General features: G+C 40.3%; 1 protein-coding gene across 1 annotated transcript; it reads right to left on the bottom strand.

Annotated features, from left to right (window-relative positions):
* Positions 1–44,593: 44,593 nt before the first annotated feature.
* LOC149168973 (putative clathrin assembly protein At5g57200) lies at positions 44,594–68,452 on the bottom strand. The gene is made up of 15 exons (XM_089428494.1): positions 68,157–68,452; positions 67,993–68,062; positions 67,478–67,575; positions 64,007–64,145; positions 56,640–56,770; positions 56,446–56,538; positions 56,211–56,261; positions 55,779–55,844; positions 55,594–55,659; positions 55,204–55,284; positions 54,979–55,059; positions 52,121–52,282; positions 51,928–52,003; positions 51,652–51,773; positions 44,594–45,284 (listed from the first exon to the last, which is right to left on the bottom strand). The coding sequence occupies exons 1-15, from the start codon at positions 68,247–68,249 to the stop codon at positions 44,880–44,882; spliced, it is 1,734 nt and encodes a 577-aa protein (XP_089284620.1). The 5' UTR covers positions 68,250–68,452; the 3' UTR covers positions 44,594–44,879.
* Positions 68,453–72,089: the final 3,637 nt, after the last annotated feature.

Genomic DNA, 72,089 nt, shown 5'->3' with positions numbered 1-72,089 from the left:
CTTCGTATATCTCGGGATGTTCACCTATAGCTTCTTCTGGATCACTGTCACCAAAGAAGAGAGAAGGGTGACTCAGTGATGTGGTGGGGGTGTTGGGTAGGAATTTGCCTGATTTATCTCGGTTTCTACGAGGCATGAAATGGAAAAGACTTTCTTTTTTTTTTATTGCTTTTGTTTTTTTATGTGGTACCTGCAAAACTGAAACAGATTGATCGACAACTAACTATAAAGATGCAGAATTAAACTAAAAGCAGGAAAGAACTAATCTACTTTGCTTAAATGAAATTACAGGAATGGAAATGCTAGTCTACGCTTGCAGAATTGAAACACTAATCTATGAAAGCAGGAAATGCTAGTCTATGAAAGCAGGAAATGCTAATCTATGAAAGCAGGAAATGCTAATCTATGAAAGCAGGAAAGGCTAATCTATGAAAGCAGGAAATGCTAATCTATGAAAGCAGGAAATGTCTATGCTACTTTTGTAGAATGGAAATGAAATAAACTACGTAGCAGAAGGCAAGAGTAAGAAAATAGAAGAAAAGCAACAATTACTAATACTCTGACGCTTCCCCGGCAACGGCGCCAAAACGATGGTGGGCTCCAGTATTGTAGCAATAATGCTACAACTCCTGGGGCTTCCTATCTCTAATTTTATCAACCCGGTAGTTCGTACAAACTTGGAAGCAACGGTGCTGTATGCACAAGTACTAGCTCTTGTCGCAGCTGTCACTTGGTCAGCTGGCACAAGTCCGCTAGGGCTCAAGCCAACTTCTATATGCTCTCAGAAGAAGCTTTCTAAATGATGGACGAAGGCTATTTCAAAGGAAATTAATCTACTTTGCAAAAATGAACTGAAAGCCAACCAAAACATGGAAACCCTAGTAAACCCTAATCTGACTAGTTTAACCTCTATGATGCAATAGTGAGAGTGCAAATGTCTAAAAATGATGCCATTACTTCTAGTGATGTGAAATGCATGAACTCAAACTACTTCCATTGAAAAGAACATTGTTTTTGTATTTTTGCGTAAGTGGATGGAGTGATTATGATTTTGTTTCTTATTAGGGTTTGGCTGTGCAGAGGTGGTGCGAAGGGAGAGAAAGCTTGGGAACGGTCAGGAGGGCTAGGAGAGGTCCCAGGGGATCCAAAACATCATTCCATAGAAGTCCACAACGTTCAGGTGCTCGGCAACCGATGTTACAGGTTTCTACAGGATGTCTGCAGGGGATCCTACAGGAAACTCAGGGATTCTACAGGAAATCTGCTAACTTCTACAGGATGTTCTACCGTGGGAGTTTTGAGTGATGGTGAAGTGATGGAGCGGTATGGGAGGATAGGTAAGATGGAGATGGAGCTTGTGATGGCTCAGGAGCAGAGAAATAAGATGGAGAAAGAGTGCACGAAGTTGGTTGGTGGATAGAAGGATGGCAGCAACGAAAGGTCAAGAAGATGGAGCTACGTGGGCAGTGGAAGAGTTGGAAGGTAAACGAGCTGAACAGAGGTCGAGTAGGTGGCTTTAGGCGTGGTTAAGAAGAAGAAGAAGGAAATGGAATGATACTGAGCAGTGTAAATAAAACAAATTGCTTATGTCTTGCACCAAAAACGAGAATTCATTAACCTGTGCTACCTGTGCTATTTAACCAATGAACAGCAATGTAAATCGTGAAGAGAAGTCGTGCATGGAGTTAGAATGAAGAAGTATGGCTCTAGAGCAAAATGCATGGAAAGATCTACGATTGCAACGACTGTGTGGCAGCTTGCATGAAAGCATAAGACTGCGTTTTTGGTGGTTGGTACAGCCCACACCCCCAATCTCTAGACAGAGATGGCAGCTGGTGCACTATCAACCTTTTTTGAGCTCTAATGAATTACAATCCTCCTACTCTAATCTCAGCAACTGAAAGCACTTGAACTGTAAATGAATCCTACTCAATCACATACAAGAAATCAAATCAGCAGACTGTAAATTCTAAATGCATATCAAAACAGAGGAAATAAAGTGCTGCAAGGAAACAAGTAACAATACAACGAAGAGGAGGTCTATTGCTCTCAGGTTGGGCCCTAACCTGAGAGCTATAGCTCCCTTAAAAGCTCAGAATTAGATCCAAATCTGCTTGCCTTTATTCATAATCAAAAGTCTAATGTCATGCCAAAACTGGCTTACAAAAACAAACACCGAGCTGTAGCTCGTGCTCAGAAAGTACAATAATAGTTCAAAGGTTCAAAAAGCTCCTATCAAAGGCTACGGCCTTCATATTTATACACAATGAAGATCAAGCTGGCTTCCTCCATTCGTGGAGCTTGGCTGTCCAACTGAAAGTCAAACTGCTGATCCTGTAGAATCTGTTGGCTGCCTCTAAGCTCGGTGGGGAGAGCTGTTGGAGCTCGGAGTTAAGGTGAAAATCACGAGGGAGGTTATTTAAGGCTGTAGACAACCTCCCTATAAACTTGCAATGCCACCTTTGTTGTCTCCTTGTCTCCTTCTGCGTGGTCTTTTGCTCTCTTTAATGCCAAAAACCTGAAATCATCATGTATTAGCCACATAGATATAATGCTTGCCCTTCTTCCTACAAATAACACAAATATACTAAGAAATGAATGCATAAGTGATAAAAGATGAATGGTTGAGCAAGGTAAGTAGGCCAAATGAGCCCAAATTGTACCAAAAATTGGGGCTCATCAGCAAGCTTGTGGATGCCCTCGCTCCTTCGATCCAAATGAGATCCTTTTCGCGAATCTTCAACCACAAACAAGGCAAACAAATTAAATAGCACCTGAAAAGCCAATTGCATAAAACATATTTAACATGAAAGTCAAGGAGTCCATGAACCAAATAACATAAGATACTTGTTGAGAAAAATGAGTTTGATTGTATTAATTCAAAAGAAGAACTTTACAACCTTTTCCTTGACGATGTACAAGCTCCTCCTAGGGTCCAGCAAGAAGTCTCCTCTACTTTGACAAGTTTCACTCACTCCCCAATGAAACCAAAAAGATGTGTGATCTCTCCTCTTAAGCTCAACTAGGAAGTCTTGATTTCACCAGCATTTACCCTCAAAAATGTTCAGCTTCTAACCTCTCTAGCAACCAGCCCAATGCCTGTATTTATAGTGCAATGGAGGGAGGTTACTAGGTCCTCCTTCAAAGGAATAAAGCCATCCTTCAAAGGGATAGCTCCTCTCATCAAGGGATTAGCTCCTTCTCTTTTGGGATGCATGAACCACCTCAGAGCGAACAATCCACGTCAAAATTTCTTCTAGAAACCTCTAGAATTAACCCAAAGTGAGTTTTTTAAGATAAAACTTGCGCCTTTTGACTTTCACGGGGGTCCGCACCTACACCGTTAGGGACAGAGTGGGCAGGTCCGTAGTTTTTGTACACAGAAGGTGCGGGACCGCAGGTGACCATGAGAGAAAGTGCGGAACTAGAGTTACATTGATTTTTAATGTCTTTCTCTCATTTCCAAAGCTTGATTTGAAGAGCTGAGGTCTGAGACTTGCTTAGGAGGACAGTACAAGTGATGATAGACCCATACTGACCGCAAGTAATCATGGTGACGATATTTTTGTGTAACAGATTGCCCCCTAAAGTGCGAAGTCTATAGTAGATGAGGATTTCTTATCATTTAGGAAGAGTGAAGTACTTTATCATTTCTAGGATCATCTTGTGGAGAGCCCGGTTGGAACCTGTAAAAACATTCAATGCAAGATATATATATATATGAGATCATATCATCGCTGAGGTAGGCATTCCCATACTCAGATAAAAACTGACTAGAAAACTAACTACTGCTCTGATATAGGAATGATCTTGTAAAACATCACAAGTATAGACTCAGGTGGACACAGTATGGACGCAGCCATCTGTTTATGAATAGTCCATTATATAATGAATACAAAATTCCTCGCAGCCTGGATTGTGGAAACTAGATCCAGGGTCTTCATTTCTACTTCCCGAAACAGTACAATTCTATCCACGCAAATGAATGTGTTGATCTCGAACATGGTAGAAACCACTTGATTACCAGTCAATGATGTAAACTGTTAACAAGTGTGAGAGAAACCACCAGTGATGTCAATGGCTCTCAAAGTAACCAGTACAGTCCATGAGATGCGAATAAATGTGTTGATGTTGAACATGTCACGGAATCCTTTGATTGAAAGTCAATGATGTAAATTGTCGTCAAAGGCGAGAAACCTGCCATTGAGGCATGCAGACTTCAAGGTACTGACGATTCCTAGATCATCTTTCTATATAATGAGCTGATCTTGATAGAAAGCGATCCGTCGTAGGCAAGCCCACAACACGAAATCATAGATCAAGTTGAAGAAATTTAGTTGCAAGGACTGACTCAGGGATGGTCAAGATGGATGACAGATATTTTGCAGATGAATGGCTTATTGGCAGTGACCTCTTGAACACATAACGACACGATAGATGGTTTGGTGAAAATTGACCCAAAGTTAATACCCAGAAACCGGCTGAAGACTTTCAATGTGGTTTGATCAACTGTTAGGCAAAGGATTTCCAAAACCAGGTGAATGAAAGTGTCGTGTTCAAGGGTGGTTACAAAGTATGACAAACATGCTCATTTTTCTCTCTTTTCCCCCACCATTTCTGGCAAGTACCTATTTATTTTTTACAAGCTTGAGGAGGATAACATTTGCTTGATTATAAGCTCATCCTTCGGATGAGTCAAACTTAGTTTAAATTCGAACCCTAAGAAGGAGTGGTTCATTCCTGTTTGTAATTGAACAGGTCCTTTACTGTGAAATTTTAACGAGTCCAGTATAGGAGAAACTCAGCGTTTTTCAATTTTAGAGAGTCTGAAAAAACTTAAGAAGACTCCATGGTTGACCTTTTTCGTAAATTTGTGTCTCCCAAGCCCAAAAAAGTATAAAATAATACTTGAGAGAACCGCTTGATCTTTTACGGCCAAGGAGTACTTTTCATTATTAGTGCCCTTGACCCGAAAAAGTAAAAAAGCGATCAATGACACGTCGTTTTATAACCAATATCGAATTTGAAACGACAAAAATCCGGCAATCTTTTCATGTTTTTACGGTCGGAAAAGAGCTGTAAGTGGACCGTCTTTTAATTCCGTTTTAACGAGTTTAAAAGAAACACTCGGTAATCTTTTCATGTTTTAGGAGTCAGAAAAGAGCTTAAAGATGACTCTACATGTTTTTTTGTTGAAAATGATAGATTTCGCCTTAATAATCCTTTATTCTGCACAAAAACACAAACATTACTCATACCTGTTTGAAATGGATAAAAATGTCGCAAAATACCTTTTCAAAGTGAAACATAAACAAATTTGCAATTTATTTACTCAAAAAACTTATAAAAAGGGCCTTTGTCAATTCATTTTTACCGTTTGAGTTTGGGTGAGAAAATAGTGCTTTTGCTCAGAAAACTTCCCGTGAAGATTCCGGAAAATCCAACCGTCAGAATCGAACGTCGTCTTCTCCAGGTAATCCACATCATCCCACTCTTCATTTTTAACCGTTTAATTTTTTGTTTTAGTCCTTTATTTCATTTTTGGGAGGGTTTTTAGGCACAAAACCCGCTCTCGGGGGCTCGTAGGTTTACCATTGCGGGCCTGCGAACCCCGACTTTTTCTCCATTGGGAAAAAGCTCGGGGTCCGCACCTTCCGTGTAGACAAAGTGCAGTCCCACGCACTGTGTCTAACCTGGAGGGTGCGGTCCCCGCCGAAAGGGTTTTTAACCCAAAAATTCTCAAAAATGGACCACACAAAATATTTTCTAGCATTTTAATTTGTCTTTATACTTGATGCAGAGAGTACATCATGCTAGATCGGTGCGAACGAGAGCATGAGGACGTGGATGTTGCCGCATGGAATCATCAGCCTTCACTTGATGCTTTGAGGGCGTGCAGATTGTACAAATTCTGGGCCATTCCTGGCATGAGGGCTCAGGTGGATTTCTTACAGTGGCTGGTTGACAGATGGAGCATACAGGACCAGTGCTTCTTCATTGGTGGCCACCAGCTCGAAATCGAGCTGGCGGACATATATTTCTTGACTGGTTTGCCTAAGAGAGGCGAAGACTTGACTCTACACGGGACTAGGCCAGGTGGCCAGTCTGTCGATAGCCTCCGGCTAGAGTAATGCAACAGCCAGGCTAGAGACAAAGGGATAGACATAAAGACGATATCTCGTCCTTAGCTCATGGTGATTGCATTCACTGTCACCAGACTTTGCGGAGCTGCTGCATTACATATTGCCACCAGATCCTAGATGCGTATGGCAGTTGATTGCTTTCAAGGCACCATCTTCAACTGGTGCGATGCCGTGTTGGCGAATATGAAAGGCCAACTGACCAGGGCAAAGAACGAACGACTAAAGACCTTTGGTTATGGGGCTTTTGTGGAGAGGGTTCCTATGCTGATCCCACAGCACCTTACTGTTGGAGCTGGGCTTCCTCGAGAGCCCAAACTGATGCGATGGGTCGCAGTCATGGCCCGTCACCCGGACGAGAGGACAGAGGTTTCTCGATTCAAACCTGAGTATTTCCAATGGCTAGAAAACCAGGTCTTTTCTATTCAGGACTTCCCTTACGCTGAGATAGATTTTCGTGGTGACCCAGACATGGTTCTTCCACCAGGAGAGCAGTGGGACGAGTCAGGTAAAATCCTTTTCAACAATTTTTTATTTTAATTTTTTGTAATTTTTTCATCATCTCAAAACTGATAGTAAAATTTTCAAATGTAGATGTGGGTCCACAGTGACCAGCCGCTCTCTGGCCTTACGAGAGGAGGCAACCAGTTGCACCCCCACCAGCCCCACAGGACGAATCAGCGGAGGTTTTGGCCGAGTTGGAGGGTCATCTCGAGCGCTTAACAGGAGATATTCCTGAGACCACTATAGACGACATTCCTCGTCGACTTCAACGCTATGTGATTGGAGTCCCGGGACCTTTTAGGAGGTTCCTTTGCAAGGTGGCCCGTGCAATGGTTTCTTATAGAGATCGTCACCAGTGATAGGATGATCGCCTATTTTGGGCACATGTGACATTTTTGTTTTTTGTACTTATCATTTTTGCCGATCATAAGGTATTTTTCAACCTATGATCGAGGACGATGTATTTTTTGACACACTCTTATATATATATATATATATATATATATATATATATATATAGATATCACTATTACCGGCTTATCTTGTAAATCATGTTATGGAATGGTTTTAAATTTACATGTATGATTATTGCAAATGTCTATTTAACATTCGAGAAGCAATTGCATCTGCTAATGTATTTAAAGATCTTGGAATATGCTTATATTCAATGTAATCAAATTCACGTTCCAAGAGACGCACTCTCAAAAATAATCTCAATAACACTGGATTTCTAATGGCATACACTCTATTAAGTTGTAATACAACGAGTTCAGAATCTAACCTCACTATCAAACTCTGAATCCCAAATGAAATAGATTCAGACAATAACTCAATCACTGCACTATACTTGGCAATGTTGTTCGTTGTTTGACCGAGGCTTACCCCATGCATAGATACTAACTCGTCAGAGGGTGAATAGATAACCCAAGCTGCGGAAGAGATGTTCCGTGTATTACGACAAGCACCATCAGCGAAACCAATGTATGTTTGGAGAGGCATCGACATCTGCAATATCAAGAGTAAAACCAAGATAAGCAGGAATAATGACGAAAAAACACTCTCTAAGCTAAGCACACTGTTTAAACTAAAACACACCAGCTAGAAAGAAAAAACTATCCTAACTAAAAATCTCCATACCCATTCTTTTAAGCATAATACCTCTTCAAGTAAAGGCCATTTCTGGGTTTACCCAAAGAGTCCCCGTCAAAGTCTACCAATTCATAAGCCCCTTTGGCTAGCTTTCGCTTGACAACATAGGGACCATGCCACATAGGAACGAATTTTCGAACGCCTAATTTATCATTATCTTGATCGTAAACTAAGACTAGATCTCCTTCCGAAAATTTTCGAGGGGTCACATTTCGATCATACTGAGCTTTCATTTGTTTTGCGTGAGTCTCGATCGCCAATGCAGCATCACGTTGATTCTCATCCAATTGAGCCAAGTATAACAAACACTTCTCCTCTTCGGAAGTGGCTGGAAGTAACTCGATGGCCATTTGCAGTGACGGGATTTCGCATTCAATAGGTAACACAACTTCCAAACCATAGACTAGTTGGAAAGAAGTGAACCCTGTTGATGTTTTTACTGAAGTTCGGTACGCCCAAAGCGCTAAAAATAGCATGTTGTGCCAATTTGACCGATGAATCCCAATGATTCGTCGGATCATGATAAATAAAACTTTGTTGATGGATTCAACCAGACCATTCGCTCGTGGATAATAAGGGGTTGAACTATCGTGACGTAAACCAAGCTGGCCTGTAAGTTCGGTCATCATAAAGTTTCGAAAATGGCACCCATGATCATTGATTATTGCTTGCGGGACACCAAACCTAACAATTATATGATTGAACACAAAAATTGCAGTTGTCTTGCCGTCTGCCTCAAATGTAGGCATCGCCTCGGCCCACTTAGTAAAATAATCTACCGCAAGGATGATATGCGCATGCCCCCCGGCCGAGTGAGGGTTACATGTAATAAAATCGATACCCCATTTGGCAAAAGGACCAACGGCAATTATAGGGTGGAGAGGAGCAGGTGGAGCGCGCATCTTACGATCAAAAATCTGGCAGTTGTGGCATTTTCGGACCGTCGTAATACAATCTTTAAACAAAGACGGCCAGAAGTAGCCAGCGCGCAATATCTTTTGGGCTGTGGCATACCCAGACATATGACCGCCACACACTCCAGAGTGCCAGTCATTTAGAACCCTTTTAGCTTCCTCGTGAGTTAAGCAACGTCGAAAAATAGAATCCGCCCCACGGCGATAAAGAGTATCTCCAATAATCCTGAATTGTTGGGACTGGAAACGAATCTTTCGACGTTCTGACCGTGAAATTTCCAGCCGAAAGGATTGGGTCTGGAGATAAACTATGATATCCCCATACCACGGATCTAAAGTGCTGATTAGAAACAAGGATTTTTCCGCAATGGACTCCTCCGCCACAGTTTCTGTGTCAGCACGCGGGAAGTCACACGTTAACTCCGCAAAAACTAAAGATTTCTTAGACTTAGATTTCTCAAATTCCAAGTCGAACTCCTGCAGGATAATGATCCATTTAGAGTACTTGCCCCCTAGAAATTGCTTGGTCAAAATGTAGATCATAGGGTTGCAATCCGAAATTACCGTAGTTTTGCGTAGTAGAATGTAGTGACAAAAACGTTGGACAGCTTGAACGGCTGCCAATGCCAATTTCTCCACATGTGAGTATTTTAGCTCAGTTGGATTTAAAGTTCGAATAAGGTAATATATCACATGTTTAGTTCCTGATTCATCTTCCTGAACTAAGACCATTCCAATGGTGGAATGAGAGGCGGCGAGATACAAGAAGTAACCCTGGTTGTAGTTGGGAGGATGCAACAACGGTGCATGGGTCAACGCGTGTTTGAGTGCATCAAAAGATTTAGGAGCTATCTCATCCCAATAGAATGGAGTATTCTGTTTCAACAACCGGGTAAAACCCTTTGTAACCTTGGCGTAGTTAGGAATGAATCGTCGTAAAAAGTTTGCTTTCCCCTCCAAACTTTGGAGTTGGGGAAGACTCAAAGGAGGAGGCAATTTGATGATAGCTTCGACCTTCAAGGGATCAACGCGAATGCCAGCTTTCGAAAGTACAAACCCCAGCAATCGACCTGTTTCTATACAGAAGACACATTTGTGTGGGTTCAACCGAATTCGATAATGCCTACACCTCATAAAGATTGCTCGTAAATGGACGAGGTGATCAGCTCGATGTAAGGAATGAGCAGGCAAATCATCGAGATACGGTTGCACAATGTGTTTGATGTCATGAAACGCATAAGACATTGCCCTTTGAAAAGTTTCTCCGGAATTCTTAAGCCCAAAAGGTAATTTTCAATAAGCAAATGTCCCCCATGGACAAATGAAAGCCGTTTTTGGTTGATCGCAGGTAGAATGTTGATTTGATTGTATTCGGAAAAACCATCCATAAAGGAAAATATTTCGTTGCCGGTACAATCATCAATGATTTGATCGATATAGAGAGTTGGGTAATTGTCCTTTGGACAGGCTGGATTAATATCCCTATAGTCGATGCATATTCTTATTCTTCCCTACTTTTTGTTAACTAGAACAATATTCGATACCCAATCCGTTAACGGGATCGGATAAATGAAACCTGCTTTCAATAATTTTTCAACTTCTGCTTTAATTGCAGCAGCTTTTCGTGGGTGAATCTGACGCAAACGTTGCCGGACGGGTTTAGCGTCCGGGTAAGTCTTGATTTCATGAACAACAATCGCGAGATCAATTCCTGGCATCTCCTCATAGGACCAGGCAAACATGTCGCAGAATTCTTGAAATAGGGCCTTATATAATTGAATTTCGTCATCTGTACACGAGGCACCTATATGAATGTTCTCAACAATTCCGGGCTTAACCGAAATGTCAATAGGAATAGTTCGAGAGATGTTTCCCAAATTTAACTCTGAATCGGGATGTTTCATTGGATTCTGAGGTTCCTTGACATATTCAGTTGTAAAAATTGATGAGAAATCATTTTCAAAACGATCATCCTCAGGTAAAAACGAAGATCTGTGATGGAGATCTTCCCATGGTAAATCATCTACACATAGTATTTCATGAATTTTCTCGTCAGAGTGAACAAGTTCAGAAAACGTAGTTAAATCCGAGGTTGATGTGAAAAGTGATTCCTCACGGACCACATTCATTAAGTCATTTTCGGTTGAAGATGGGTCGGCAAACGACTGCACGGCTTCATAGGCAAGTTCGTATGGACTCAAAGGCATGGCATTACCAAATGAGTCTATCTCAGATTCAGAAGGGACAATACAAGGATCATCATAAATAATGGTGTCTGATGTAATCATATGAATGGTTGCAAATGAAGATGATGCGTTGATTGGAGGAAAAGGAAAAGCTCCTAGTAAACCAGCATCTTTAACTAATCCTACTCCAACATCCTTATATGGGATAGTCGTTTTATCGACATGCTGAATACTCTCCGAAGAGGCTGGGTCAGATGAAAAGTAAGCCAGTTGGTCTATTGTTACGATCTTTCCATTGTGTGGAAACATTATTACTCGAAAGACTGATGAAATGACCGTTGTTAGTAAGACCAACTTCGACCCAAGAGAAGGTTGTAATCTAGAGGGGCATCAACCACCTCCACATCTAGACTAACGGTTTTCCTTCAACCCCTATAGGCAAATCCTGTAGAATGCCAAAAGGATGAAACCCACGGCCATCAAAGGCCTTTAGAATCGTCAGGGATTGATTTAGCAAAGGAGAACCAAGCGATCTCCAGCACTGTATCGACATAATACACGTTGAGGCTCCCATCAATTACAGTCCGATGAATAGGCCTGTTTTTTACTATCACTGGAATCTGGAAAGTCATTTGATGAGGCAAACACGGTGTACTATTTTCTAGATCAAAAATTATTAGGTTCGGGTCCTGAACATCAACAGCTCCTATAGCTGACAAAAGTAATTTACGTTGTGTTGGGCATGATTGCAGCACTTCCAAAGCCGACATTGCTGAGGGTGAAACAGCTAAATCCTCAACAATGTTATAATTCTGAGCCACTCTCGCATGTGGATTGAAAGCTGACTTTCGAAGTATACCCTTAGCGGGTGGTTTGATTACCAAGTCTGGATTAGGTTTCTCGATCTGTAGTGGATCGGAACTGGAATCTGAGGTTGATGGATTAGAATGAGAAGATGTTGCTTCTTTACCGTCAACAGGACTCTTACTACCATAATCTTGTGATCGAGTCGCAATCCTAACATGGGACATCATCAGTATGGGTTCTTCATTGGAATTCGAGGATGAACCTATCATCTTAGTGTCTTGAGCCGGAAAAGGATCCTTCAAAACAGCAGGAGTTTGGGAACCCTTGACAATCTTCGCAACCTCTGCACGATGAGGGCAGTCTCTTGTAAAATGTTCATCGTCACAAATGAGACAAGGATAACGAGGTTTGCATTTTTCATCATTGGATTCCGCCTTTTCAGGTTTCTCCTTTGAACTTTTGTCTGTTTTATTCTTCTTCTTTCCTTTCTTCTTCCCATCGGATTTTGATTTGGCTATAGATGACTCTACAACGTGAATATCAGCGGAAATCTCTGCAGAAGAATCTCCTGTTCGGGAATCAGGCAAGTTTATAATGGGAGAAGAATTCTTGGAAGACTTCTTCTTACTTTTAGTGTTAACCGTGCCAATCATACCATCGGCGGCATGAGATCCCGAAGGAGCTGCAGTGATTTGATTTTGCTTGGGAAGATCGGGGATTTTTTCGTGTAACGTACCTGACTGAGTATAGACCAAGTCAAGGTACTGTGCTTGAGCAATTACTTGCTCCTCAGTAACAACTTCGGCTTTAGCAACATCTTCAGTGATCTTTGGCAACAAAGATTTTACAAACCACTCAGCCAAGATCTGATCCGGAATAAATACCTTCACTAAACGTCATCGACGTCTCCACTCATGAATATGATCGGAAATGTAAGTGGATGTCGATTGTTTTAGCGAAGTTAACAATTCCGTGCCATTGTCATATCGGACTGGCAACTGAAAATGAGTTAAAAATGAGGTAGCTAACTGACTAAAATTATAAAAAGTGCCTCGCGGTAACTCAATGTACCACTTGGCCGTGAGACCAATTAGAGTGCGCTGGAAAAGTCTAAGACGGATTGAATCATCTATGATGGAGTTAGATGCACACCAGAGGTGGTAAGTCATCACATGGTTCGACGGGTCCTCTCTTGATTTACCTTCGAACTTGGGAATGTCACTGGGCAACTTATTCGGCATTGGCGGCCAAAACGGAAGATAATTAATGGGATCATTCGTTAGGCGCGACAAGTCTGTTGGCATTATGATTCAAGTGTTGTCCTTGATGGCAACTCACTCAGAGGTTGGTACAGGTGTTCAGAGGTTGGTACAGGTGATGGCAACTTAATCAGAAGACAGATCTTAGTACAGCATGCCAAGGAAGTTCATATACGCAGGTTCGTTAAGCTCAAGTCGCGTGTACACGCTAGTTGGATTCAGAAAAAGCGCGTGTATGTGGAAAAGTACCTTTTGGTCCATGGTGGTTAGTCCTTGGAAGTTGTGCCTATGATTTCGGACCATTGTGTCTCGACGGGCGTGTCGATCCCTAGTTTTGAAGTTGATGGTATTGTGTTACTATGGTTTTGGCTCTTGGTATTGAGCAAGGCCTAAGGCTATATAAGGAGAAGAAGATCATTAGGCAAACACATCTTTCGACAAGGCTTGAATATCTAAGAGAGAAAGAGATCTGATATGTAGGTGCTGGGTTGCTTGATCTAAGCCAAGGAGAGATCACATCGGTTGATGGAAGACTAGATCTAAGGATAGATCGGGATCTAATGGTTTGAAATGCACTATCATGATATGGGTGATTATGCGTATTTCTAGATCTGCATATTGTCGCAATGTTATGTTCTGGGTCTAACTGATGTCTGGTACAGCTGCAAATTGAGAAAATTTATTTTTAGATCTGTACGCAGGTTGGCTTCGGCAAAAGCGCGTGTATACGCGGGTTTTGCTCATTGAAGTAGCGTATATCTTTTGAAGCTTGATTTTGGGTTTACAGTGGGGTCTGACTGTTATTGCAGAGTTCTGTAGTCTGCTCTGTGTTCTGGTAACCGGTGATTGACAGGGTTCAGTGGTTCAGTGATTCAAAGTTTGGTTGTTTTATGCTTCAATGATCTGTTGTGAAAATTGAATGAATTGGGGTCTACAGATTGTAATGTTGTGCTTCAGGAATATCCAGTCTGAAAATGTATGAAAGGTGGTACCTGAAGGAAAGAAGATTGTAGGTCAGCACCTACGTACTAGTATCTTGGCTAGTACAACAGCAAAGGGGGTTGGAGCTCCCTTCCAAGGAAGTTTGGAGAACGAGAGAAGGTTGTAGCCTTCTGCAGGTTGTAGCCTGCGTACTGGTATAAGGCTGCACCAGTACAAAAGATTGTAAACTGAAGTTTCATATTAAAGAAAGATAGAGACAACTTGCAGCAGGTGGTTTTCACCCACATTGGGTTTCCACCTTACATCTTGGTGTTCATGTGTGTGGCTTTTGATCTATTCTGTTATACTGCACCTGTTTACTATTAATGTGGTGAATAATGTCCTGATGAACTTAACTGAAGAATAAGCTAACTAAATTATGAGTTTTCTTCTTATACGCTGTTTTGTTTAGTCATAGTAGCGTGTACACGCTGGTTCACCTAACTGAAGTAGCGTATATGTTCTGAGCATTGAAAAAGTTTGATTGATCTGATAATACTGATTCACCCCCCCTTTCAGTATTATTTCCAACAAAGTCAGGTAAGTCCAAAGTTGCGATAAACGGTAACTATCGATTAGGATCCCTAAAACTCTGGGTCATGAGACCAGCTCCAGGAGGAGGATATCCAGGATATAGGAATAGGAATCGCGTTCGGGATATTGTATCCTCCCGGAAAACCAGGATTAACCGGATCGTGCTGGGGTTGTTGAGGTTGTTGATAAGTGTACCCAGGATACGGTTGATACCGATAGACTGGCTGCTGGACAGCAGGACCGAATTGGTACTGTCCCTGGTACGGTTGATAGGTGAATTGTGGTTGACTTGTGACAACCGTACTTAAACCAGGTTGTCCTACAGGCATCTGAACCAAAGTTTGAATCATATATCCAGACGGTGGTAAAGATGTTTGAGGAGTAGATACAGGAACAGTAGAAACCAGAGCTGTCGATACTTCAGAAGTAGGTGGGGTAGATTGAACAGATGTTGTGGCAGTTGTAGAAGTCGTTTGAGGCGGAGTACGAGGTGTACTAGGCCCAGGCTAAGAAACTACCGAAGGTACAGAAGTTTGAATGTTAGATTGGACTGGTTGCTGGGGTGTACCAGAAACTAAGGGTTGTCCAGTTTGAGATGACAACTCTACACTTGGTTGCAACATCTGTTGGGTTTGCGATGGATCCCACACTATATTCATTCCGGGGTACTGACCCATAACTAGTTGAGAATACTGAGGACCATAACCGGGTTGAGGGTAGGATTGATAATTGAAAGGTACACTTCCCGTTCCTTGAACAAACGTTTGACCTTGGGGTGGTTGGAAACCTTGGTTCGAGTATTGACCTTGGGGTTGATACCCTTTAGGCACATATTGATACTGGGGTTGACCTTGAGGTATAAATTGATACTGGGGTTGACCTTGGGGTACATATTGGGTCTGGGGTTGACCTTGAGGAACGTACTGTCCCATAGGTATGTACTGTCCTTGAGGTTGCCCCCCAGATGCAAATTGTGTACCTTGAGGTTGCCCCCCAGGCGTTAATTGAGGCTGCCCCCCAAGCGGTAACTGGCCACCTTGAGGTTGAGGATTGGGAATAGAACCTGACATCATAAGAATGTCTTCTACGCTCAACGGCTTAGTACCATTGTTTCCAGTTAATAACCATTGCTCAATGGGTTGAGGAGATGCTCCCGAAAAAGTACCAGAAAGTGACTGATACCCGGAGGGAACAGAAGGACCGCCATACAAAAAAGATTCGGGCGATTGGGTAAACATAGATGACTGTCCTGCCATATTGACGGGAGTATAAAAACCTCTAGGTGTTGGGTGATAAGGAGCACGAGGTGGTGAAAAACTTAACCCTGAGTTTTCTAGAAAATTAGTCAAAGAAAGATACCAAGAACTACTCCTAGGTGGAATGTAAAAAATTGATTCACGCTCCCTTAGTTCAATAACAGGTTGATTTTCAGGAATAGGGATGCCTACTTCTTCTTCCGGAGCAAGTTCTTCAATAGCAAAATACCAGAAGGAAGATCTTGGGTGATTACTCTTTCTACCCTAGGTGAACCAGGACCACTGGAAGTTGGAGAAACAAACCCTGATGTCGGAGTAGCAGTAAATTCACTTTCAGGCTCGGATATTTCGGGTTCTTCACCTATATCACTAGTAGATGAAAAGCTACCAGCGATTTCGGAGACAGACACTGATTGTGGATTATAATCTGCTACTAACGGTTGAAAATCAGGATGTACTATCAAAGAAGATTCTCCTTCCTCAGGTGACCCAACTCTACTATCTCTAGGAGTTACGAGGACTTTCAAGCCTTCAAGATGGCTCGGTACTTCCTCAGGAGGTTGGCCCCGAAGTCTACAAGACCTCCTCAGTAACTCAGCCACGTTTACTAACTCAGGAGACTGGCCCCGAAGTCTACGGGACTGTCTTGGTAATTCAGCCACAGTTAAAGACTTTTAACTACTTCACACGCAAACAAAGTAAAATCTCAATGAAAAGCACCTAAAGTCTCTAAAGAACCAAACAAATTTGAATCACACGCCTAAAGAATCTAGGAGATCAAATACGCACAAACAGTAACTTTCCAGACTGAAAACACTAGTTGGTGATGAAATCCAACATCGCAGAGTTCAATACAGAAATGGCGGTTGGAACAGTTACCCCGGCAACCTGCTTAATGAATAGACTAGCACAAGTTCCTCCACTTAACCGTCTCGAGTGAAGTGAACCCCCCAGAAAATCCAAGTGAGTCTAGCCGACGTCTGCTCTAGGTACAGTGGGATCTTCCCACCACTGTCACCTCAGGAAGAGTCCTAAAGAATATGGCCACTAAGGTTACAACCTGAGACAAATACACCTAGGGGAACAATCTACGATCCGATACGCACGCAAGGGCAGAGTAGCAAGCTCAATCCCCTTGAAGGCTCCTTGACATAATCCAAGGTTTACCAACAAGTGACCCCAGGCTCCTCGATAATGGCTAATCCGAGGTTTACCGTTTTTAATACGTGAATATCTGGCGTCATTCCAATGAGGAAGGATTGATTCCCACACTGGTTCGGACACGATCTCGTGCTTCTCCTTTAAGAGGAGCTTTCCCAGAGCATAAATTCAATAATTGGATTTCTTCCCTACCACAAGATACAGCTACTTGTTTGTTTTTATTGTCTTGGAGAGTTAATTACTCTCCTACTCCAAGACACTAGCCTAAGCTAAGTTGGTGTATCAGAGCCCTAGAAATAAAAATGTTACTAGGTGAATTTTACTTTAAGCGTTAATTGTAGTGGTTTTTGTTTAAGTCCAAAGGTGCGGAGATGAAACTCGTGGTATGAAGACTCGACTCAAAATCACTAAAAATGCACCTAAGATGATCTAAACAATCTTTTTCTCTTCGATGAACTTCTAAACTAAGAAAGAGTTTGAGAATGCAAATACTTCGTAAACACAAATCTTTCTCAATTAAACAAATTAAAAGAAGAGCTTTTTCCTTTCCAAAGCACTCAAAACAAGACAACTAGTTATTTCACAAAAATTTCCCTGTTTCGTTTCAAAGCATTCTATCACTACAAAAAACAAACCTTTTTCAAAAAAGATTTTTATATATATTTTTTTTAATAAAACACTCAAAACTATGCAAATGACTAACTTTGAGAGCTACAAACTATAAAAACCTATTTGAAGTCAAAGCCTACTAAAAGTCTTTTTTAAGAATGTTTTACTTAGCTAGATGTAAGCTAAGGACTAATTTATGCAGAATCACAAATCAGTCAAGAACAACCAATTTTGTTTTCTTTTTGAAAATGAAAATCCAAACTTTCAAATACAAGCTTTTCGAAGTTTTAAAGAGAAAATTCAAAGCGGATTTCTCAAACAAGGGGAGATTTCATAAATGGTCAGACTCATAAGAAGGCTGGTAGACACTAAGGTGATCTGAAGTCCCTACAGCTTCTAAGCTCAGAGCCACTACACAACCACAATGAAAAACAAACCCAACAAGCAAAACTCCTAGGAATTTCACCTAAAACCCTAACACTAACGAAATCAATCCAAGGAAAGCTTCTGACAAGTTATATGCAGATCTGGGCAGTGGATAACAATTTCTAAACACAAACTAAGCTGACTAACAGAGGAAATTGTAGGGTTTTTCAAAATTTTGACAGGGTCCGCAGGCCCACAGTTGGCACAGGTGCGGTCCCGCTTTGTGCTAAAAGCCAAGCTGCGGGTAGGTACACACTGTGTCAAACGGTTAGGGTGCGGTCCTCTCCCAAAGCTATGAAAAACGAAAAATAACCCTGGATCTACAAACTGTACCCACTTTTACACACAACAAGCCAAAAACAGAAACAAAAATAGAGTTTCTCAGGTCAAAGTAAAAACAAGGAAAACAATCAAGTCCCCAGTGGAGTCGCCATTTTGTCAGACGGAATAAGTCGATCTTGCGGACAAGATAGACCTTCCTAGAATCTAAAGAAGACCTAATGACAAGCAAACCAACCAGACACTATCTTTCTCTAAATATGCTTTGATAAACAATAGCAAACAAGTGTTTTTAGGGCCTACCTTAGGTCCAACAAAAGCTTGTGGATGCCCTCGCTCCTTCAATCCAAATGAGCTCCTTTTCGTGAATCTGCAAACACAAACAAGGCAAACAAATTAAATAGCACCTGAAAAGCCAATTGCATAAAACATATTTAACATGAAAGTCAAGGAGTCCATGAAACAAATAACATAAGATACTTGTTGAGAAAAATGAGTTTGATTGTATTAATTCAAAAGAAGAAGAACTTTACAACCTTTGCCTTGACGCTGTACAAGCTCCTCCTAGGGTCCAACAAGAAGTCTCCTCTACTTTGACAAGTTTCACTCACTCCCCAATGAAGCCAAAAAGATGTGTGATCTCTCCTCTTAAGCTCAACTAGGAAGTCTTGATTTCACCAGCATTTACCCTCAAAAATGTTCAGCTTCTAACCTCTCTAGCAACCAGCCCAATGCCTGTATTTATAGTGCAATGGAGGGAGGTTACTAGGTCCTCCTTCAAAGGGATAAAGCCCTCCTTCAAAGGGATAGCTCCTCTCATCAAGGGATTAGCTCCTTCTCTTTTGGGATGCATGAACCACCTCAGAGCAAACAATCCACGTTAAAATTCCTTCTAGAAACTTTTAGAATTAACCCAAAGTGAGTTTTTTAAGATAAAACTTGCGCCTTTTGACTTTCACAGGGGTCCGCACCTACACCGTTAGGGACAGAGCGGGCAGGTCCGCAGTTTTTGTACACAGAAGGTGCGGGACCGCAGGTGACCATGAGAGAAAGTGCGGAACCAGAGTTACATTGATTTTTAATGTCTTTCTCTCATTTCCAAAGCTTGATTTGAAGAGCTGAGGTCTGAGACTTGCTTAGGAGGACAGTACAAGTGACGATAGATCCATACTGACTGCAAGTAATCATGGTGATGATATTTTTGTGTAACACATCCCAAGGGTGCGGAAACCTAGTTCCAGCACCCTCCCCTGCTATCTCAAGTGAGACCTCAGTTCGCGTTCCGCGGACTGTTGTCGAAGGGCTCGTAGACGCGGGATTTGTTTGGCCTAATAATTCTTCCGAACCTGGGTCAGGCCCATATAAGCCAACAAATGGTTCTGTCGTCGGGACCGGGATATGCCTAAGGGGTGTCTGATGTGGGAACACTAGAACCCTACAAAGAAAGAGATTGAAGAGTGGTGGGATCTGAAACTCCACGAGTTCACAGTTCAGGAAAACAGAAATCCGCAAGTATCAGAGGAAGATTGGCTGGACCGATATATATTCACAGATATTCACGAGATCTTCTTTGCATCATTCCTGGTAGAACTATATGAGTGGATCGCAAGGCTAGCTGACAGCGTGGGAAGGTGCAGATTGGACCAGCCTATTGTGTGGACCCCGGAACTGGTGTGCAAGCTAGAAGCCACCGAGGATAAAATCGTGCGCACAGTAGATCATTGGTTGGATTGGGTAATAGGAGGATTTATCACTGAGTTCGCGATAGATACTACCGTGAGCTATAGCGAAGCGGAAAGGCGATTTCTTCAAGGACCTCAGGGTAGGTATATCAAATCATTAAATACTTGGATTAAGATGTTTTTATGTGAAAAACAGATTATGCGCGTTTATTGATGTCTGGAGTAACGCGAAGCGGAAGAGGTTACCCCCGAACAGGAGGAGTAGAAAACAGTCCTTTAGCGTCCATTTCCCAGGAGAGCGAGGAGGAACTCACAAGGTTCTCACCAGGAAGTGTTGTCCGGTTGATCAGGGAGCGCTTCCCACTGATACCACCTCCGTCCATGCCACCACCCGCTTCACCTACTTCGAAGCCGTCCACACCAACTCCGACCCCACTTCCTCCACGCTTCTACCAAAAGTTGGGATGGCAAGTGCAATCAAACTACCAGTATTTAAGGGTATGGGGAACGAAGAACCAGGACGATTCTGGTTTGTGATACGATCTGTATGGGATTCTCAAGGCATCACATATGAGAACATCAAGAAGGCTACCCTGGTTAGTGCGTTGCAGGACCGCGCATTGACCTGGTACATGAAATATTCAAGTGATCACCCCAATGAAGGATTGGTAGCAATCTAGGAGGCACTAAATAAGGAATTTGGGCGACCCAAGTCGGAAGCACAGTTAGTTATTGGATTCAAGGAAATTGTAATGATGCCTGGTGAAACCCCATGGGATTTAGATCAGAGGTTGAAAAGTACCATCCGCGAGGCCAACATGACACTGACAGATGAGCAACACTGCGCTTGGTTTATCGCATCATTAACACCATATCTGAGATCGGCTCTGTCGCAGCAAAAGATCTCAACCCAAGCCGAAGCACTAGAGGCAGCGATGCGACTGCATGAAACCCCAATACAGGACCCAGGGTTGGGAGTACAGCAAATCCAAGCGCAAATACAAAACTTATGTCTGGAGATGTGAAGCTTAAAACAAGGACAGGCACCTAGGACCGAGGTACAGGAAGTATGGTGTATCAAATGCAAGGGACCAGGCCACGACAAAGACCACTGTCCAATCTTTGCGAACCCTGTGATAGGAGGGGGGCCCATAACATTGCGACCAGAGGTACAGGTTGGGCCAAGCATAGCACCCGCACTCTGGTGCGCAATCTGTGAAGTAGGAGGAAAGCATGCCACAAACAATTGTCACCTATTGCCAAGCTTACGACAACCCCCTCCTCAACACTTATTTTGTAACTTCTGCAGAACGGTGGGCCACGAGGAAAGAAATTGCCGCAGTTACCAAATGTTGATGGATCGAACACCTACGTATAGAATGCAAACAGAGGCGTGCACGCAGGATTCCACCGCACCATTCGTACGGGGAGGGTACCAAGGGCATGGACAAGGCTACGGAGGCATGGGACCTGGACGGGGACGAGGGCAATTAATTTGCTACAATTGTGGAGGGTCGGGGCATTACGCGCGGGATTGCACGAACCCAACCAAAGCCTGTTGTCCTTACTGCTACCAATTTGACCACGAAGCAGTCAATTTCCCCACGCTGATCGCTCAAATGCGTGAAAAGGGGGTGCTCCCTACTAACCCCACTCAGAACATCCAGATGATGAAGACTGAACGCCGTGCAGAGGAACCGAACGTAGAAATGATGCTCTGGAATGGCGCGACCATTGGAGAAGATAAGGGGAACCAACCCGAGAAGGATGCATGGGTCCGTAAGGTCTGTTATCACCCCAAGAAACTCTCCTAGATTGTATCTCAAAGATGCTCAAGAACATTACAAACTCAACAAAAAGTTGGAAATGGACGAATGGAAGGAATGATGCATATTCAAGACAGATGACCACTTCTACTATGCTTAACTCCAGACATGGGTGAACACCCCCAGACTACAAGGCTTTAGACCACCAATTACTCACAGTTTGAGGATAAGGTGAACATGGAGAATACTGACCACACCAGCAGATGCACAAGACCATGTGATGGCCGGCTGCAACCAGTAAAGAGGTCTGCAAATCTATTTCCTAATGCACAGACAGGATGACAGCTCTTTGGCACTAAGTAAACAGAAACTTGCACGGCACATTCAATGATACATACTAGATTCTAACACAGAGGTGGGATGACAGCCCCTCTAATGCTAAACATCAAGAGCACATAAAAAATACTTAACAGGCACAGCCTAGAACAGAGAAAAAATGGAAAGTGAGCAATTAACAGCAAAAGAAGCTTGTATTAGCTGAAAATGAAGACCAGACGATGCAAGTATCACAGTAGTTACAGTCTCTAGAAGTTGAACCTTACATCAAAACAACAACCATCAACCATGTTTACATTTGAGTTCTCGGTTTATATAGAGTTTGTTTACAAACATATTTTGTTGTTCCAAGCGTGGAGGGGTCATAATGGACCACCAACCACCTTAACTCTCTGATGGAGTCTCTGCTACGATCTGATGGCTTTAATGAACAAAATTGACATTTTATGTTGCTCGGTCGTCCTTCCTGAACAGGTGGAGTGTAATATGAAACAAGCTCCACAACTGATAAATGTGTTTATCTGCTAGAGATCTGTACTTTTCTTCCTCGGCCATGCTGCTCTTTGAAGGCAGTTGTTGAGGAGTAATGGTGCAGGGTACTAGATTCTGGCCTCCTTCTTCCTTTGGGAACACAGGACAGTCAAAGGAGTAAAGACTCATGGCGAGTGGACAGAGTGAACGAAGGAACGAGGCAGACCGTCGGATTGCACAGATCAACGGCGGAGACAGCGCGATAGGGGCTATCGGGAAGGTGAGGGGAAGGACGATCGCAGGCCATTGGATGAAACAGATGAACGGCGGTGATTGATTTGCAGTGGATATCGGGAGACAACGTGGACAGGCAAACGTGGGCCGTCGGATCGCAGTAGGGCAGATCCGACGGCTATCGAGCGGAGGAATAGCACGGATGATAACGAGCGGGGGAAGGTATGAAGGGCGGTAAGCGGTATTCCCCACACCGCGTTTCGGAGGTGGTGGTATTCGTACAGAGGGGAGTGTTGCGAGTCAGCGAGTGACGCGTGTCGGATGTGACGATAGGGAAACCGCTTTCCCCGCTTGTTAACGAGTGGGAAGCTCGTGCGATCAGGAGGTGTGAACGTCGTTGGATCTCGTGACGGACGGTCGGACGGCGGGGGAAACAAACGGAGTCTAACGTGCGGGCGAAAAGGAGGAGACCGTTGGATCGGGATGAAATGATCGAATGGTGCGAGTTTAACGCACATGTTTTGTGCGACGGATGTGACAGGGACAGCAGCGGTAAAGTCACGCGGTCATGTGAATATGATCATATGGGTTTAACTTTGCGCTCGGGGACCTGAGGGAAAGCGAGTTTGTAAAGGTTTTGGAGGAAAAACAAAGATACGGAGGGCTAAGAGAGTATGAGGAAGCTGAAGGAGAAGAAGGTAAATGACTGCTGCGAGCTCCCTTTCGGCATAAACACACGGCCGAGTTAGAATTTGGTCCTCCAAATGCTGAAGTTTGTAGCAGAGCTAACATTGACTCCTTCTAGGGATGAGATCCTCCCTGTGAGGTCTCAAGAACTGCAAACCAATGCCTTCATACAAAACAAGCTTAAAAACATTGCCTAGTATCCATTGGGCATGGAGTCAAATTAAGTCTACACTAAAACCTATAAAAGAAAATGCTTACAATCATTAAGGCTTGAAAAACTTAAACATAAATATTCAAAAACTGGCCATCTGCAGGGCCATCAAAACTGTTTCTTCTCCTCTTGGTCGGTTCATCATAGATCTGCAAAATTGGATTTATTTGATCATCCACCTCAAACAGTTTGGGGCATTTGACTTTATCAGGTGTAGATGATTCAAATTTCATTCCCTCTCTGTGTGCTCTCATCCTTGGATGCTCTTCATGGGAGCTTTTGTATACCTGCTGGATAACAATGAATGTTGTGTACTTCTTTGTGTCATCTGTGGCATGAACAATTAGTATAAATAGTGTACCAATGTGTTCATGTGTGGAGGACACAAAGACATCATCTGCTCCTGCATCTTGCTTAGAACAGTCCACATCCAAGGAGGAGTCCCAAGGCAGTGCACCCTCTTCCTCTGTCATCTGACAAGCTACCCTTTCACTCTGTGTGGAGGCCAACTGGGAAAGCTTCGAAATATAAAGACAGATATTATCCATATCAGCCTTGAGCATTGAATTTTGTCTTGCCTCAGTGTTCAGGGGGCAACTTTGAGGGATTTTCACTTGAGCAGACAGAGGGACAAAAGATGATGGGGAGCTTTCCTCTCCCTTTTTGATCATTGTGTTGGGGATAAAGCAGGCTGGTGAATTTTTAGATCTGCATAGTCATGGGAAAAAGGGCTGGCTTTAGGCTCAGCTTCTTCGAGGATGGTCAGACCTGCTACTACTTGCTTCTGCTGATGAGCTTATTGTTCTGCAGGTACAACAAACTGATGAGCAGTGCCTTTGGATAATGCTTCTTCATAGGCAGCTCTGGTTAGGAAAGGGGCACTGCCCTTGTCTTCCAAACCATGGACCTCATCCTCTTCTTCATACTACTCTTATTCCATGACTATACTCTGAAAAAGGGTCTTCACCCTTTTGTCTTCGTTTACATCTTTATTTCTTTGCAAAATCTACAAATGCTCCTTTTCTCCTCTATATGGATTTGGAGTTGGGAGAGAAAAGGAACAATGAGCTCCTGCTTCTTCAAAATGTTGCTCAGCCATTAATTTGGAAACTTCAGAGGCCAAAAACTCTATCATCCTGGACATTTTATCGATCTCAGGATCTGAGGATGATGAGGACTCACCCCCCTGTCTTCTTCTTTCAGCATCACCTTCAAGTCTTTCTGCAACAATGATGTTTGCTTCTACTTCAAAGGCTGCATTTCGCATATCAGCCAAAGAAGCACATCTTCTTTCTTTTAATAGTAGGCAGAACTGAGAATCGAAGGCATGGGCATAAGTGATCATAGCAGAAGTAGGGGTAGGTTTGATTTCAGCTGGAATTCTGTTGTACATATGGTTGAATCTGATGTTGAAATCAGACAACAGCTCACCATCTTCCCTCTGCAAGTTCCCAAACTCAGTATGATAATAGAGCAGATCTTTATTATCCCCCCAGTGCCTTAGAAACACATCATCTAAGGCCTCAATGTCTGCAATAGACCTAGGGGGTAATTCTCTGAACCATTTTCTAGCCTCTCCCTCTAGGATTTGGACAAAAACCCTCATCCACACATCCTCTTCATTGATATCCAGGTTATCAGCATAACAAAAAAAGACTCTAGATGCTCTTCAGCTGTTACTCCTTCTATACCAGTAAACTTAGGCATATATTCTTGGTAATCTCCTGCAGGCATGGCATTCAAAGGGACAGGCAAGACCAAGGGTCCATACCTAGCAGCAACGATTCTTTCTATCTTTGTAAGAGCTTGTTGACTTGCCATGACTGGGGTATATGAAAGGATACTGGTAGACTGAGTGGTATGAAGCAATGTAATGGATGACAGAAACAGAGGAATATGATGGACTGAAATCTGAAAGGGGAATGAATAAACAGGAGCTTTATGAATCTCTGAAGGTATTTCTACACTAGCAGAGATACATGGGACCTTTAAGGCTTACCTGATCCTGATGCTCCTTTCTACGAAATTTTCTTCTGCTTAACGATTCTCAGGGTCAGGCACTGGTTCAACTAGTGATTTCTGAGAATTTCTTCGAGCATGCCTCACAAACTGAGCCGAGACTATACTGTGGAGTCGCCAAAGGTTGGTCTTCCTCTAGTGGAGTCGCCAAATAGATGATTACAACCAGAAATGTGCCCGGACCTTGTCTATCATCAAAATCTGGAACTATGTCGTTTCCCAGGGAAGCTGAGCTTCAATCTTCTCTCCCCGGAAACGGCGCCAATTAATGTTATCACCCCAAGAAACTCTCTTAGATTGTATCTCAGAGATGCTCGGGAACATTACAAACTCAACAAAAAGTTGGAAATGGATGAATGGAAGGAATGATGCATATTCAAGCCAGATAACCACTTCTACTATGCTTAACTCCAGACATGGGTGAACACCCCGAGACTACAAGGCTTTAGACCACCAATTACTCACAGTTTGAGGATAAGGTGAACATGGAGAATACTGACCACACCAGCAGATGCACAAGACCATGTGATGGCCAGCTACAACCAGTAAAGAGGTCTGCAAATCTATTTCCTAATGCACAGACAGGATGACAGCTCTCTGGCACCAAGTAATCAGAAACCTGCACGGCACATTCAATGATACATACTAGATTCTAACACAAAAGTGGGATGATAGCCCCTCTAATGTTAAACATCAAGAGCACATGAAAAATACTTAACAGGCACAGCCTAGAACAAAGCAGAAATGGAAAGTGAGCAATTAACCGCAAAAGAAGCTTGTATTAGCTGAAAATGAAGACCAGGTGCTGCAAGTATCACAGTAGTTACAGTCTCCAGAAGTTGAAACTTACATCAAAACAACAACCATCAACCCTGATTACATCTGAGTTCTGGGTATATATAGAGTTTGTTTACAAAGATATTCTGATGTTCCAAGTGTGGAGGGGTCATAATGGACCACCAACCACCTTAACTCTCTGATGGAGTCTCTGCTACTATCTGATGGCTTTAATGAACAAAATTGACATTTTCTGCTACTCAGGCATCCTTCCTGAACAGGTGGAGTGTAATATGAAACAAGCTCCACAACTGATAAATGCGTTTATCTGCTCGAGCTCTGTACTTTTCTTCCTCGGCCATGCTGCTCTTTGAATGCAGTTGTTGAGGAGTAATGGCACAGGGTACTAGATTTTGGCCTCCTTCTTCCTTCAGGAACACAGGACAGTCAAAGGAGTAAAGACTACATGGCAGGTGGACAGAGTGAATGGAGGAACGAGGCAGACCGTCGGATTGCACAGATCAATGGCGGAGACAGTGCGACAGGGGCTATCAGGAAGGTGAGTCGGAGGACGATCGCAGGCCGTTGGATGAAACAGATGAACGGTGGCGATTGATTTGCAGTGGCTATCGGTAGACAACGTGGACGGACAAATGTGGGCCATCGGATCGCGGTCGAGCAGATCCGATGGCTAACGGGCGGAGGAATAGCGCAGACAATAACGAGCAGGGGAAGGTACGAAGGGAGGTAAGCGGTATTCCCCGCACCGCATTTCGGAGGTGGTGGTATTCGTACAGAGGGGAGTGATGCGAGTCAGCAAGTGACGCGTGTCGGATTTGACGACAGGGAAACCGCTTTCCCCGCTGGTTAACGAGTGGGCAGCTCGCGCGATCGGGAGGTGCGAACGCCATTGATCTCGTGACATACGGTCGGACGACGGGGGAAACAAACAGAGTTTAACGTGCGGGGGAAAAGGCGGAGACCGTTGGATCGGGATGAAATGATCGAATGGTGCGAGTTTAACACACATGTTTTGTGCAGCAGATGTGACAGGGACAGCAGTGGTAAAGGCACGCGGTCATGTGAATATGATCATATGGGTTTAACTTTGCGCCCAGGGACCTGAAGGAAAGCGATTTTGTAAAGGTTTTGGAGGAAAAACAAAGATACGGAGGGCTAAGAGAGTATGAGGAAGTTGAAGGAGAAGAAGGTAAATGACTGCTGCGAGCTCCCTTTTGGCATAAACACACGGCCGAGTTAGAATTTGGTCCTCCAAATGCTGAAGTTTGTAGCAGAGCTAACAAGGTCCCCCCCAAAACAGTCAGACTTTGATTTAGAGCGCACGAAGGAAACATTTATGGAAGCCAAGAAGAGCTTAGCGGAAGCTTCTACGTCAGGGAGTAAGGATCAATTCGGATCAGAGAAGGATACATCTATGCTAACTACCTTCTTGGAAACATGCATGAACTTACTAAGGGATGCCAAAGCGGTAAGGGGGCTGCAGGAATTGATAACTCGGTGTGTGGGAGCGGATGAACCGTGAATGATCCGAAAATTAGGAAAACATGCTTTGCGCACTGGGTGGGAAATGCGACTAACAGTCCAGATCGGGGACTATGAGATGGATTAGGTCGTTTTAGATTTGGGGTCCGATGCAAATGTCTTACCAAAGCAGACTTGGGAACGCATGGGCAGGCCTCCACTACAATGGTTTCCGATTCAATTAAGGATAGCTAACCAGCAAAATATTCTGCCTATGGGACGCCTGCACGGAATTACAGTAGACATCAATGGAGCCATAACCCAAACCGATTTTGAGGTTATCAAATCGTGGATGATAGTAACCCATATCCTGCACTATTAGGAATAGATTGGGTGACAGATATGAATGGAGTCATCAATCTCAAAAAACGCAAAATGATCTTCGAAAAGAAATCTCTCCGCGTGGTGGTCTTGTTGGACCCAGCAGAAGGGGCACGATATACCGAGCCCGTGCGCGACGCAGACAGCGATGGCGAGCTGGACTGTATCTACCAAACTACTGCGCAGGATCAGACAGGATCAATCCTACAACGGATGGTCAACTCTCATGAGACCGCAATAGTTCTTGCACATAAGACTCAGATGAAGAGGTTGAACAATGGCAGAATCGACTACAAGAAGTAACCACGCTCAATTGTAATCGGATGGTGACAGTGGGGGTCGAGGAACCACCGAAGAGATTCGCGAAAATACTCTGCGCAGCTGCTACTCCCAGACAGAGGGTCACTTCGAAGATGTGAATGACAGGGCGCAGATGTCGAAGGAAGGCGCATGCACAGTCGGAAGCACGAAACAAGGTACGGATTCCTCGCCAGCCGAGGCTGCCAATGTCTAAGGGGTGGACATCTACCCAGCATGGAAGTCGTAGCCTGAAGCCCCCTCAACAGACCAGCCCCAAGGTTAGCAGAGGCTCAAGGAAGTTGCGAATACCATGGGCACATTGGACCTGCAATAGACGACAGGAGGAAGCTCAGAAAAGATTGAGTGGTCGTGGATCTTCCAACACCGATAAACAGGGGTTACAGCCAAAGAAGCAAAGTGCACTGTAAAGTAGAGGGGCCCTGAAACACGCTACGACATTGCTACCGTGGCTGCGCCCGCACTCACGAAAGAGCAGAAACTCCAAACCGATTACCCAGATGCTTCAGAAGTTCTCGCAGACTGGGCTATCTGGGACGAGCCGAACTCGCACAAAGGGTGCGAACACCTGACTAGCAGTATAAACTACAGTCTTAGCACCTCAGACAGTTGAAAGAAGGTGCGAGACTATAAACCAACCTGCGGAAAACCTGCATGGAAAAAGGAATCGTCACCAAGTTAAGCAGTTCCCAAGTCCACAGTTGTGCCTCAAGGATAGCGCTACTGCAGGGAAAAGTCAAAAGATAACCGTTAGCCACATGGGCCTTGACGGGCTAGTCAAATCACGTCAGACAGGAGCGGGCGGCAGGACATTAAGGCGAAAGTTCCGGACGAGATACACAGAGATTTGCCAACTTGAATTGCAAACGGGTGGAAGATATTTTGTCAAATCTCATAGCGTGTGGCCAGTACTGGATTTTTGGCGCTTTGAACTAAAAAAAATAGCAAGTACACAGCTACCAGGCACTCCATGAGCACTATGGCAAGAACCCGAGCATGAGTCGCCGAAGAAATGCAGTTGAATCAAGAAGAGCCCTCTCAAGTTCCTGAAGTTCCTAAATCCCCATGCACCCCGTGGCCCAGGAAGAATAAGCAGAAGATGGGTCCAGTCCGGGCCTCCCCAAGATTCAACAAACGCTTAGCAGTTGACAAAGGAAAAACAGTGATCGACAAACCCGCTGAGGAGGAGGATGACCTGCAAGACCTGATCAATCAAATTGACGCACAGGCGGAGGAAGAAGAACTTGCGTTCCAGTTCCCGTCGTTACCCCTGTATCTTTCTCCATGGACCGGGACGACCAAGCTAGCGAAAGATGTAGATGCTGCAAAAACTACGCTCCAGAGCCCGCTTCTTCCAGGTTCGAAGGGTTACCAATGGGGCACGTTCCAAGCACCAAGTTCAAAGATTGGGACCTGGCAGACAGCGACAAGTTCCCCGAACTAGCCGAAGGCACACTATTGCCGCAGAAGTGGTTACTAGGCGTGGAGAGGGTCGGACTGTTGAACCTCAGGTGGATCCCTCACTATCACCGCACGACCATCACCATATTTGTGATTCAATAGCTGCTAGGTCTCATTCATGATGGATATCTCTAGTTGGAAGAACCGATCCTGAGGGAGTAACTCAGGAGTTTCGAGCCCGGGAAGGTCGCGCTTTCCACATATTGACAAAGCAGAAGGCAAAATTAGAACAAGTCACTCTCCAGAACGAGGACCTAGCCGCATAATACCAGGAAGTAGAACAAGTTGTGACGGAGGTGTGTAGCACGGTACTAGAGATAGCCATCCCTGAGGACCTCCCACTAGCTACCAAGATTCAGCACATGGCAGCCGGCTTTCGCATGGCCCAAGAAGAGGCTGCAAGGAACCAGGAGGAACTAACGTTACAGGTTGTAGAGCTCTATCTCAGGGCCCGCCCTCCCACACCTCTGGCCAAACGGGAACGCTGCCGCGGTGAAATTGTGGCTGGACTAGAAACGATGAATAGTGATGTTCGCGAATGCTCGGAAATACTCGGTCAGTCGCTCAGGATACTCACCTCCCTCCAGGAGGACCCCACCATTCAGCAAGTAGAAACCAAGGCGCGCGAGTTACAGCAGGCCTATGACACCGCCTGCGGGGCTGCACAGACGGTCACTATCACACAGCGGTTGGCCAAAATGAAGGAGGCCCAGGATCTCAAAGCCCAAGTTGACGCAGTGCGGCAACAGGAGGCAGTCTTGAAAGAACGTATCCAGCCCTGGCTCGATGAAGCGTTCGGCGTATCTACAACCATTGAAGGCAAGGTGACGCAGATGCAGACAGTATGTGCAACGGAGCAAGCAGTTGCAAGTGATAGGGATGCCTCAGCGGCTTACTTGGAAAAGGTACAGAGGCTCGCAGCCGAATTTGTTGCAGAAACTGGTGAGATGCAGAAGTTGTTGACCGACCTCCGCGCAAAGATCCCTACACCAGTTGAGTGACTCGGGACGAGTCATGATGATTGTATTGGGGTATTGTTGGGTAGCGGAAGCCCCGCACAATGGTCATGGGGCGTGAAGCCCACATTTTTAGGAAAAGACAGGGTAAAGACTCTGCGGGATGCGCGGAGCGCGAGCGGTAATGAGTCAAAGTAAAAAGGGTAGTCCGCCTAAAACTAACGTAAAGAAATGTAAGTTGATTTGACCCACCCATGGATTGCGGTCCATGGAAAGGTATAAATAGAGCGAGGCTCTATGGGTAGAGAAACGAAGTTTTGTTGGATAATCTTGAGATCTGATATATAGTGGGTTTTTGAGAGAATCAGTTTGAAAGCGTCTGTAAGTCTAAGTCGATGGTTTGGGTAGAGGATAGAGGTTCTGCAACTGTGTGCGCAGAGGCTTGGAAGAGTCCGTGTTGAGAATGCAACAAGATGATGGAGCTTAGTGGAAAGGAGTTGCCTTCACTAAGTGGGCCCGCAGGCAAATTATGGCGCAAAGTCTATTTTTAGACTATGTCTATTTTTAGACATATGGATCATGGGCTATGAGTTGCAGGATGCCATTTATGGATGATTGGTCATGTTGGAAAAAATAGATGGACTTATATTTTTAGATCACAGCAGGAGTGATCAGAGTCTATTCTTATATTGCTAGTCAAAAATAGAAAAGTCAAATATTATTGTCTCATAATAATATTTAGACTATAAACATTATCTTATCCTCTTGGAGCACTTCAGTTTGAGCTACAGATGTGGCACATGCAGCTGTCAGAAGGAAATACGCTTTTCTTATGAGTCAGTTGAGCTATTGCATGCAGGACTTCAGTTAGAACTCATGCGATTGAGTTCTTTAGAGTTGGATGTGGAGTTGATGGAGTTTTGTTCAGTTTGACTTGGTTAAACTAGTTGTAATTAGTCTAACTGCAAATAGACTAGTGATGAGTGATGTGAATTAATTGATTAAATTAATTCACTAATTATTAACTCATAATTCAACTGAAGAATACATCAGTTAACTCAGTGCATGTACAATTCAGTGGAGACAGGGGTTAGAGGTTGAGATTGCTATCAATTGTGACTATAGTTGTGCATGAGATCTTGCACAATCAATGTATTGAATATGCCCATGAGGATTGTACAGTATATTCCCAGTGATATAGCCTGTGCTCACGTGATTTCCAGGGAAAGTGATTTTCACTTGGTATTGTGCAATAGAGGCAAGCAAAGCAGCGGAGGAGATTTGAACCTATGACTTGTTCGGATCTGAGCTAGTTTTGTGTGTAACAGGTGGAGATAGTGTTGGATACTTGTGAGGAGTATTGTACTATGTATTGTTACATGTTCTTAATCATTAATATACAGATAGTGTGGGGTTTTCAGCTGTAAGCTTTCCCCGGGTTACATACTGTGTTAATGTGTGCATGCGATTGATGTTTCATTGTTTTTTATGCTGCTAAATTGATGATCAACGTAGAGGAGATTATGTATTGTGCATGTATTCCGCAATAGTGTATAATCGGGATAATATCTGTGAATAAGTGTCATATTATTCAAAATTTCTACAGTCCGCAACTGTGTGCGCAGACCCCTGCCGCTGAGTGCGCAGGGCGGAGCTGGTTATACTAGTGTGAAGTGGAAATAAAGATAACTTCATTCTAAAATATATTTGTGTTCTCTGAATTATTGCAAATCTGGCAATTTGTATGGTGAATAAAGTTGTTTTGGTCTATGCGCATTGATTATTAAATACTTGTGAATCTGGCTTAGTCTTAATATGCGGACTGAATAAAAGTGATAAATGTTTGCTTAAAGACCATTTTAAAGTAGATTTGAGTTGCAATACTTCATCAAATAGGTTAGATCTGTAAACATCGTGCTAATAATTAGTAAAGATTATTCTGGGAACGGATCTGCGCGAAACAGGGCAGCGCGATGCAGAACGGAGCGCGAACCCTCCAAACCACATCCAGACATCCCAAGGGTGCGAAAACCTGGTTCCAGCACCCTCCCCTGCTACCTTAGGTGAGACCTCAGTTCGCGTTCCGTAGACTGTTGGCGAAAGGGCCGGTAGCTGTGGGATTTGTTTGGCCTAATAATTTTTCCGAACCTGGGTTAGACCCATATAAGCCAACACAGGATATTTCCATCAATAAACAGGTAGAGTCCAAGGAGGCTGAAGCAGAAGATGTTGCAGGTACTGACACATCAGATAAGGAACCTGTGGTTGAAGTAATACTGGAAGATACATGTACCAAATACTAATCAGGCTCCATTAGGTGGTGAATTAAAGAAAGTTACACCATTGGGTAAAACTTTAGCATATCACCACCCACATCACCCAGCAAGAAAACAACCAACGCGATGACAACGAATTAGCAACAAGGACAACAACCCCTGCATGACAGATAAAGAGGTGCGTCAATCCACCTACCGCACATCAACACAGAGGAACATCCAAGATCAACTCCCATCTCAAGTGAGCAAGACACAGGCTAGATCGAGTAATCACCTGTCTCTGGAATGGCTAGATGCACGTGCATGGTACTAGTGGACTACTCTTTTGAGTAGATCTTATTATTTGTGTTCTTCTTATGTTTCGGGGATGAAACATGTTTAAGGGGGCTGGAATGTTGTATACCTACCGCACATCAACACAGAGGAACATCCAAGATCAACTCCCATCTCAAGCGAGCAAGACACAGGCTAGATCGAGTAATCACCTGTCTCTGGGATGGCTAGATGCACGTGCATGGTACTAGTGGACTACTCTTTTGCGTAGATCTTATTATTTGTGTTCTTCTTATGTTTCGGGGATGAAACATGTTTAAGGGGGCTGGAATGTTGTATACCTAGGGGGGATATTATGGGGTACAAAGGGAGGTACCCAAGGGAATAATTTAATAATGGGATGGGTCATAGTTAATAAATAAAGTGGTTAACCCGCATCGTGTAAGGGACCACAAGTAGTTAGCAATAATGTGATAAGCCCATGGTATTAAATATATGGTATTGAGAGACGCATGATATTGACACATGGCATTGTATGTATGAGGCCTATATAGACGCCAGAGACTCCCCATGGAGAGATGTCAAAGATTATTGTATCGGCAAGCATATGGCTTGTGGAGTGTTCTCCTTCCTTAAAGAGTGATTGTATAGTGTTACCCTACCTCAAGGGTTTTGATATTAATAAATATAAGTTCATCTATTTCTCTCTTGTTATTTCTGGGTATATTTGTTTTATCATATATTTGAAGGTCATATCTATTACAATAGATCTGACCTGTAAATATATGAAAATAGAAAATATACCTAGAAATAACAAGAGAGAAATAGATAAACTTTTGTCTTTATTAATATCAAACCCTCCAGGTAAGGTAACACCATACAATCACTCCTTAATGAAGGAGAACACTCCACAATCCATATTCTTGCCAATACAATAATCCTTGACATCTCTCCATGGGAAGTCTCTATCCTCTATATAGGCCTCATACATACAATACCATGGGTCAATACCATGCGTCTCTCAATACCATATATCTAATACAATGGTCTTATCACATTATTTCTAACTACTTGTGGTCCCTTACATGATGCAGGTTAACCACTTTATTTATTAACTATGACCCATCCCATTATTACATTATTCTCTTGGGTACCTCCCTCTATACCCCATAATATCCTCCCTAGGTATACTCCAATACATGACATTAACTATTTTGACTTTAATGAAAAATCCTAAAGGCTCTCAATGGGAGCCATCTAAAAATAAAATCTATTGTTCATGAAACCCGTGAAGCAAGCATACAATCATAATTTTATTTTTCTTCTTTTCATCATTTACAAAAATCACAATTATGTGTCATTATGAAGATCGAACCTAGTTACAATTTTCAACACATTCTTCATGATCAATTCATACTCCTCGTTCATCACATCCTTCCAAACTTGGTGTTTCACGGCTTTTTCGAATGTACAAGCCTCAGATTGTACAATGGTACTCATGGAAGCTAAGTACCATTGGTACTTGTTCGGCTTCTTACTTTCACGAAATGCCCCCCTCAATGCAATATGTTTCTCAGCATCTTCAAGAGTGTTTTTAAGCCACAAAGGTCTTTTTCTTGAAGTAGAGGGCTCACTAGGAGGTGGATCAATGGCATCCATCGGACCTTCAAAATCGGGCATCGTGTCATCAGTCAGAGGTTCATCCTGCTTTCCTGCGTCATCATCATTGTCCTTCCTAGAGATAGGAAGATCTCAGACTTCCCTAAGGGCAGAATCTTCATCGAAAGTGACATCATGACTTATTTCCACTTCCCTTTGACCAGACACAAATTTTAAATGCCTTTGAAGTTTCACTATAGCCCACAAACGTTCCTTTCTTCCCAGATGCATCTAGCTTGTTTCTTTTCTCTTTCGACACATGAAAATATACAGAACAACCAAAAATTATAAAATGAGAAACATCAAGTTTCTTATCGGTGAATACTTCTTCGGGTATCTTGAAATCCAATGCTTGATGTGGGCATTTGTTTTGAACATACACAACAATGTTGGTAGCTTCTCGCCATAAGAACTTTGGTAAGCCTTGGTCATGAAGCATGGCACGGGTGGCTTCTATTATAGTTCATTCTTCCTTTCGGCAACTCCATTTTTCTCAGGAGTATATGTAGTAGTGACATCCCTCTTAATCTCGGCTTCTCTACAGTAGTCAATGAATTCATTTGACTCGTACTAGGCCCCATTATCAGTCCACAATATTTTGATTCTTCCCTGTTTGATTCTCGACCAAGGCTTTGAAAGAGCGAAACCATTTGAATACCTCGTCTTTTTTCTTTAAGAAATAGATCCATTTTTTGCGAGAGAAGTCATCCACAAAAAAATACATAATACAAATATCCACCCAAAGATGTCACAAGCAACATACCTAATAGATCAGAATGGACCAATTGAAGAATATCGGTAATTTGACTTTGACTTGAGGGGAATGGTCCCCTTGTACGTTTTCCAGTTGCGCAACCCTGACACACACCTTCATGATATAAGTTGAATTCGGGCATGTATGTGACCATCTTCCTTACATCAGATAAGACTTTGTAATGGAGGTGAGCAAATCTCTTGGGTTTGTTTGCCAAACACCAACCTTCCCATCAATGAATGGCACCTTGAAACCTTTATCTTTCATCGCAGAAATAGAGACCAGATTCTTTTTCAGATCATGTACATACAACACTTCTGGTAAGTGAAGGGTTTGACCTTGATTTAAGTGAAGAGTAACAGTCCCAATTCCTTTCACGGGATAAGTAGCATTATCCCCAAGTATAATCTCCATATTCGTCTTATTTTCAATCAAATTTGAGAGAGTCTCTTTGTACCCAGTGAAGTGCCTTGAGGCACCACTATCAATGAACCAATGATCTAATGTATCCGGAGGAGAGGCAGTGGGGAGAGAAAAATAAGATAAAATTATTTTTGCTTTTCACCAGCATTAACCTCTTCATACCTAGAGTTTCTTGACTTCTTGGGAGGACGACCATTTCCATTTCGAACAACAGAAGCATTCCTCTTTCCTTTGTTGTTGAACGTGTTCCTTTGATTTCCATTTCCCTTGCAGTTATTGTTACGGTTGTCATCATCTCTTGGAGTATCCTTCTTGCGAGGACACTCTCTAGCAAAATGTCCAAACCTGTTGCAATTGAAGCATCTTCCTTTTCTTCCTTCTTTGAATCTTGGCTTGAACCCTTGACCTTGTCTTCTTAGACCAGCATTATTCTTCCTCTTAGCATGAGCGTAGAAGGCGGTAGGATTGTTTCCATTTGAGAGTTTGTCTCTTTCCATCATCCTTATTTCTTCTTGAGTGCATCTGGCCAATAATTCATCAAATCCCGGAATCATTTCATTGTTGAGGATGGTGGTGGTAGACACATATCATTCTCTTGTAAGGCATCCAAGTGCAATAAGAGTTAGCTATCTGTCATCAATGACTTCTCCAATAGATAGGAGATCATGCTTGATCTCGGTAAACCTCATGAAGTAGGATTGAATGGATTCTCCTCTATCTATCTTAATGTATTTTAACTTGTTCTTGAGAAAGAGGACTTGATTTGCATTATTTACTTTGAACATCCCAACCAGCTTGTAATACATCTCTTTAGATGTTTCCAAATCAAAAATATAGGCAACCAAAGGCGTGTGAATAGAATCAACAATAATTTTCTTAGCTTTAACCTCACCTTTCTTGTACTTTGTTTGTGCAACTGCAGATGCATTTTAAGGAGGCTACACTACTCTTCCTTTGACATAGTCCATGGCATCATTTTCTTCCAATGTCGAATCTAAAGACATCTTCCTTGCATGATAGTTGGATTTGTCCTTAAGCTTGTCCTCATATTTGAAGTAGGATGTAGTCTTCATTGGGACTAGTTCCAAGTTCTTGTGCAACAGTTTCCCTTAGTGATTGCTTTTCCTCACTCTTGCTTGGGATTTGTCTTCACCTGAACTCTGATACCATGTTAATTTTATTTAATAATGGTATGTTCTATGCTCTAACACAATTTACTTCAATGTTCCTTATCATCCCAATGGCAATTTTCAATTTTCAGTAGCAATCACATTAACTTCAACACATTGACCGTAAATGCATATAGAACATAAAAACATGTGCAGAGGACAAGCCAAGACAAGAGGACACAAGATTTGGTGGATGTCAGGGAAAAACCCCAATGTGGGGAAAACCCTTTGAATCTCGGCTTGAACCTCTGACCTTGTCTTCATGGACCAGCATTGTTCTTCCTCTTAGCATGAGCAGAGAAGGCAGTAGGATTGTTTCCATTTGAGGGTTTGTCTCTTTCCATCATCCTTATTTCTTCTTGAGTGCATCTAGCCAACAATTCATCAAATCCCGAAATCATGTTATTTTTTAGGATGGTGGTGTTAAACACATCTCATTCTCTTGTAAGGCCTCCAAGTGCAATAAGAGTTAGCTCTCTGTCACCAATGACTTCTCCAATAGATAGGAGATCATTCTTGATCTCGATAATCCTCATGAAGTAGGATTGAATGGATTTTCCTCTATCTATCTTAATGTATTTTAACTTGTTCTTGAGAAAGAAGACTTGATTTGCATTATTTAATTTGAACATCCCAACCAGCGTGTCATACATCTCTTTAGATATTTCCAAATCAGAAATATAGGCAACTAAAGGCGTGTGAATAGAATCAACAATAATTTTCTTAGCGTTAACCTCACCTTTCTTGTACTTTGTTTGTGCAGCGGCGAATGCATTTGAAGGTGGCTACACTTCTCTTCCTTTGACATAGTCCATGGCATCATTTTCTTCCAATGTCAAATCTAGAGACATATTCCTTGCATGATAGTCGAATTTGTCCTTAAGCTCGTCCTCGGATTTGAAATAGGATGTAGTCATCATTGGGACTAGTTCCAAGTTCTTGTCCAACAGTTTCCCTTAGTGATTGTTTTTCCTCACTCTTGCTTGGGATTTGTCTTCACCTGAGCTCTGATACCATGTTAATTTTATTTAACAATGGCATGTTCTATGCTTTAGCACAATTTACTTCAATGTTCCTTATCAGCCCAATGACAATTTTCAATTTTCAGTAGCAATCACATTAACTTAAACACATTGACAATAAATGCATATAGAACATAAAAACATGAGCAGAAGACAAGCCAAGACAAGAAGACACAAGATTTGGTGGATGTCAGGGAAAAACCCCAATGTGGGGAAAACCCTTTGAATATCGGCTTGAACCATTGACCTTGTCTTCTTGGACCAACATTGTTCTTCCTCTTAGCATGAGCAGAGAAGGCGGTAGGATTGTTTCCATTTGAAGGCTTCTCTCTTTCCATCATCCTTATCTATTCTTGATTGCATCTAGCCAATAATTCATCAAATCCCGGAATCATGTCATTGTTGAGAATGGTGGTGTTAAACACATCCCATTCTCTTGTAAGGCCTCCAAGTGCAATAAGCGTTAGCTCTTTGTCACCAATGACTTCTCCAATAGATAGGAGATCATTCTTGATCTCGGCAATCCTCATGAAGTAGGATTGAATGGATTCTCCTCTATCCATCTTAATGTATTTTAACTTCTTCTTGAGAAAGAGGACTTGATTTGCATTATTTACTTTGAACATCCCAACCAGCTTGTCATACATCTCTTTAGATGTTTCCAAATCAGAAATATAGGCAACCAAAGGCGTGTGAATAGAATCAACAATAATTTTCTTAGCTTTAACCTCACCTTTCTTATACTTTGTTTGTGCAGTTGTGGATGCATTTGAAGGAGGCTACACTACTCTTCCTTTGACATAGTCCATGGCATCATTTTCTTCCAATGTCAAATCTAGAGACATCTTCCTTGCATGATAGTCAAATTTGTCCTTAAGCTTGTCCTTGGATTTGAAGTAGGATGTAGTCGTCATTGGGATTAGTTCCAAGTTCTTGTTCAACAGCTTCCCTTAGTGATTGTTTTTCCTCACTCTTGCTTGGGATTTGTCTTCACCTGAGCTCTGATACCATGTTAATTTTAGTTAACAATGGTATGTTCTATGCTTTAGTACAATTTACTTCAATGTTCCTTATCAGCCCAATGACAATTTTCAATTTTCAGTAGCAATCATATTAACTTAAACACATTGACAGTAAATGCATATAGAACATGAAAACATGTGCAAAAGACAAGCCAAGACAAGAGGACACAAGATTTGGTGGATGTCAGGGAAAAACCCCAATGTGGGGAAAATTCTTTGATCAAATCTTCTTATTATTATTCAATAGTTCAACGTCTTACTTACCCACTACAGTGAAAACATCCCTGTCAAAATCAGCAGTCAACAACAATCAACTGCAACCCTAACCCGAAAGTCAACGTTGGTCATATCGACACCAAAATGTCCTCCAAACAGCTTGGGCAACAACAGTCCAATTCGGCCTTCAAAGAGAGTCAAAATCAACCCAAAACAGTTCGGTCAAACACAATCAAAGGAGAGAGAAACACTGTTGTAATTTCTGCAATCAAATTTGAAGTCAACATTGAGGTAAAACACCTCATTTACCGTGCCCAACAACTCGGCCTAGGAAAATCAAAATTCTGCCCTAAAAACTAAAGTCAAAATGGTCAAATGAGACATGATCAACGCTAGTCTGTTTCTCTAAAATTTGGCCTGCACTTAACCCTGAAATTTTCGGCCTCCTACCACACGTGCGAAGAAGAGAGAGAGGTTGCCTAGTGGTACGAACCAATCAAGAGAAGAGAGAGAGATGAAATGATGTGATGAGTGATGTCCAAATGAAGAGAGAGGTCACTCCTATTTATACAATTCGTTTAGGGTGAAGAGACACATCCATTGGGCTTCTTGAGCCTACATTTCACTGAGGTCGACCTTGACAATTTGTGCATGAGAGAGAATAAATTCAAAATGCCACTTTTGCTTGTTAGAATGAGATGATCTTTATATCAAAATTGGACCTCTCGAAAAGAGAAATCCAATGCAATAATCATCTCCATGATATGAGTTGTCCTAAGGTGGAATTTGGCCCTAGTTGCCAATTTTAACAGTGATCCATCATTAGTGCATGGGAATGATGAACTGGGATCATTTATTATCACCATGAATAGAAATGACACTTAAAAATGCAATATTTTTTGTTTTAACCCACTATCAAATGGATTTTAGTGCAAGAATTTACTTCTTTTGTTGGAATAAATTATCCATAGTTAGTACATAAGAACTGTTAACTGCAATCACTTTCTAGCTTTGTGGATATAAATGGCATTCACAAAGCGCTATCAAAAATGGAAATGATAAATGCAAGATTTCTTTTTTTACAGTACAAGAACCCAATCATGCCTTAATATGTTCTCTCGGGTGTTTAAAAAGACTGTTAAATTGATTAAAATTAAACTCAACAATATTAAGAATAATTCTATAAGAAACTGCATCAAAACCCAAATTATGCTATACCCTCTAAAAAGTCATCTTGATTAGATATTCCAAAATGAAACCACAGTTACAACATTATTCAAAGGAATGAAGATGGTCATTACATCATAGTCTAATCTAAGAATATTGTAATGTATTGAATTGAACGCCTAAGCTAATTTGGAAGGCTAATGAAATTAAATACCACCCTTGAGCAAGAATTTATTCATTTAAATTATTTAAGAAACTATGTAAATGCTTGTAGAGCCACCCTCTTGAAAAATTGAGCATCGAGGCATGCCCTATGTACAAAGAATCATGTTGGATTCTAACGTATCGAAGAGAAAATGCTGTGATTACCTCTTTAATCAATCGTATCCTCACAGTGCCAAACTTAAATGAGTGTGAAGACCTGTGGTTAAGGTGGATGATTCAAGGTGGGATTGGATTTGGATCACCTAGAGGTGCAAATATTTAAGAGAACGGCCATTTAATGCTTTTAATCCTTGAAACAAGAAAAGAATTTTGACAGTGCCTCGTGCTTTATCAGAAAGGCAAAAATATCTATAAACTTAACATTGATTTTGCAATGACGAAGACAAAACGACTTTTGTATGCAAATCACGTGTGGTCAAACCTCAAAACCAGTCCTAGATACAAAACCAATGGGCTCCCTACACAAAAGGTATTCAAACCTACTTTATGACAAGGGTTTCCTTGTTTTTCATTTCCATTTCAAAGAGGATCAACATTAAATTTTCCCTAGTGGCATCAAACACTCTATCTCAAAAGGTCTCTAGAGTTTGACCCAAATAAGGATATTTCGCCCATTGCTCCAGACCGGGTATGGTCAACACCGTGCCCCTACCAACCCCAATCCCCCGCCCCCAATGGGACATTGAGACCTTTCAAAGCAGTACCGAAGAATCTTAGGGGGATTCATAGATAAAACTGAGCCAAGACCAAGGTTGCACACTCGTGCTCGAAAACTATGTTGAATTAAATCTCAAAAGTCTCCCAAAAGCAATCGAACTTGATGGATAATAGGCCTTCTCCAATGATTGAATTACAAGCGAGAGCCGTTCTGATGTAACATCTGGGATGAGTATGGCCACTTCAACAAAAACTATGCAAAAAAAATCAACCTTTCCGACCCCAGTAAACAAGGAAAAAATTGTCTGGAAGTTCAAGCAGAAGGAGACCATAGCACTACAGTACACCTCAACCCAAAAATGTTGTAAATGCAGGGCCAAGCCAAAATAGGAAGAATTTCAAAGTGTCTGGAAGCTTGAACAGGACAACAACCCAAAAATGTAAATGCTGAGCCAAGCCAAAATCGGTCCATAGGTTTGGAACTATCCAAGAGGATGAAGCCCTTAACAATGGAACAAAGCCCCTCCCTCCCCTGTTTAGAGAGGAGGAACCAAGTAGATAAAGTACGGCCAATGACTTCAATGAAAAAGTAAAGTCACTTGGTCACCTACAAGAAAATTAGCAACCGAAACAAGTTGAAACTTCAACAGAGTACCCTTCTCACTTAATGGACCTATCAAAATAAACAGTAAACTCCCAGGAGAATATAAGAGAAAAGGAGGCAACGATGGTACGGTCCCCAATAACAGGGAACACATGATTCCAATGCAAACAGAACACTCCGGTAGAAGATTCTTCTCAATCTATGGACCTATCAAAACATAACATGTTTGTAAAAGAAACAGTAAACTCCCGGATGAATATTAGAGAAAAAGGGCAACAAAAGTATGGTTCTCGATACCAATGGAACAAATGGCTCTGATGCAATTCATAGAATAGATAGAGGCTGAATCCAGAAGGTAGATCGAACGTGTCCCTCACAGGAGGCAAAAAATCAAAAAAGAATATTAATGGGAGAAGCCAAAAGAAACAAAATTCCGAGTTCACAATCTACCCTGATTTTTTATCTTCTAGGAAAATAATTTGAGGCAACTACAAAGTACAAAGTTCAAACCAGCAGTTGAAATGTGAGTTGCTTGTACCTTAACATGTAATCAACTTGGAAGTCAATATTCTTGTAGTTCTGGCAGAGCGAAAGTCCATTAGTATAAAAAATAGCTTGTTTCATGAAAATTCAGATGGTGTGTTACAAACCATCTTGAAATTAAAGTTAGAATTCATCTTGAATATTGTATACCAATTGTATGGATAAGGCCTCGACAGTTTTTAATTAATGTCCAGTGCTCTAGAAATACAAGATGGATCACTATATACAACTTAGTGTTGATGTGTGGCATATGACAAACAAAGGCAAATTTATTTTCCAAACCTAGGCTGCATGCCTTTGAAGTTCTGTTGCAAACACATGGCTTTTGTTGCTATCACTATTAGAGTATTCTTTCAAACACCTCTTCAAAGATAATTGCAACTCGGTCTAGTATGAGTGATCACTCAAATATATTTTTCCCATCTTGTATTACATTTTTTCTTGACAGGTCAAAATTAGGAATATGAAAAACCCTTGAAATTATATGCAAGATAGGTATAAGCCTGTCTGTATTAGGTCATTTAGACCATTCAAAATCAACACCTTCTTCCACAGGCAGCTCTAGTGTAATGTCTGCACTCATTTTCAACAGGAGATGTAATTATCAATAGCAAGACTGATAAGCTGTGCACTAATGAGGTTGCCGCGTATGATGCCTGGTGCAAGTCCCAGGTGACTTCAAAAGAATGGATACCCCTCGAAGTTTGTTGCTAGTTTTTACAGATAAAGATGACATAAACTAGAAGTCCAGCCCACTCTCAAGACAACACCATAAAAATGTTACTGAAAATTTAGGTTCAAGATTTTTGTGTGACACATTTTCATCTAGTCATAATAATATAACTAGGTCATCTAGCACAAAGGTAAGCATATAAAAATAGTAGCAATAATTTTCAATAATACATAAAAGGAGGTTGTTTCACACCATTGCCACATTGCAGTTATTGGTTTGATCCCCCACTTGAACCTTTCGTTAAAAGCAAATATTCATAATGACGTGTCCAACAAAAAAAAATGGACAGAATACCAAAATATAAATATCACAATTAAGGGCAAAAAATTGGTTTCAAAAATCTCCTTGCAACAGGCATTCACCAAAACAATATATATATATATATATATATATATAAACAAAAAACATCATATCAGTTATAATCTTCAACTTCTAACCAAATGATATCCAAAACCTTTCCAACTAATTATTCTTTAAACGACATGTGTGTGAATATTTGAAACGTCATTATTTTCCATATTGTGCAGTTTGTTTACAATTACACAGTTTCAATATAACTAAACGTTTGCACACAAAAGGAAGTATTGTTTTGGGATCACTGTAAAAATCTGGATGATAGCCCTTGAGATAAGGTTATTGCCTAGTGTGTAAAGCAAACCAGATTACTATAATAATCAGACAATTTTCAACCATTTAATTTCTAGAAACAATTTTACTTACACAACTCAAAGGATAACTTGGTCCTTGTATGAATGCTAACTGCTACTAAATCACGATTCATAACCACAGAAATAAAAATGGAAATATGGCAGGCTACATGAGGTAAATATGTTGAAAAGTACAGAACACGCATTAACGAGAAGGTAACATGCAACGACAAAATAATCCCGAATTCCTGCTATTGTACAGTATACAATCAGTTGTCCCAAAATTTGTGAATATAATCAAGCTCTATTAACGCAGATATCTATGAACGTTTCAACCACCTAACTGGCACAATCTGCCAGCTGGAAACCACTCTGACCAACCTGTGAAATCACAATCTCAACCATATCATTGGGAAACATCTTTTACAAATTATGGCAGATGGCTCTATAGCACAATTTCAGCATGCAAGCTACGAACAAATGATAAAGATTTTGCTTTATGTTTACAGAAAGCCAGGGTTTCCAAATGGATTATTCTGATGAGAGCTTTGTGGAAAGGCCCCAACACCATGAGTATAATGTGTTTCAAATGGATCACCAAAAGGGTTTGCAGACTGGGGCATCGTCGTCATTGTTGGTGACACTGGCATCATCTGCTGCGGCTGTTGATGAAGCACCATTGCATGTTGCTGCTGGGCCATGGCTGCCATCTGAACATTGGGAGGTGGTGGAACATTGTTTGACATGGAAAATGGGTCATATAACCCTGATGACAGCACAGCGTTAGACTCAAAAGGATTGTTCCCATATTGGTTGCTTCCATAGCCCCCTTGTCCATTGTATGCAGGTTGCCGAACCATTGCATCTTCATATAGACTATCCAATGTGAGCTTGTCAAAGCCACCAGCCTAGTTGCACAGGACAAACAAAACTTAATGGTTGGCCTTACATAAATTAAAAAGATATCAACATTGTCATGTTTAGACAATGAATGGCTAAAGATCCAACAAGATAATAGATTGTATACAATATTTCAACTTCCATGGCCAAATATGCAAATGTCTATAACATAACACAAAGATCACCCAAGAAAGGTACACATAACTGAAATTATTCATTCAGATCTCATGCAAGAGCCCACATAACTTTACCATGTCTGTCATTTAAACTCAAAAGGAAACAAGCATTTACTTAATATCTAGCTGGGTCATGGCCATTCATTGTCTTGTTATATACGATACTTCAACTTCTATAACCAAATATGCAAATGTCTATAATACAACATACAGATCAGCGAAAAAAGGAACAATTAACTGATGTTATGCATTCAGGTCTCCTACAAGCCTACATAACTTCACCAAGTCTGTTATTTAAACTCAAAGGAAAATGAGCATTTTTACCCTAATGCCCAAAATGGTATCACAGGTGATAAGAGATGACACAAAATCAAGCTTGCCAATAAAATTGAACGCTCAATTCTGAAAAAATTATATATTTATACATGTCAGGTGGTGAGTGGTTAGACCTATACAATCTTATGTTGGAGTAAAGGTCATATTGTAACAATTTATCTATGGCAAATAAACAAATGATAGGTGAGTTTCAGTCAAAGAAATAAGCAGGTTGACACTTGGATAAATGAGGTGTCAAGCTAAAATTAAATGGGTTTCTGAGACCTTTTATCTGGAACCCCTATTAAAGTTTAGGATTTTGTATTCCTTCATCAGTGCAAGATGCTTTACACTTTATGCTTATTCCACTTCACTTTCTTCCAATAACAGGATCAGAGATGCTTAGCCCTCTTAATCAGGGAGATTCAGCCACAGATCTCAGCTCATGCACACCATGCCCTGCCCTGGGATGACTAGACCGATTACTTCATACTTGTTGATCTGTCTGATCGGAGCAACAAACAACAAGCAGAGTTTCCAGAGCGCACCAAAGAGTAGGATGGTGAGACCGTAGGTTTCTCCTCAGCCTGCCCCCTTGGGGGACTGCCCGATATTATTGAGAGCAGTTTGGAGGTGTCAGTCCATAGTAGATTAGGTCCAAATGGATCTAGTGTAGAGGATGCCCCACCAGTCAGAATACCTCTCAGATCAAAAGAAGCAACTAGAGAACCATTTGGAGTTTCCTTCATTTGACCTCGGATGTTAGGGATATCCCACTCGTACACCCCCTTTGGCAGAGAAGGCCCTCCTTGTGAGCCAATAGATTAATCAATTGATATAAAAGATCCCATCATCATTCAGAAAATTGGATATATGGAGAAGGATTTTTTCAACAAAGAAAAATGAAATACCAAGCTTGATTAATTGTTTTTTCTGCCCATCCACAATTCATCAATTAAACACATGAGCTAAAAATCAACACTCCACGGGGATGTGTCCCCCAAGGCAGGGGATGCACTTCCCACGTTTCCCACACTCTTGGGACAAGGAGATGCCTAGGGAGACATTTCACCACGTCCCCCTTTTGGAAAAACTCACGGAAACACCAAGGGATTCATATGGATGCACATATATATTTATGTACTTTTTTCAAAATTTAAATATTTATGTATTTTTGGGTCATCCGGCTTCTTTCTGATTCTTGAACTTGGGGTTGACCAGTTCGATGACAAGTTTGATTTTAATAACACTGCTTCTTTGTCCATTGTTCAATTTCAGTTTTAACTTTTGAGTCTTGACTCTGGATACTGATGACCTCAAACCGATTCTTTGACTCGTCACTCTTTACTATTGAGTAATTTCATTTTACTATCCCAGTCTTCAGGCTTTAGCATCTACTATTTTGCTTAGTACTAATCAGATTCTAGAATAATGAATGATGAATTTAAACCAATGTAGATTCTAGAATGATGAATGATGAATTTAAATCAATGTATACAATATTTTACTATTTCTATTTCAATGAATCATTTATGATGTATGAATCAATATATTTTATTATCAAATATATATATATATATATAGATAATGAGACACACACACACACACACCCCAAGGTCCCCCATCCCCCCTGAATTTCTCTAAAATTTGGGGGTGCTCCCACACATCCCCCCTGTGCATCTCCATGTTCCCGCATTCCCCTCTTCTAGAAACTTGGTGGAACATTGTTAAAAATGGAATCTAATGATAGATTGTATCCCACCCCTATGCAATGGCATTTTAAGCATCATAGGTTATTTTTCCGTCATATGGATCAAGTTTCCCTAACAGAACATGGTAATAGCCTAGATAGTTGCTTCCTTGCAAAAAGAGGTCACAGGTTCAAATCCAGAGGTGTGGTAGAGTATGTACATTGTACACCTCCATAGACTTTAGTAGTCAAATCATTCCACGGAGGGAGGTCCCTTGTCCAACAAACAAGGGAGCCTCATACACCAATTTGGTGTCTCGCTTGCTTGTGACCTTAAAATTAGATTACCATCATCATCATCATCATTATAATTTGATCAATGAATCCTGACCCAATGAAAAGAAAATATGCAAGACTGGGAGATCATAGAAGTATCATTGTCCTTCAATCCAAAGGAGTATAGATGTCAGTACTTTGAAATAGGAAAAAAGCAGATTGTTAGCCAAATGCTAAGTTACCAGAAATGCTGCCCCCAACTCCCAGAAACGTCGTTTGGCATTTCTAATACGGAGACGCATACAAAACGGCTTGGAAACAGCATGGAAATGTTTCTGCCGCATTTCACTTTTTCAAAAACGGCAGCCTGAGGTCGGAAACGATTCAAAGGAGTTTCAAGAAAATTTGATCCATTTCCAGAAAATTTGGATACGTTTCCAACAATTATGGATATGTTTCCAAGTTTCCAGGATTCCAGTTTTCCAAGTTTCCAATGTTCTAGGCACTTTATTGCAGTGTTTTAAAAAACGGCCGGCTCAGAACCAACTCGGCCGAGTTGGTCCGAGCCAGCTTTGGATTTTGTGACCCGACCATTGAGCTGGTTCGGCCGGCCGGGTTAATACCAAGCTGGCCGAGTTGTTACACAACTCGGCTGGCTCGGTATTAACCCGGCTGGCTCAGCCAAGTCCTTATCAACCCGGCCAGGTTACGTACAACGGCCAGTGAACCCAAAAAAAAAGGCTTTTTTGGATTTTTGGGGACTCCCTGGGCTTCCCTACCTGACTCATGGGTTTCCCTGTCTGACTCTGATCCCTAGTATTGATATGCTATTCATAGTAATGTTAAATTCTTAAAGTAAAAGTGACATTCTCCTTAAATTTTACTTAAATTTTTAACATTACCATGAAATGACTCAGGATGTTTGAGAGCGGTTCCAGCCTCATTGGATTTCATATGGAGAAAGTAGAATTTTAGATTTCATTCAAAATCCAGCAGACTTATCAGTTTTTCAGGATTTCAGGATTGGGGGATTGCAATGTTTCCATTGAATTTTGTTATGTATTAGGGTATGGAACTCGTATTTAATCAAGAGCACCAATCCCTCTATGTACCTTGATGTTAGTGACATTGGTTGTCGAACTCCTCTAGGGTTCGCTCCCAAACCGGGAGCTTCTGAAAATGTCGCTCCCGCTCCCGTTTTTGCTTTCACTCCCTCTCCCATTTTCGCTCTCACTCCCCGCTTTCGCTCCCGCTCCCAAGTAACACTGAGCCAGATGATGTTGGCAACTCTAGCAGTAGTCAATAGTACTAGTCACATACTTTTGTTGTAGAGGCCATTTCTAGCCTCCTTGGTTATGTGTTTTTGTTTTGATCTCTATATCATCATCGTGTATGTATTGGACAGTGCACTGGGTGCCATTTTGATATAATGGATATATTCATGAGCCTACTTTGATCATATGTTGTCTTCTATCTATATTCTAATGTTGTGTGTTTGGAAACATGAATGAAAATCTTTAAAATTATGTGTTTTTATAAAAAATAAATATTTAATGTATTTTTTACAATGACCGAGTCATTGAAATCGAGTCGGCCGAGTCGATACCGAGTCGAAGTCGGAGTCGGAGTCGACCCTCGGCCGAGTCGGAGTCGGAGTCGGAGTTTTAAAACATTGCTTTATTGCAAGAATATATTCCAAGTTTGTTTGTCTAGAGCATGTAAATGCAGCTAAATTCTTTGCAGACCTTATATCCACTTGTAAGTTATTACAGCTCATATGAAAGTGAACATTTATTTTGAAAAATGATTCATGACATGGTAGAGGTATTTGCCAACAAGTTTTCAACAATGCTAGATCTAAAGGATGCAAACCTGGAATTTCGAATGGAAACTCATTAGGTATCTATGAAATCAAGAAGGGAAGTTGTTACCCACAAAGTTGGCTAGTGGAAGCAGTGTCATTGCATTAGGTTAAATTTCTCAGCATTTCTTTACTAGTATCATACTTCACAATACTTAATTGCTTAAATAATGGCATCTTGATTCTTGGTCATATGATCAGGTTGTGAATAAATATATCCAGCTTACTTCTTTCTATGAATTTCAGAGCATCTCCTATTGTAGCTACTGGAATACAGACCAATTTAAAATGTGTAGACGTTGTTATTTACAATGATTAAATTTACATTATATTCGGTGATACTAAACAATATTTCTATGTCATGACTCCTTTAGAGTCTAGACAAAGATATTGTGCAACATACTATTTACAATTCAAATTCACTATGTTGCCTTTGTGTTAGTGTTGTCAAATTCATTAGAAAAATATATAATTTCATGAAGTATGATGTGACTCTGAAAACAATCTCATATTCCTTTAAACTGTGAGTGGGTTTTGACATTTTAATCAAAGGTGCCAACTTGAATGTTATATAATCACTGATGATGATGATGACAATGTTTATACTGAGTTGATGATGATGATTTGTTTATGTTGAATTCATGATGATGATTGTGTATTTTTAAATATAGAATCTAGATTCTAAAGACTAAAAGATGAATGATAATATGAAATTTTTATTATATATATATATGCCGTTTCCTTGCCATATCGTATCCAGATTTTTTTAAAATTTGCCGTATCTGTGTTTCAAACCCCGTATCCGTGTCCGTTCCCATATCTGTTCCAGTGCAACTTAGGCAAAATGCCTAGAGATCAAATTCTTGAACAATTATTTATAATGCAGTCAACCCAATATTATAGGTCATGTGACTCCTTCAGATTAAAAAGGATCTCTTTCTCAAGCTGATGTTTTTTCATTAGTAAACATCCTATTATTAGGCTGTCCATTGAGATCATTGTAAGGTTAAACCTCACCATGCATGAGTATGCTCTACATCTGTGGTGTTGCATTCCCACTAACTGTTGCACCCTCTCTCTGGAACAAGACAGAACATCCCATACACAATCTAAGGTCTCTCCAAACGACCTAATTAGGAATTGTGTTCACTAATCCACAAATAGCTCACTACTTTGCACTGCAAAATGGTAATGTAGCAGGCAGCACATTAGAACTGCATGTTAGATATAATTTTGAAAGCTCTTATGATGAGTTAAGATTAGAGTAAAGAAAGACGCACCAAATGAAAATGAACAACTCAAATCTCCATCCAAAATAAAAGATATTTTATACCCATAAGTATCTGACTAAAGTATTCGAAGTAACTAGGACTACATCTTCCTAAAGGCTAACATGGCAATCTAGTACTTTCTACTACTAATCTTGTACATGAATCAAAATTGCAATGATAACTTAGGATTTTCTACTATTAATCTAGTTCATAATAAACTTTAGGACATGATACCCTCATCACCATGGCATCCCTCTTTTGGTGCAGGCAAGCCAAATTTCCCATGTATGTAGAACCTTACTGAGATTTCACAAGAACATACAGCATTCAACTAATTTGAATATAAGAATCTGAAATTAATAAATTATGTACACCATAATTTCTGTAATTATACTCATAAAGGAGCATGTCTGATACTTCAAAATTATACTCATAAAGGAGCATGTCTGATACTTCAAAATTATACTCATAAAGGAGTATAGATGTCAGTACGTCACAGTTAATACCAAATTTTATTTTCAAAATTTGAACCGTCAAACTTTTGTCAAACTTTAAAGTCATCAAACTCAAACACAAACACAAACCAGGTGACTTACGTTATAAGAATATCCCTACAGCAGCATTTGGAAAGAAAGCAAAGGATGTAAATTTCAGTCAAGTGTAACAGACTTTAAGCTGAAGCCATCAAGTCAATTGACAAATCCAAGCTTCAAAACATATCCCAATAAATTATGACTTGCAAATTCTAGAGCATCTGTACAAATTGAATAGGGACAGTAACCTTACCAATTTACTATCAATCTGACTCGAATTGTTATTGGTGGGTGTAGTGACCAGGGCCAATTCCCACCCAGTACCATCTAGTGCCATGCCTGGCATTAGATTAGAATCATGGGATGTTTGAGCACCTATGCAAAAGTAGAACAAAGAAACAAACCATGTTTAATCAGTAAAATGTAACAGAATCTTCACCATCCACAATAAATTGTTTCATTATTTGAACATAAATGGTATACACGAATCCAAATAAAACTAACAGTAGTGTCTAATTAAAGCCCTTACCGGATGTAACAATAGCTAAAGCCAAGGCATTTCTTTCCTCCAGTGCCGAGGGATCAGGGTTCACCTCAGTTAGACCCTATACAAAAAAAAATGAAATTAATGGATTGGAAAGGTGATACATAAATTACAAAAAAAACCAAAAAGAATTAGGGAAAAAAACAAGATATTTTTATATTTGGTACATAATATATACCAGTAAATCACCAGTCTCTGCAGAAGATACTGGTACAATAGCACTTTCATGCAGAGGAGGTTCAACTTCAACCACTGGAGCTTCCTTTTCTTCTTCTTTTTGGTCCTCTGAAGGAGAGGCTTCTTCAGGTTTATAGGTCAGAAGATGTTTCTCCTGAAATTCCTGATATAGATAACTTTTTTCATCAGGACACTGAAATTCTTCCAGGAATACTGGAAACATAGGCTATATCTGAACTTAAAAGACGTTACTATTAACAAACAGTCTGTAAATTCTCATGTCACTGACAATTAAAATAAATACTAAAGCGATCATTGCTGCTGAAGAGAGTCTGCTAAAGGTGCATTTACTATAATACTGAATTAGTATCACATACATGATTTATATTTCAGATAACCTTGAGGTCCCAACCTGAGCCAAACATCTTCATCAAACATAACTCCACGTTTTTCATTTGCATTCCTGGTATAAGTCTTTAGAATCTCAGAAAAACAGGCTATGGAATGTCCTAAGACATTAATGTAAACTAAAAGCAGATTCTCCTAAAAAATCCCAAGCAATTTAATGTGCCTTCAAATGGAAGGACAATAAATCAAAAATATGGCAGTCAAAGCACTGAAATATCTATGCAATAAAGATTGCAATAAAGATGAGAGAGCATCTAGGAGAGGTGTGCCTTAGAAGAGTGTGCCATGCAACCACCCAAGAAATTAAGTAATATTTACCGACTAGGAGAATGTGCCAAGAGTGGTTAGACCTCATCAATAAACTAACATATTCCTCCATACACAATGTCATAAATATGTCCAACCAACCCAAAGAGAGTGTGACTTAGAGAAGTGTTCCAACCTCTCCAAGAAATAAACAGAATAACGCATGGCCTGGAAACGGTACCCAAAAATGGGGGCACATCACAAAAAAGCCTCAAGCAACTCTAATTAACCACTCCAAATGTGAAACAAAGGCCAATGAAGTAGGGTTCCCAAGCTATTGCCCTTAATCTAAATAAATTAAATTAACCATTGAATAGTGATATCAACCTCAACATGTGTGCACAAAGGTGAATATTGAAATAAAACCATAGTACCCCTCAAAATAGTCATCAATTGATTAAATCACAATGAACATGTGTCAATGAAGCACTCTACTTGAGAGTTCTACCATGTATATAAAAGACTTCCTCCCAAAAAAAAAACCCACCATGATAAGAACAAAACATAAAACCCAACCTAAGGTGCACCACCACCAAACTATTACAAAATCAAAGGTTATCATCTAACCTTAGGAAAAAGGTTAGAGCACCATCAATCATATATCTAGTACAACCCCTCTTACTCAAATTTAAATAACACATCAATAAGGGCGCTAAGTTCTAACATCATCAAACACATTTCTCCCTAGGTTTTCTTTCTGGGTGACGTCTAACAAATGTTACATCTGTATTCAAGCTTCTTTGATCCATAATGAATTAAGCAAAGTCTTTCGGTAGAAATCACATAAGGGAAATTTTTGGCCGGCGCGTTTCGAACCAACAAGTGTGGTTCATCATCTGGTCCTGACGATGAACCACACTTGTTGGTTTGAAACATGCCGGCCAAAAATTTCTCTTATTTGATTTCTACAGAAAGACTTTGCTTAAATGTTACATCATTAAGTCATATCACCTAGGAAAATCCCACATAGGTAATATGAATCATTCCACCATAGCAACATCATAAGAGGGCATAACAAATTGCTAACCCATCCAATCACCATGTGTGTTCCCCATCACATATTCAAAACATGAAGACCATGTAGAACACCCCCTCCTAGTGACATCAACATCATACATCAACACACCAAGTCACTAGGAAACATCAACAACATCTTGAAACATCTACCTCCTAACACCATCACCTAACCCATTGGGCAGCTTAGGCCATCATCTATATCCAGGATAAGCATATATAACAAATCACATCTTAATGAGATTGTATGATCCACAACCATCCGTAAGTGCCACTGAGTAGTGATCAACAAGGTAAACACATGCAAGAAGACCACCAAACAGTGAGCACAATCATCCAAGGAGAGTGAGACTCCCCCAAGCCAAAGACCTCAAAGGAACCAGCAGCAAATTTCCATTAAATGTAATGAAAATCACAAAGTGGAACCTGGTACAATGTGAGGTGTAACAGGATCCATGGAAAGATTTATCGTTTAAAAACCATAATTTCCATGGAAAGATTTATCGTTTAAAAACCATAATTTATGGAAACGATGACAAATTAACCTCTTCTAAACCTACCTACAAAACAAGATCTTCCCCTCAGTTTACCAGTTTGGCGGGGTCACATTTCCAGGTGTTCCTGTTTCTGAAACTAGTACATGTTTGCATGTTTCGTGCAACTAAGATGCAGATATATGCCAATGTTTATTTTCTTTAGAGACACCCATAACCTTACACATCACTCTTCTTAGAAAAGCATCTTGCCTACGACCAATGGAGCAGGAAAGCCCAAGAAACTACAACATATAAAACAATTAAAATCATAGCTCTGCAGAATTTATAGCCAATGAGTTAAAACTGGTCTATTCAAGGTTTTGAAAATGTCTAAATTTTAATATATTAAACCTGTTTATGCAACATAAGACAAATAAAACAGAACCAAAAATAGTTTAAACCACCAGGAAAGCATAAAACATAGCATCCCAACAGGCCAATGTTTAAAGTTACATATCTACCAGATTCAATTCACAACGCAACTCTAATGTGTAATGTCAAATTTAAATAAGATAAGATGAATTCAATAACTATAAACATAATTGAAAATTAGGATAAAATATAGTGTGAAATCTAAAAAAACAATATTTCTTACCAGCACCTCTCTTGCTACAGGAACCACACGAGGAGCATCTCGAATATATTCTTCCATTGTTGACAGAAATGACTGAGGTGGCTGCATCAGGGATTGAAATGCAATGAGACTATGTAGTTCACAACATGCATTAAGCTAAGTTTCTGTACAATCCAGTAATATCCCTGACAGATATGAATCTGTTCCCATTTACCTTTACAGAGAATTTTCAGATGATTCACATACCTGACCCAATACTGGGAACTGGAAGTTTCGGGCTAGTTCTAGGCCTTTGCAAACTTCATAAAATTGAGACAGACTCTCAGCCTGCATGAAAAACCTACACCCATTATAATGATGGTGGTTGAAAAATCATCTACTCTTTCTTCCATTTAGAAAATGCACGACACATCTGCCTAATTGACTTTTGCAGTTGCACTCCACTGTCATACTTCATGCTTTTATTTGACAATGACAAACTTAACTGTAGCCTAATGGTCAAATATCTATAACTAATCAGGCAGCAAACATAACAGTTGCAGCCAGAATATTGACCAATAGACTAATTTGATGAATATATAACAAAAAATAGACAAAAAAGATATTCAAATAAAATTGACCAGAAACACCAGATACCTGTTGACCAGCCCTCCTGTAAATATCAAGGGCCTTGATGGCTTCGTGCCTTGGCATCTCAAAAAACTAAAATCAAATAATAGGCATTAATTAAAACATATCCTCAAGAAGAAATCTGCACACATTTTGTATGAAGATATTGAAAATTAAAGATAAATGAGACCATAAAATGCAATTAATGATACCTTGTCCACCATATTGATAATACCATCATTGATTGCACAATAAATCTTAAAGCTCTCCTTCAAGACCTACACACATATGAATAAGCAACTAAACGGTAATATAAAAATGCACAGAAAATGTAAACCCACTGCCTTAAACTGCTTCATTTCTGATTACTTGCAAGTCGTGTCATTGATTCACTTTGATAATATGCATGGCTACTTCAATCTCAGAAAATTCAGACATACAGATTTAAAATGAAAATTCAACCAACTCTTGAATGACAAAAAAATCCCAGTTAGTTACAAATACTGCAATTTAAAATCTTCTTTCATACTCTGTTCTTGTCATCCATATATCAGTTGAGACTCAATAAAAAACATATCTTCATCAATCCAAGAATGTAGATTGTAGGATCATCAGCAAACAAAGAGAATGAACTAAACTCTTACCAATGCCAAGGCATATTGAATGACATAGTTGCCAACAGCCGCTCCCTCGGGCTGAAAATAATGGCTAAAATGTGATTAAGGCAATCAAAACACCAATGAACAGACTAAGCTGAATAAAAAAAGTTTGAGAAACATCCATAAGAAGAATGCAATTTTTTGAAGAAACACAGAAGAAATAGTGGAGTTACTGATGGATTCCACCAATTGTTAAAAAGTAAACACTATCACACAGTACCTGGCAGCCAACAAGGCGGTATAGCAACTGTTGCAAGGCAGGCAAATGCTCTAATAAATCCTCAGTATCCAAGTCTCTGGTTCTGCTATGACCCTGTGAACAATGGTAAAACAAGATGCACATTGTCAACGTGATAAAAAAAAGGATTAAATATACTTTATATTTAAGCCTACATACGCCATGGCACTGCATACCTTCTCCTGTCCATTTGATGCTTTTGATGTTAACCGCTCAGCTTCTACATCATACTTTAAAACTCTAAAGCACTCCAAACGCTCTTCCAAGAATAACGCATATGTCCGAACCCATGCAGAGCAGTCCCAAGCTGCAAATAATAACAAACAAATTGCTAAAATATCAATAACATAATACCGTGACACTGCTCAGAGTCATTCATATGCATAAAAACAAGGAAATTTATGATCAGATCACAGAAAATAATCCTGGGGCTGCACCCACAGAAAAAATCATTTCTCATATTATAAATTGTTGGTGTTATGGTGGCAATATTGTCTCTGTACCATGTCAGTGGCCCTCTAGTGGCCGACATGTATTACCATTAATTTATAAATTGAGTACACCTTTCATGATAAAGTTTGATGATTAACATTTATGCCGAAGCCAGCCTAGCATTATTTCCCACTCTTGACACATGTATACATGAGGCATCTCAACGTCAATTTGTATCATCCAGCATCAAAAATGGTCACCTTATATCATATATCAGCTTGATTAAAAGTTAAAACTCTGATCTGCTATCTCCAAAGGTTACATAGCCAGTGGTTTATCTAACAGCAGCACATGTTTTCTCAGCTTTTAGTGTGACCATGACTTTCCATACGGTTTGCAACTTTGCAGCCCTCATGCTGCTTGTTTCAGACAGGTTCAAGCAGTTTAATCAGCATAATTGACCTCTTCAACGACTTCCCTACAGTTTTTACTTCAGGTTTATTTTCAAGATGCTACAGATTTGCCTCTCCCTCCCATGGTCTACTTCCATAAGCTAAAGCTCACCTTCCTCAGCAGGTAGATACAGCTCAAGCCCCTCTGAAGTTTACCTCTCCTCATGAATACAGTGAACCATAAGCAAAGATTCTAACATTTTCCTTTTGGATTTGTTTGAAGAAATACTCAAACCTGTTCTGGTTCATTTTGATTTTGAAGGATTCCTATAGGAGAGTTGGTAAGCTGGTGGGAAGGACACCCAAATTCAAATCTTCTCCACTATCATTTTATACTACGAAATTGGAGGGTGGATATTTCTTTTGATAAAGTGACTTCTAAGTTCTATAGTTTAAAAAGGATAAGATTACTTTTGTTTAGAAGGTCACTATACTTTTGTGCATTACCTTCTCAAAGGGCAGCAGTATACATTTCTTTCTGCACTCTCTTTCCTTGTGTAGGCACTCGCAATTTCTGTGGCCCACTTGGATGTTTGGTGGCAATGGTTGAGGTTGTTTGCAGTCTTGATAGAGGTGTTTGGATCATATGTTTTGGATTACTTCCACTATGGCTGCTTCTGATGAGGAAGAATTGCTTCTTCCAAAACATCATAAGAGGAAGAATTTCTCCAAAAATATCATAATAAGAAAGTTCCTTCATTTAAAATACGATTGCCAAACTTTATGAGTTGGATGCTTAAAGCCTCAAATACATAAATGTTAATAAGAATTGCATCGTGAGGAGATTGCTTTATTGTGAGAAACTAATATCAAACTTCATAAAGAGGTTGCTTCACTACAGGACACTAATGTCAAGCTTTATGAGGAGGTTACCCAATTGCAGGATGCTACAGCCAATTTTCAGAATTGCTCCAAAAACACTGTAGTAAGAAAGTTCCCTCATTGAGAATACTATTGCCAAACTTTATGAGTTCGATGCTTGACTACATATATGTTAATAAGAAGCTTATGCGGAGAGGCTACTCTATTGCAAGAAATTAATATCAAGCTTCATAAAGAGATCGCTTTACTCCTGGACACTACTGTCAAGCTTTATGAGGAGGTTACATCATTGCAGGATGCTACACCAAACTTCATGAGGAGATTTCTTCACTTCATAATGATAATGTCATAATATAGAGGAGTATCAAAGCTTAAAGAAGAATTATGACCCTCTTCTCCTATGATTGATCAAGAAGGACAAATCTATTCAGAATTCTCAACACCCCAATCAAAACCTTGAAAAATAAAATAAATATGTTGATTGCACTAGATAATTACAAACTTTGTTTCATCTACTTAGTATGATGAACAAGTTGATAGATAGACATTTGGACTAATAAGATGGAAGAAACCATAGCTCTTGCTTGCCAAACACTCATGGATGAATATGAGGACAAGGAAGCAATATTCGACACATTGCAAGAGGAAATTCAGTCTTCATCACAAAGTTCTCTTTCCTCTATGCAAGAGTAGATTCAATGTCTATGACATTATTCTTTTTCCTCTTGTTTTAATGCATCACCCCATGCACTAGTTGCTACTCTTTGGCCATCTCCAGCAGACAGTAGTACCACCTCAACATCCAAATCCATGAGAACACCAAGGAACATTCAACCTCCACTGGTGAGACCTTGCGAAGATGTCACCTCATAGCTCAGGTCAGTTCACTCAGCACTAGCAAACAAACAACTTCCTGCCATGCTCAGTAGTGAGGGGTTCCATATAGGCAACAAGATATACCATGACCCAGCTCCTCTGGTCAGCCATCTAACAGGAGTTCCCTTTCTTTAACCTCAAATGTTAAGAAAGACAGATACTGTGATTACAGTTTCGACAAGAGACATGCTACCCTCCCCTTCTACACAGCAACACTGGGATGTGTTGAGGCCCCCTCCAAGATTTCCTCATATTTGACATTTCTCTTCTTGGCCCAGGGATTGTGTATTCTCATCAGTGACATGATTCATGTATTGGCATTACAGTTTTATACACTTTGGCTTTATAGCTTAGACTGTAAATTAGATCTAACTGGCAATCCCATTGACCTTTTTATGATCCCTTGTTGGACATATAAACTTATCAGTTATCTAATCGTATCTTGGTATTGATGGGTTTAAGAAGCACGCTAGAGGGATTACTTCAGCAAATGGGTTACATAGGTAGTCGACTTAGTAAGCATGGATATGTTATAATCATTGCTTTTGAGCCTCAGATGAGACCAACAAGCACAGGTCTTGGTTGTCTTGCAACTGCATTGCCAAAATGAGAGTTATCTTGATTCTTCTACCACTATTATCTGTAGAGATCAAAACTGCACCATATGATATTTTTGTTGGCAGCGATTTTATCATTTCACAACTTTTCAACAATAAATGATTATATACCAACGAATAATAACCATTTGCAGCATATCAATAAATAGAACAACGCATCATGAAGCTATCATCACATCAACAATACATCAAGAAGCCATCACATCAACACAAGGAGACACAAGCTTTTACGCGGAAACCCATATGGGAGAAACCAGAAATTCTTCATCTTCTTTTCCTTCAATTCATTACATCGATTTGCAAGCACCCACCCCCAAGATATGCAAGTTGCTACTTGCGGTAGGCTACAACCTAATTAAGGCACCAACCTTGAAAATGTGCAAGCAGCAATTCATTGTAAGCCACAACCTGATCAAGGCACCAACCTCAGTTATGTGCAAGCTTTAACTTGCTATAGGCTCCTTCTTCAACCTCTTGTGCGCCTCTTTTCAAAATCATTCAAATTGGATCCACCTGCTCTTCAAACAACATAAATCTTCAAATTGAATAACCTACATAAATATTCAATTGAATAACCTGGTGCTGTCATACTGTTGTCAACAATCCATCATACCCTGTCCAAACTCTGTTCCAACTTGCTCATCAATCTAGTCACATAAACCTCATCTTGGAACCTATTTTTGCCATAATTACTCAAAATCACTGCAACTTGCTCATAAACCCCTAAGTCATATAACAGAGATTCTAGTCATCAAAAAATATATCAACAAGGTTTTTCATGCCTTCAAAATTGTTCATCTCCAAACCCTAATTGCCATGCTTCTTGTGGAATCCAATTTGGACTTGAAATGAGTCCAAAAACCCCCAAAAACCATATAAAATTAAAAATCAAATTAACCATCCTACAAAATGCCCCTTTCAGGGCACGTTCTATAGAATGGGTGCTTTTTGATTGAGAATGTACAAAATATCTATTTCCGGCTTCCTAACAATTCGACAAAATGAGCATTGGCTGCAAGACTAAAAAAAATAGTTTCTAACCTGACAATCATCAGGGGTCGAACCTAGATCTCGGCCAACACAAGATAGACCCACAACCAAAAGGCTCACGCTCTGTCGATATACCATCCCACAAACTTTGTTTTATTGTGATGATCAACTGAAGAGAGCGTCGGCATTCAACCCGTGGTCGATCCACAACCGAAGTTCAACTATATATATATATATATATATATATATATATATATATATATATATCACCATTCATGTGTCTCGGCTTGTAATGTCAATCATGTTGTACCATTGATTTCAAAGCAATTCCCTCTGGGCTCGGATCATAGACAAACAAAGCGATGTCCTTTGGGCTTGGACAAGAGTCAATATTGCACAGGAACAAACACCCCTCAGGCTCGGCCAAACTATACTGCAAAAACAATGCCCCTCGAGCTCAGCCAAACAACAATGCAACATTGCCCCTTGGGCTTAGTCAAACAACAATGCCCCTCGAGCTCAACCAATCAACAATGCAAAAACAACAGTGCCCCTCAAGCTCGGCCAAACAACACTACAACAACAACGATGCCCAAGCTTGGCCAAACCACGTTGCAATAAGAACGACAATGTCCCTCAGGCTAAAGCACTACTGCAACGAAGAATGACAACTTTTCGGGCTCAGCACAAAGCAAAGAACTAGGCCCCTTCAAGCTAGTCACAACAAACTGCTACAACAAAGAAGGACACCCCTTTGAACTAGTCAAAACACACTGCTACAACAAAGGACACCTCTTTGAGCTCAACACAAAACAAAGAACTACGCACCACCGAGTTGGTCACAACACATTGCTACAACAAAGAAGGACGCCATGCCGAACTGGTCATAGCACACTACTACAACAAAGAAGGACACCCCCCCAGGCTCAACACACAACAAAGAACTACACACCACCAGGTTGGTCACAACAAACTGCTATAACAAAGAATGATGCCCCTTCAAGCTCAATCGCAGATTATCAATGAACCATCTGCCAACATAACCAATCGCACCAATTAACCACAAAGCTTATTTGTCGTCGACTCGTCGAACTCATTATCAGTCCATTATGTATTGAATTTGTGTTTCTGTGGAGCTCAATCATATGTATATATACATAATTATTCCAATACAGCCGACTTTAGCGCTTGGTCTTTTACCCCATATGACCACGCCATGTGACCCGATCCCAGGGGTTCATGGTTGTTCGCACGATGATGTCAACATGATGTCATCATAGTGCATGGCAGCCCGTGAGGGGCCCCATGTGTCACCCATATTTGAACTACTAACCAAGAAAAATACTTAGAGTCCACCTACCACATGGCAACACCTAGTGGCGCAACATCACCTGTTGACATCTTATCCTTTGTCCTATCAACCTCTACCACGTGTCATGTCAAGAATGGGCCACTGTGGATGTTAAACATCGTGCAAGTTTACTCACCTATTGTCATTCAAATATGTAGTAAAACGTTGATTCCATCCAATATGGGGAAGATGCACGACATTTAGTCATGTTAAACTTCATGCAATTTTCCTTGATATCCACCATAGACTTGACCACCAAGTCACAGATCCACCCGAGAGTTGCACACATGTTGATATTTGGGGGTTTTGCCCTATAGTTGTAAGCTCTCAATAATTGTTGATTTTCAAATGGCCATAGCTTCTCATCCAAGAGAAGTTTTCCAAAGTGTCATATGTTGTTGGAAAAGTCTCGATGAGGACTACACACCCATGTTGTTTGTAAGATCGTTAGGGCATCATAACCTTGTCAAAAACTCAATAAACTACATACCTCTTTTGACTTCGTTTGATGAAGGCATGCAAGATATCTAGTTGCCAAACTGCCTTCTTTGAGTCATGAGCTGTACCATTGTTGTCTTGGACATCTCTTTTGACATCAATGACAACACTAAGTGCAACTTCTTCTACTACTACACATCAACAGAAACTAGAACACCATCATCCACATCTCATCCATATCGACATAGTCATCATGGTGATAGAGGGGGCTCTCACTCACTATCCAAGTATTGACATTCTTACTGCCACACTTATTGGTATGACAGAAATACTTACAAAATGATAATGAAGCATAGATGAAAAAATACTGGATTCATACTGATTATCAAGTGTGTGATTGGATTGATGATTGGTCATGGCAACATTGTGCTCTCGTTTGAGGACATCCATCATGATTGGTCATGGCAACTTTGAGCTCTTGTTTGAGGACATCCTATCATCTAGTTTCCTCCACCGTACAACCATTCAGTCCCAATGGTAAATGATTTTCATTGCTCCTTTTTGCACAACATATAGTGGAAGACACATTGTTTATGGTAAGACCAATTTGTCGCATCTGCCATTAGAAGCACTTGTTGAGCCTTCAACAGCCCTCTTAACCAAAAAGGACTTGGGTCAAGCGTTATGGTTTGGTTGCTTGAAGAGCTCTTGTTGATCTTTGAAACTATTGCTTCTATATCATCTTCAGCAGATACCTCTCAACTTCAACATGCTCTTCTTTGTCATCATCATTGTCATTTAGTGAGCCTTCTTCAAGCCTTTGACTTCCTGACCACTCAAACATAAGCTCACTTGCAAAAATTTTCATTTGCTCCATTGGTTTCTAAGAAGTTCATGTTAAGCGTTTTGGATTTATTAGAGGCTCAGCTTTGAAGGACTCTAATAAGTCCTTGTCTGCACACTGCTAAAGGTCAAATTATTGTCATCATTGATCATGATTATATTCCCTGCCTCAAATAAGCATTAAGGGGGGAAATTATTGTAATGTAAAATTTAATTGGTCCAATACTTAAGTGATTATTTATTGGCTTTTTTAATGGTCAACTTGTGTTCTCAAAGATTGTCTTTATGCAACATTTCCTTCTCTATGTCTCAAAGTCAAGCTTAAGGAGGGTTGTCAGTGTTATGACTGTAATCATGTCGTGGTGCTATGTTAGTGACCATCTAGTGGCCAGCATGAGCTCTTGTTGCATTACATGAGTGCCCCTTTAGTAATAGAATTGGGCTTCCTCCTATGATAGCTAGCATTTATGCTAGAGTCAACCTAGGGTTATATGTGTGTGTGTGTGTGTGTGAAGTGTCCCAACCTCATATTTGATCATCAAGAATTAAGCATCAAGCATGGTCATCTTCTGTAATGTATCAGATTCGCTGAATATAGTCAAGTACAATTGTACCCATGCATATCTTATGCCTCTTGGATTTATTTGTGATTAATATATCCAAAGGGTTACACCCTAAAATATAACATAAAGATAAGTACTTAAGTTAGAGCTGCATCTTACCAATAGGACTTGAGTCATCCTTGAAATTGGATAAACGAAGAATGTGCCCTCTAAATGAGAAGTTCAATAGCTCTTCCCTAAATGTAGGATCTCCCTCCCTTAATGTTCTATGGATAACTATCAATGTCTTCAATGCAACCTGCACAATGGCATGCAAGAACATCAATCAAGCAATTAACATCAATGACATATATAGTAAATGCAATCTGCATAATGGTATGTAACATCATAAGTGAAATAACATTATTGATCATCATATACAAGACATATGCCTGCATATTTGATGCTTAATAAAACAACAAGAAATATATTTCATAAATCCTCCTTAAATTTGAAGAGCACTGCAAATTATTGAAACACTACACACAATTCAAAATCCCTATGAGCTGCTACCAATTTCAAATATTCAAATTCCAATTTTAAGATTCCATCACCTGTACTTTATATATTATTCACAGAAACTCTGTCAAAACTTGACTTTCAATGAATTTTTTACTTCATTAGCTACAACCCAAAATTTCATAAAACAGGTCCTTAAGGCTTATTGCAATAAAATTGTTGATTTCAAAATTCAAATGTCACAAATTCTTTGAAGAGCATAAATTCCACATTTTATTTTCATCTAACAGTCAATACACTTGTCTCATTCAAACAAGGACTCGCTCTAAGGCAGACTTTTCTAGAATCTGTTGATGTCACCATGACATCATCCTTTATGAAAAGAGGGAGGCTATATAAGTAAGAGAGCTGTTTAAATTAACTTATATTTTAGATTCTAGAAAAGTCTGGCCTAGAGATTGTCCTTTGAAGAGCATAAATTCTTTGAAATTTTGAATAGTCTGCCCTAGAGAGAGTCCTTTGAAGAGCATAAATTCTTTGAAATTTTGAATAGTCTGCCCTAGAGAGAGTCCTTGTTTTTCATGGAGGCTGTTGCCCTCCAGGTTTCTAGCTCATCCCTTCAGAAAAATTCCATAAAGAGTTAGTTACCAGGCTCATCTTGAGCTCTTATTTTGAGGTGCACACCACTGTGAATTAAAACCACTCCCTTAGAAGCTTCATGCACGATGGGGAGCTTTACCTTTGGTTGCTTTATCAGCCTTGAAACTAGGAAACTAGATGATAGGATGTCCTCAAACATCGGCCTAGACAGTTTTATTGGCCTTGTCATAATTCTTGATAGTTTTATTGGCCTGGTTGTGATTCTTGACCACAAGAATCCAACCATCATCACTAGCAATTGGTAGTATAATCTTGTGAGCAGTATTCAGGCACAAGAAACAAGTATTTGGCATATTGATATAGGGCATGGATTGACAAAAATTTCTACCCTCAACCTGAATAATCACATACCCATTCCAAGTTGTTAGGCAGTCAACCTGAACACAGATACATTTGTGGGACTTCTGAGGATCATAGCACATGAAATCCCTGAGGAGTTTGTCCAAACAGTCTAGAAATGACTAACAACTCCACCCAAACACGGCAATGGAATTCAGTTAGCTTATAGTACAGAAGTTTTCAACCTATCCAGAGAAGACCACTTGACACTAAGATGTTTCACAGTTTTGGTAGACCCACAAAGTTCAAACCAGCACTAGTAAATTGGAAGGAGTTGGCGTTCAAGATCACAAACAGAAAAAAGCCTTGGATCCACGAACTATATAGCATCCAGCTTTTCTCTAGCCAATGACATTATCATACTTTTTGAAAGGACCATACCAACAACATACCCAAACAATAGATTATGAGTTAAGCTTGGTAAAAATATGAGGTTCATGCTTCACACAATGACTCATTACATTGCTGCCAACTGCAGACTCAAAATCAAACAGGAGTGTTGTCACTGAGCCTCCCACTAGCCATTAAGACATGCACCTTGTAGACTGAAAACAGTGCCACCAAATCCTGTCAATTCTCATTGCAGACCTAGGTCCAACTCTGGGCCAACAAGGAGGTTGTTGCATCACTAAAGATCAACAAACAATTCACCTAGCTCCTGGAACTGATAAACAAGCTCGCTTCCCATCTGCAATCCCAAGCAAAAAAAGACTACAAACAAATTATAACTCCAAGGACAAAAGGATAAGCAAAATACACCCCAGGCTCCTAGAAATGTTAAGCAAGTTGACTTCCAATCTGCACTCCCCAACAGAAAGGACAACAAACAAATGACTCCAAGGACAAAGGGATATACAGAATACACCGCAGGCAGAACAGCCTAGCCACAACTTTATATGGGTGAAGAAAATGAACTTGAATTTATAGCAGCTAATGCTCAATTCTATGGTCTTTTTTTCACTTTATTCTCTTTTATATCGTACCACCACGTTACCTATTTAATTGTAAAATGCATATAACTTTTTCAATTCAATGAAATAACTTTAGAATTTAAAAGAAAAACAACCACGAAAACCCTTTGTAGGAAGATCTCTACGCATAAAGCTCCCAAATTTGATTCCTTAATACACTGTACAGAGTAGATGCCACAAAAAAAACAAGCTGCTGTGACAGGAACATGACACAGTCCCTATTGGAGAAGCTTTGCAGAGCTCCACCAAAAAAATTGTTGGGAGAAACAATGTGCATTTATCATTATATAATGAAAACACGATAATGACAAAGGTATTGGACATAACAACATCAACTTCTCATTCTTTGTTTTTTCAAGTGATACATAAAACCTTGTACAAATAGTGGTTTCGCTAGCATAACTGAGAGTTCTACATGTTGTAATGACCTGTATGCTTAAAGAAATGTTTCCATGCAGAGTACCATAGTCACGACATCCCCTGAATTTCCAAACTGTTCATAGCTTCACCTGCTTTTGGTTGGCATCTTACAAATGAGGCATATTGCTGTTGAAATCAAAGACTTTACTGCAAGCAAGTAGAAAGCGAAGGTAAACTTCATCGCAGGTTTTAATGAGTATAATTAACCCATGTGTTGACACTTTATGTAATTATGTTTTGACATTTTCTCTTGTTTATTTAAAGTTCATATTAATAAACATCATTTATGACTGATTTGGTAGTTTAATTCAGAATTTTTTTTAAAAGGTGTATTTTACTTTTAAGTTATTATATACATATACAAGCTTTTTGTCTAGAACAGCACACACATTTAGGCGGGGTATCCAGGGGGATCATTTTCCAAACCAGAGATGTCTGAACTGTAGATCCAATGTCTGAACTGTAGATCCAGATTGCATATAGAGAATCAGAGTATTCAACCCACTGAATGCCCATGGCTTTACCATAAATCCATTTAATTGATACTGAGCAGAACATGCAATCCAATGAATACAGAATAGAGAGGATACTGAGCAGAACATATGATAATATATCAGGGCCACTTGCCATTCCTAGGTAAAGTCCAACAATAGTGCACCACTCCATCTGAACTAGTAATTAATAAAACTTACATGGGCATACTGCTTGTGGCAACAGGAGAATACAAATATAGTAAGCATACCGTCCAGTTATGAGTTTTGGCGAGTCGCCTGGCAAGAGCATGTATACAGTAAGCTACATCCGCCCGAGGCCGAGCTGATGAGGTCGCCAGAAAAAGTTCTGCAACATCACAATAAAACTCTCAAAACTACTAGTTTATTTATAATCCCCAACTTTTACATTAGCATGCCAAGATGAGATCATGATCCCTTAAAAATATATGTTTTACCATGTAAGGATTAATCCAATGGATAGCTGAATCACTGTTCAATCAAATACCCACAACCAAACAGCCAAAGAGAAGATAAAACAGAATAAATGGAAAGAAGAATTAGGGTCAGTTCCAAGGACTGTTTTAAAAAGGCAATTTCGATTAGATCGACTGCAGGTTATGCTATTAAAGGAGGATTTAACATAACATCATGGTGTCAAGGATGTGGCCCTTGAATTTAAGGGATTTAGCAGGATCATATAAGGGTTTATGTGATGTCTTGTTATATAATATAGCAGGCGGGCATGAGAGTCAAAATAACTTACTTTTGACGTGCCTTTCCTTTGGAGGACACTCGACATGATTAGTGGCCTTGACCACAGCTACGTCCAACTCCTGCAAATCCGACGACACCACTTTTCTATGAATTCGATCGAAAAAGAAAAGAACCGAGAAATTGATTTGAGATTGAATCGAATGAAATTTTTACCTTGTAATCGCTATTGACCTTGGCGAGGCCAACTTTGGTGGTGTCCTTCAATGCACCGTAGGCCTTTCTCAAGCTCTGCTGCATCGTTGCCATCGCTCCAACCACCTAATTGTTGTCGGTAATCTCTGTTGAAGTGGCAGAAACCATCAACACCGATTTAGTTATCTCAATCCGATCACCAACTGCATTGGATGCTCAGTCAAATGGAATTCGATTTATATCTTCTCCTGCTTTCTCCTCCTCGGCCTGCCCCTGTACACCCCAACTCCAATTGCCCATTTCTCATCGCATTCCTCCTTTTATATTCTTGTCCCCCTATTTACCCTCAAGCCCTTTTCCATATTTCTTGGATATTACTTATTTGTTTATTTGAGTTTATGTACAGTATAGGTTAATTAATGGGGATTTTTATTTTTAATTAGAAAAAATGATAGAGATTTATAAGTAATTTAAGCAATTTCTTTTAGTGAGTAATCCACTAGTGACCACGAAAGATGTATCTTTTCTCTAACCACTTAAAAAAAATAAAGAAGTGTCATATAGTATAACTTTACTATATAACAGTAAAGTTAAATTAATATTTAAAAAAAAAAATATATTTTTTAAATAAATAAATAAAATAGTAAGTTTGGCAAGATTATATTTTCATTATCTCCAATATATCACTTCGATTTACGCAGAGAATTGAACCGATGACTTTACATTAAAGAATTTTTCACCAAAACACTCAATAGTGGTCTATCCAAAATTTTATAGACTTAAATAAATAATTTTAATTTAATTTAAAAAATAATTTTTAAATAATATTACAATAATAAATGTATTTTAAAGTTATAGTAAATCAAATATAAAATTAATATATAAAATGAGGTGTGAAGGTTATGGATGGTCAACTACTACATGATCAACCCAACTATAGAGTAAAATGAGGTGTGAAGAAGATGGATGGTCAACTACTACATGATTAATAGAGCTATAGAGTAAAATGAGGTGTGATAGGAATTAGTATTTCCCCGCCACTGGCCACTTTTTATTGGGTAAGGGCGGTAATAAATATCATAATATTACATTTTATCCAAGATTTCCCCCATTCAATTCACATTTTATTTAAAAAAATCTTTATATTCAAGGTTCATAGGGAAACTTAACTCCTATGTAAACATGTGATGTTGTAATTTTTAACATTTTGAATTGGTAAAAATAAAATAAAGAACATATGATGAACCACACTTATATTTATATTTATAATTAATTATAATTAATAATTAAATCAGCTTAGATCCATTTTAACTTTGGATCTACCAAGCACCACGAAGGATCAAATATCTTTTCACTTTAAAAGAGGTTTGCATTTCAAGAAATTTGGTCCCTCTAGGTACTTTGTACATCCAAAATTAAAATGAACCGAGGATGGTTTAATTATTAATTATAAATATAAATATAATTATTAATTTTTTATTTTTATTTTATTTTTACCAATCCAAAATATGAAATATTACAACATCAAATGTTTACATAGGAGTTGAGTTTATTTATAAACCTCAAATATAAAGAATTTTTTAAATAAAGAGTGAATTGAGTGAGAGGAAATCTTGGATAAAATGTAACATAACAATATTTATTACCACCCCTACCCAATTAAAATGTAATATTATTAAACTTTACGTAATATTTTCTATCACACCTCATTTTACTCTATATTTTTCCTCACCCGCACTGATCTTATAGTTGAGTCTTTTTACTTTCAAACTTCAAATATAAAGAAAAATACAATAAGAAATGGACCAGTTGAGAGGAAATATTGGGTAAAATGTAATATGAAATATTATATTTTACCCAATATAACCTAGTAAAAAGATCCTCGATGGAGGTGAGATCCCAAGACCACGTGGCTCCTCGTGACCCATGTCAGTTGTCATGCGGCAAGTGGAAGGTGGATCGGCCCTTCAATCCCCTCACTTCATTAAGTGATCAAAGTTGAGTAATGTCGAGCATGTGAAACAACTCAACACCTCGTCGAGTGTGGGAAGAGATGTTCTAAGGCGACGGATGGGTAATTTGAACGGCATTCGTGTTGAGGTGGTGGTTCAACTTCATGTGTCTAAGTGGTTTTATGCGCAGTAGCGAAAGCCAAGGAGTCTAGCCTTTTGGTTTTGGCAGCATTGGAAGTGTTTTTTCTCTGGGTTTGAGTGGAGTTGTCTGGTCCTACGCCTGTCCCTAAAAGGGTTCCCCAAGCTTTTCTGATCTGGTGCAGCACGGATTGAGGTAACGAGAACAGCCCATATTTTTTGGTTCAATTTGAATTTGGAAGGTGTGGGATTCTAGTTCTCTGGTGGGTGTAGAAAGTGGGTGCACGAGAGAAGTCTCTGGTGGGCTGAGTGAAGCCACAACTTGTGCCTCATGTGGATTTTGGTACATACCAAGGGAAGGGCATTGGTGTGCTTTGGTCGGAGTGGGGTTCATCTGGACCACTCTGAGCCTGGAATTCGACCACCTTGGCGCTTTGTCCAGCCACTTCCGTTGTGGAATCGATCGGTGGGGTGGCGAAGGGTGGTGGGAAGCAAGGTGCTACTTCGGGAGAGGTATTGGTGATTCACATTCTTGCTTGGGTGATGAGAAGGTTTAGATTCTGAAGAGGAGACGGTGGTAGCTTGGAGCCGAGCTCGCTTGGTCATTAGGTCGTCGCTCCAGCTTTCCTATTTATAGTGATTGTTGTGGTATCGCAGGCCCCTTCAAGATGAGGCCATCCTTGCGGCATGGTTGGTCTTCGCTCCCTATGAAGCTTAGCCCAATAGGACATGAAGGCCCAGAATTGGTCATCCCACCAATGAATTCGGGGTAGGAGGGTGAGGGATTGAGTCAAGGAGGCAAGGTTGTGGGACGTTCTAGGTGGTTGACTACTGGTGCGCGAGGGGGACGTAGAGGTGGCGAGCATGCAACGAGGAAGGGTGGGCGACCTTCGCAGGCTCAGACGCTCAGAGGAACGAAGCGTGGTGGGAAGAGGCGTTGTGGGTCTGGGAGATGCTTGGAAATCGACTCGCATGAAATTCAACATTGTTGCGTGGAGAATTGCCAAGAATTAATCCAGCCTTTACTAGATCGGACGGAAACAACTGAGAGAATCAAAAGAGAGGAACATGCAAAGCTGGTAGCCACCTTGGACAGAATGCACTGCTTCTAGTGCCAAGTTCGTGAGCGAGTGGTGGTGGTTTGGCGTGGCCAGAACCTGCTCTCCGAAAAGGTGGAAAAGCTGGAGTCATGGATGGCTCACTTCGAAGGGCATGTCCAATGTGCCTTCCTCCCATCGCCTCCTCCAGGAATAACCCTAGATAAATGAGTTTCCATCACTTCTGATGAATAACATGATTACAGGTGCCCTCTTTGTATTACTTGTTTTTGGAGTCACTGGCCCTCTCGGGTTGGGACTATGTCTCTAGCATCTTTTTTGTATTTTTGTCAACTTTTGCATATGATGGTCAACAAACCTAGTCGGGGTGAGACTACCTGTTTTTTGAAACTTCGGATGTATATCTTTGATGCCACTTGAATTACATTACTTTACACATTTCTAACATATTATAGGCATTAGATCTTGGCTAAATGAAATAATTACAAATATCCATTGTATTAAAAGTAATTTTTTAGTTACTTTATCTCACTATATAAAGTCTGAGGTAAAATAAAGTGAAATTTGAAATATTTTATTTATGGCAAAGTAAGGTTATTTTTTTAAGTAACATTACACACAACATCTCTTGAATATACATATATTAGCCAACACATATAATTTTTAAATTTTTTTAATGTAATGTTATGCGACAACATCTCTCATGTATTAGGTTGTAGAGCATCTCTAGGCACAATAAAATTCTTTCTTTTATTTATAGAATAAAGATTTAGCTTTGCACTTAATTTTTAAAGTTTACAAAATCA

This window comes from Pinus tabuliformis, chromosome 4_2 (genome assembly GCF_031772625.1).
Source record: "Pinus tabuliformis cultivar Carrire ecotype Pingquan chromosome 4_2, CPIR1, whole genome shotgun sequence".
NCBI classification, from domain to species: domain Eukaryota; kingdom Viridiplantae; phylum Streptophyta; class Pinopsida; order Pinales; family Pinaceae; genus Pinus; species Pinus tabuliformis.
This window is presented reverse-complemented; position numbering and strand designations above follow the sequence as displayed.

What these genes read in the sequence shown, in the direction of transcription:
- LOC149168973 (XM_089428494.1), bottom strand. Translation starts at nt 68,249, where the DNA reads ATGGCAACGATGCAGCAGAGCTTGAGAAAGGCCTACGGTGCATTGAAG. An exon ending in AGGTCAATAGCGATTACAAG is followed by an intron (nt 68,063 to 68,156) that starts GTAAAAATTTCA and finishes TCGGATTTGCAG; the next exon opens with GAGTTGGACGTAGCTGTGGT. An exon ending in ACCGCCTTGTTGGCTGCCAG is followed by an intron (nt 56,262 to 56,445) that starts GTACTGTGTGAT and finishes CATTATTTTCAG; the next exon opens with CCCGAGGGAGCGGCTGTTGG.